This window comes from Paramisgurnus dabryanus, chromosome 24, assembly GCF_030506205.2.
Source record: "Paramisgurnus dabryanus chromosome 24, PD_genome_1.1, whole genome shotgun sequence".
NCBI lineage: Eukaryota > Metazoa > Chordata > Actinopteri > Cypriniformes > Cobitidae > Paramisgurnus > Paramisgurnus dabryanus.
The window spans coordinates 14,921,284-14,991,820 of record NC_133360.1 but is presented as its reverse complement, the minus strand read 5'-3'; the positions used below and the strand labels follow the sequence as shown (position 1 = coordinate 14,991,820).

The window sequence follows — 70,537 nt, the reverse complement described above, 5'->3', positions numbered from 1 at the left end:
TTTAAGCACATTGACCGGAATCAACAGAAGCAGGATTCATTTCTAACTAAATAACAGTTGTACACAACTTTAGGGGTCCATATGGAGTTTTAGTTCTAACAATACTTGCACAATGGGTGGTGATGGCGAAGTGGATAAGACACACGCCTTTGGTGTGAGAGACCCGAGTTTGAATCCACTGTGACACACCATTGTGTCCCTAAGCAAGACACTTAACCCCTAGTTGCTCCAAACGCGTGCGACCTCTGACATATATAGCAATTGTAAGTCGCTTTGGATAAAAGCGTCAGCTGAATGAATGAATAAATAAATAAGAAATCCAGTCCACAACGAACTATCACGTATAAAGTCAATCGCACGTTTTCAAGTTAAGGTTCATGTCTTGAAAAACAACTGAGAAAATACAGTATATGGGACATACAGTAATCTTATCTTCTATACAAACTGAAGATGTATACTTAGTTGTTGTCAGAAAATATTGTATTTTTGCCTTATATTAGTGTTTTAAAGAAAAGTAAACATGCTTACAACATGAAAAATTAGCGATTAGCCAACAGGCTAATATTTAAAACAGATATTAGGTACACAATGCGCTAATCTCATCTCAAATTAGGTCATACGTCCCTACTAATTGTAACAACTTCTGTTTTCTGAAGGTCTTTGTACTGTGTAAATTTGTAAAACGATGTATTTTGTGCTTTGATAGGTGAATGACAAGCATCCGTATACTAAACAATAGGTTAACAGGGCACGCTCTTGACGTCCATCCCTCACAGCCTCGGTTTGGAATAAACATGGTGGCAGACTGAATAAGCTGTATGTTGTGGCCACGTAACATTTCAACCCCTTACCTCTAACACAATCATACTATACAACCTTTCTTGGCATTATTGGTCATTTATGTCAAGGTCACATATGTTACATGCATTCTCAATATATAATCTGTGTTTTTGACTGCATATGTGACAAATATCTCTACCTTTGCTTTCAGGGCCTTTTACCGTTGGATCACAACATCGTGGATATAAACAGGCCCTATTGCAGGCTTCCAGTAACATCTGTGAAGCGTTCGAGATGAAGGCTTTCTGCGGTTTGAAACGTATGGGGCAACGGTTAAACGACTTTGATAGTGGCAACCTGGTCAACCAGTCACAATGAGCAGGTCTGGTCTGATCTCACAAACCACCCTGCATCTGAGAGAAGCCACGTGTAAAAATAGATGAGCTTGATAGGAGTCGAGACGTGTTATCTCATGCATACACACGTACGCTGTCTACCTTCCCACACGCATTCAGTGCTGCCCACCCAGCTTTGATAGTCTCAGGCGGAGGGGCCACCACCTGGGTGATCATTTGATTCGAAATGTGAGGGGTCACGGGGAGGAAAGTGGAAGATAGACAAACAGACCAAGCGTCTTGAACGGCCTTACGCTGTAGTCTGGCAGCTGGTAGATGGATCCTAATTGAGCCGCAGTGCAACGGGACGGCCACCAGATGGAGCGCTGCAAGGAAAACACAGAGTCTTACAGTTTTTCTCAGTCACTTTGGTACATTTCTTGAACAATAAGTGCATTTCTCAAAACAATTGTACAAATAGCAAAGCACAATGGATAACCTGCAAAAGCCAGTCTCCTTAGTTCATCTCTCAAAAGTAAAAATCTGTAATGAACATGTCATGGCCATCAGAATGACAAGACTTGACTAAATTTACCCTTTTACTGTTTGTACTGTAATTTGTTCAATTCAATTCAATTCAATTTTATTTATATCGTGCTTTTCACAATTGTTAATTGTTGCAAAGCAGCTTTACATGAGTAGATGTAGAGGAGAACACAGAAAATCAATAGATAGTATAAGAAGTAGAATATAGCGGCTAAGAATAAACCGTACAAGCGAGCGTATGAATAATGTAACATATACAGTACAGTGCTAAATTAAGCCAAAGTTGGCTGACTCTCCCTGGGACGAAAAAACCCCCTAGGAGAAAACCCGGTGGGAAAAACTCCTAGAAGGACAAAAACCCTTGGGAGAAATTAATATATATTTTTATATATAGACACGGTAGGGATAGGAAGCGGGTAAGCGGATAAACAGACATGTCATTGCGACTACATAAATGAAAAGACATCACAAAGAAAAGAAAGTAGAAATGTGAACATAGGACAATCTCCTTAGGGAAAACAGTACATGCAGTGCTTTGGGCTGCCAGTGAAAGTCTAATAGACGTCTAACCATAACCCAAGAATAGACGATGCGTATAGAAATGAAAGCAAACACCTTGAACCCCTTTTGACTTTGCTTACATGTTGGAATATCATATATCTTCAATTTATTTGGCATGCAACCAAATTCAAGGTTATTTAGGGTAGAAGTGGGTTACTGATAGCCGGACTATATTGGGTCTATCGTTAGCCCTCATTTATATATCTTAGTTTTTGCTTGCTGGGGACGTTCCTGTCTTTTATAGAAAGTCAAGATTCACATGGGAGCAATTTATCAATTCAGGACAGATTTAGAAAAAAAATGTCTAATGGAAATTTGTATTACGACAACTTGTTCAACCATTTTGCATGTAAAGATGAACTAATGCCTAAATGTTGTCGGGGGTGAGACTATTGAACAGAGACCCATTATGATACATTTTGATCAGCATGACATAAGCAATTGATAATGTTGTTAAAAGCAGAGAATTGTACATAATCATTAACAAAGAAATGAGAAACTGCTTTTTTGATGTGCACAAGTGACACAATGATGTGAAGATTGAACATTCAATTTCAATTCTGATCTGAGAAATGTACTAAAGCGACTAAAGATTAGGTCTTTGTAAATTAGATGTGCAAACCACATGTTGTCTTGTACCATATACAGACTTATGGTCACTGAGGTGTTGTTACAGTAGTTTCACACCAAATGCAGCTCTATTGGTCTGAGGTAGTTTTAGCAGTAAACTTCCTGGCTTAGGTTAGATTGTTTGCTTTTATCTTTATTTCTTTTTGCACTGTGAAAAGAAGAAGTGAAAACAATAGAGAACAACATGAAAAAAATGCTTAATAAAACAACAATGCGGACGTCTAAGGTATCGGTTCGACTGCATGAATAAAACATTTATATTTGTTGAAGCTTTTAGACAGATTTCTACACTAAATCAGTGAAAGTAACTGATTGAGGATATTGCCTGAAGTTTATTTCGAGGAGAAATTACAATATGCACAGTTATAGCACACTCACAGAATAAAACGAAGGTACAAAAGATACAAAGTACACTTTTGTACCTAAAAGGTGCATATTGGTACCCCAAGGGTACACGTTAAAGGTACATACTGGACCTTTTAAAAATGTAACAACCTTTGTACTTTTTTCTGAGAGTGCAGGACAGTAAACTGTCACATAATGAATAAATGATTTATTCTTGCAAATATGTTGACGACGGGCTGTTGAATTATTTGACACCGTGGGTGTGCATTATTTTCAAATAATTCAAAGGACCAGAGTCAATTATTCCACTTATACCACGGTTACCACAAACATAGCTCTGGTGCCTATTTTTAAGACATTTGAAAGGTTAGGTGTGCTGTTTACAGAAAACGTATCAACATCCATGGAACATTTCTCAGCCAATCAGAATAAAGCATTCAACAGGCCCGTGGTATAAATCAGTGTTATCATATCTGATTTTTAAGCATTCGCTGTCAGTTAAAGTAAATATCCATCCCATGCTTCATATTCCAACCCTCCTAGCTGTAAAAAAATCTTTGTACACTAGGATTACCAATCATTTCAACTATCTTGATAAGTGATGAGTTGCTGTAACCTAATAAATTGCTTTATTTATGTCAACATTATTTTATAAGTTACATCAACTCATCACTAGTCAATACAGTTGAAATGTCTTGTAAATCCTAGTTGAATAAACTTGATGGTTGAATATCTTTTGACATTTACATTTACACTTAAATGCTGGGTTGATCCTAGCCGCTGGGATAATTTAACCGAGAAAGTGTTTATATGGGTTAAAACAACCCACCATACACTCACCTAAAGGATTATTAGGAACACCATACTAATACTGTGTTTGACCCCCTTTCGCCTTCTGAACTGCCTTAAGTCTACATGGCATTGATTCGACAAGGTGCTGAAAGCATTCTTTAGAAATGTTGGCCCATACTGATTGGATAGAATCTTGGAGTTGATGGAGATTTGTGGGATGCACATCCAGGGCAGAAAGCTCCCGTCCCACCACATCCAAAAGATGGTCTAATGGGTTGAGATCTGGTCAGTGTGGGGGCCATTTTAGTACAGTGAACTCACTGTCATGTTCAAGAAACCAATTTAAAATGATTCAAGCTTTGAGACATGGTGCATTATCCTGCTGGAAGTAGCCATCAGATGATGGTTACATGTTGGTCATAAAAAGATGGACATGGTCAGAAACAATGCTCAGGTAGGCTTTGGCATTTAAATGATGCCCAATTGGCACAAAGGTGCCTAAAGTGTATCCAGAAAACATCCCCCACACCATTACACCACCACCACCACCAGCCTGCACAGTGGAAACAAGGCATGATGGATCTATGTTCTCATTCTGTTTACGCCAAATCTGAATGTCTCAACAGAAATCGAGACTCATCAGACCAGGAAACATTTTTCCAGTCTTTAACTGTCGCCTCTTTTTCCTATTTGTAGTGGAGATTAGTGGTACCCGGTGGGGTCTTATACTGTTGTAGCCCATCCGCCTCAAGGTTGTGTGTGTTGTGGCTTCACAAATGCTTTGCTGCATACCTCGGTTGTAACAAGTGGTTATTTCAGTCAAAGTTGCTCTTCTATCAGCTTGAATCAGTCGGCCCATTCTCCTCTGACCTCTAGCATCAACAAGGCATTTTCCCCCACAGGACTGCCGCTTTTGTAAACTCTAGAAATGGTTGTGCGTGAAAATCCCAGCAACTGAGCAGATTGTGAAATACTCAAACTGGCCTGTATGGCACCAACAACCATGCCACGCTCAAAATTGCATTGACATTCAGTTTGGAGTTGAGGAGATTGTCTTGACCAGGACCACACCCCTAAATGCATTTTAGCAACTGCCATGTGATTGGTTGATTAGATAATTGCATTAGTGAGAAATTGAACAGGGATTCCTAATAATCCTTTAGGTGAGTGTTGGTTGAATTACAACCAAATGGGTTGCGTTTGTCCTTGTATAAAAATATACCAGCACTTTTTAAGAGTATGCATTTGGCAGATGCTTTTATCCTAAGCGACTCGCAATGCAATCTGTATTGTATCTGGTCACTATTAAAAAGTAAATTCTTAATTTTATGCAAACTCCAATATCCGCCGTGTTATTCTGTCATCTTTTCTCCCTTTTTTCGCAAAATGTGATAAACGCCAGTCCTCCTCTCCACAATGCAATAAATCTGCTCAACAAATCACATCGCACCATTCCACGCACTGTAAACAACAATGGCGCAGTTGAATACACACTGAATCCTAGTTTTCCTCATCTACTTCGTACTTCCTGATCAACAAACAAACAAAAATAATACTTTGAGTTTGATGGCATTGATAAACCTAGGGTGACCATACGTGCCATTCCTCCTGGACAGGATTTCGGTGCGTCTTCCGGAAGTCTTATTTGTTGACAGCATACACTGTTCAGTTAAAAACATAATACGTACAATCGTAGTTTCATTCATACCTTAAAATGTAACGGTTGCTTTTCTGTAATAATAATAATAATCCTCTATGACGTATGCAGTCGAAAAATACGACTTCCGGAAGACGAACCCGAAATCCTGGCCAGGATTGGCATGTATGGCACGGGAAGAATGGCACGTATGGTCACCCTAATAAATCTGTGGTGGTTTTCTGTGACGGGAAAGAAACATAAGCCATCAAAATCGAATAATTTATGTGAGAGGCCCTCAGGAGATGGAAAAATGTCGGCTGTTGCTTGTTTTCATACGACAGCATCAAGCTTCTGTCATGCTAACACATTGACCCCAGGGGATCTTACAGAAAACTTTCCATTATTTTACTCGAAGCCAACGAAAATCGAGCGGGACCTAAACATTTTACAGCTGATTGCTGTGAAAAAATTCAGCAACGAGACGAAGTATAACAGCAGCAATGACAGTGTTCTTAAACAAAGTAAGCCTAAGTGTTTTGATTAATGTCATTAATGTATATTATTTTTTAATCAGTGTATACCACTAGTCAACTAAATGAATAAAACATGACAAAGATGAATGCACATTTATATATTGATTCAATAGATTTATAGCATTTTGAAAAATAATAATAAATTTTTATAATAAATGTAATATCCAATAAATTAATTTATTGGAACCAATATATATAGTTTGCAGACAAGAATATATTTTAAAATTGCACAGTAAGGAGGGAATCACGACTTTAGATCAGTATTGAGCAAAAACTTAAAAAAAGTATCCTTAAGCTTTCCTTACAAAAGCTTCATATTATGTGAATTTTTATTTTTTTGTCAGTGGCTTTTGCACATTGCTGTTTAACTTTACAACACAGTGTGTAATTATTAAAAAATACAGTGTTTCTTGAAAAAGAGTGATTTTGGACAAACAAGCTTTTGGAAGAAACCCCGATATGCATTGTCGTGTCTCAGCTATAAAGAATAACATGGAATCAGCAAGAGATCAAATCAGCAAACCACAGATTTATTTTTCCTCAGAAGTGTGACCTGAAAAGGCCATAGACACTATGTTTATGTATAGCAAACACATACTAGTAATCCTACTTTATTAGCAAGACAATATACAAACTCTTGTTCATGACCTTTACCTGCAGTGCGTTCCTTTAATTACAACCACGCCTTGGTTAACCACAACGCTTCCACTGCTTTTTGTTTTGCTTGTGAGTGGTTTTACAGATCTGGCCACCGACGTGCTGAGGGGAACTTTATTTCCTTTGGACCTTATTCCTGTCACGCTCTCAACCAATACTTTCATAAAGGACATTGAGGTTTTGTTTTCTGTCATATTTTCCATCTATTCCTATGTCTTGTAGGGTTACAGTGATTAAAGCAGTAAAGTGAGTTACAACATATTTTAAATAATGAACCACCATTTAAATTATAAACTCAACTACACTTATTTATAACAAAACAAATTAGACTCTTAATTCAAACCAGCAGATTTTTATGAATCATAAAGTATCACATTTTGCTGGTCAGTGCCAGTCTGTGTTGTTGTGTGACATCAGCACAAAAGGAAAAGTAGTAAATAGATCCAAAACTGAATGTCAGAATGGGAAATAAAGGTGATTTAAGCAGTTTTGAGCGTGGCATGTTTGTTGGTGCCAGACAGGCCGGTATGAGTATTTCACAATCAGCTCAGTTACTGGGAACCATTTGGGTTTACAAAAAATGGTGTAAAAAGGGAAAAACATCCAGTATGGGGCAGTCCTGTGGGCGAAAATGCCTTGTTAATGCTAGAGGTCAGAGGAGAATGGGCCGACTGATTCAAGCTGATAGAAGAGCAACTTTGACTGAAATAACCACTCATTACAACTGAGGTATGCAGCAAAGCATTTGTGAAGCCACAACACGCACAACCTTTAGGCGGATGGGCTACAACAGCAGAATACCCCACTGGTTACCACTCTCTCCACAACAAATAAGAAAAAAATACTACTATTTGCACAAGCTCACCAAAATTGGACAGTTTCAACTGAAAAAAATGTTCCCTGGTCTGATGAGTCTCGATTTCTGTTGAGACATTCAGATGGTAGAGTCACAATTTGGCGTAAACAGAATGAGAACATGGATCCATCATGACTTGTTACCACTGTGCAGGCTGGTGGTGGCGGTGAATGGTGTGGGGGATTTTTTCTTGGCACACTTAATGCCCAACTGGCACTAAGGGGCCTAGTTTAAATGCCACGGCCTACCTGAGCATTGTTTCTGACCATGGCCATCCCTTTATGACCACCATACCCATCCTCTGATGGCTACTTCCAGCAGGATAATGCACCATGTCACAAAGCTTGAATCATTTCACATTGGTTTCTTGAACATGACAATGAGTTCACTGGACTAAAATGGCCCCCCACAGTCACCAGATCTCAACCCAACAGAGCATCTTTGGGATGTGGTGGAATGGGAGCTTCGTGCCCTGGATGTGCATCTCACAAATCTCCATCAACTGCAAGATGCTATCCTATCAATATGGGCCAACATTTCTAAAAAATGCTTTCAGCACCTTGTTGAATCAATGCCATGTAGAATTAAGGCAGTTCTGAAGGCGAAAGGGGGTCAAACACAGTATTAGTGTGGTGTTCCTAATAATCCTTTAGGTAAGTGTATATCTATGGTCAAGATGGAACAGGCGTGCCTCACACGTCCTAAAAAAGTGAAGCCAAAACATTTCAATCACCCCCTGCTGCTGGCTGCAGTATAGACCATTTCGCAAGATGTAAACAACACTGGTCCAGAAGCACTTCCTGTTTCAATGTTTTAACCCTGAACAAAATATTAATATTAATTAATAATATTTGAACAAAATACAGAAAATTTAGAACTAAATCAAAATGTAAAATAAATGTGAACTAAAAAACTTCTGGACCAGTGTTGTTAGCAAAATGGTCTTTAGGTCATAAACCCCTCCCGTTCCATGTCAACGAACGGGATGTGAGCCAAACTAAAAAATCAAATTACACTTACAGTGATTCTTGGGAATTTGTATAAAACAGCTTAAATTTTGAAAAAAAAAGTTAGTTAAATTACAAAATCTGAAGGTATATCATTATAGACCAAGGTCTTGGCTGTTCAGCAATTTACCGGTGCAACTTCCCCTCTTCGTATTTTTTTTGATAAAATAGGCTTTTTTCCAGTTATTACTCATACAACATTTACTTTAAGCCTAAATAGAAAAAGTAATGCTTTTTTTATTTAATAAACATATTTTTGTATTAATAGAGACTATTAATTTAATAACTCAACAGCACTGAAGAAACATATTGTAAGCATATTCATTTAAAACAAATAAAACTCTGGTGACACTGGCCTCATTATTCCAAAATGTATACCACTCAAGTCAATGGCTTCTTGATTAAACTTTATGTAAATATTTTGTCCAAAAAATAAAAATCCTGAGCACTGAGATGAACAAACATCAAATCATAACTTCCTAAAATACATAAAACCAGACAGAAATGACAGAAAACCTGACGGTGGTGACATCTGAAGGTGGTGACAAAAACCTAATATAGATTAAAAAAAAATAGATGAGTTGTTCACATTAGCCATCTTGTTTCCCCTCTGTTGCTAGCTACTTCAGACCTCTTCTTAAAAATGATACATTTATTTCATAATCTAATCTAATATTTCTTTACAAAGATGACGGTGTTGACATGTTATGGTTGTCACAGTAGCAGTGTTCAAAAATATGAAGAAGTTTAAGAGAAAATAGCAAACATACAGGAGCTTGAGTGATCTTGAAGCATGCAGTAGAGCTGAAGGTTTGAAAATGGGGTCCTCAGGAATGCAGTTGACCCTGTAGTTGTCTGATTTTATTGCTTCTTATAAATATCTGACGGTGGTGACGAATATGTGGGACACATTTTGAGCAATCACAAAATAAATATTGTTCAAAACTCACTGTTTGTAGTTTTTAATACATATTACAATGTACTCTTTCATGTGATAAATATATTATTCAATTCAATTATTACTTTTGGCTTTTTTAATCAAGTTGAAATGATTATCTCTTAACCTAGGACAGCTGATTTTGTAGGCAATGGGCCAGCATATAATCATTAAATTTATAAAAAAGAAAAAGAAACCTATAAAAGAACCTTACATACTGTATGTGCAAAGGACCCCCTGATTATAACATTGATTCCTTTTCTTCATGAAAATGTTATTAATTTCCAACAGAAGTGTTTAAATAATTTTTTCCTAAAGATGTTTTCTTGTTACTTTAGTTATTTCTTATCATGTTGTTGTATGTCTACATGTTCATTTTTCTAGTAAAGTTTGGATTAGGTTAGTTATAGATGCTATTAAAACGGGGTGTGACGAACACATCATATGCTTCACCTGCACCATCAAGGTAACTCGACTGCACGAATGCCTACTTGATGAAAATGATTGACGGCCACAAAATTTACATAAGCCTACATTTTACATTAGATATCACACACACATCTATGCAAAAGATGACTAGACAATGTGTTATTTGATAAACATCCTTTGAAAGCTATTCTCTGCGTCATAATTAAAATATATATTGACCAGCAATTGTCTTTATCTCTGAGCTTATCTCTTTTTAAGAAATGAATCATTAATAATTTTATGAACTAGGAAGGGTAACAGAAATGTTTCTCATAATGGCCATGAGAGGGCAGTGTTGTAATGGCAATACAATACATTTCTGATTTACACTATTTATCAGAAGTTTGGTCTTATCTTAATATTGATGAACAACTTAAACAGAGGATAACATATATTGAGAATGTCTTTACCTACAGGAACCCTGACATTTGGGTGACCATATACTCCCGAGTCTCATTCACTAATAACTCCATGAATTATTCATATTTTTACACCCATTTAACCCTAATAAGTCCCTTGGGGTCAATCTTACCCCAAGCCACTTTTTTTAGTTTAAAAACATGGTTCCCTTCATCTCAGTGGAATAAGATTTGGTGACTTTTCCTTATTATTTGTCAAGATTCGGTCGTTCTGAAGACGTGTAAAAAATTCACAAAAAGAGGTCCTTTGGGAGTAAAAATTACCCCAATTGAATGGGAAATGCAAAAAAAATCATTTTTTCTTATTATTTGTCAAAAAAAATCAATGCATCCAGAATAAATCATTAATTTTAACACAGAAAGCAGCATTAATGTATCGATGGGAAGTAAACAAAAAAAGATATATTATTTGTATCATTAAAAATTTATACATATTTTTTAATTATTCTTTTAATTTCTGGGGTAATTTTACCCCCAAGGAACTTTAACTTATACAGGAAAATAGAGGCTTATGACGAAAACTTCCCGCTCAATTCACAACACGTGCGCACGCACATGAACTTGCTTTTAACCTCGTGGCCGCTCGTGCTTAATGTTGATGGATTAGCGTCCGCGTGTCCTAGGTTAATCATTTGCATAAAACACGCCCAACCAGCTCCATACAGGGGCTTTCCGTAATGTGGCCCTGGTCCAGAGAAACGAGAAGTATGATACTGAAGCAATGATATAATAAAGGAACTTTCCAGATATTCATTATATTCATAGCTTAAGTTCTTCTTCTGATCTTTTGCTTCGGGATGTTTTGCTGTCGGAGGTGGAAGCCAGAAAGGTGAGCTGTTCAAAAGTGTCCACAAGCTTAACATATAGGTATATAATGAAACATAGGATAAGGAAGGTAGGTAGGCCGTTAAAGAGAAAGTTCACCCCAAAATGAAGTTCTCCCTTTTTTTTAGTCACCCTCAAGTTGTCCTAGACCAGTGTACGTCTTTCTTCTTTCAGCCAAACACAGCCTTAATTACATTAAAGAGCACCTGCAATGTTGCTAAAACAACAATATTGTTTTGTGTATTTGGTGTACAGTAAAAGAATGTGTTTGTGTGTTTTTTGGTTAAAAAAACATTATTTTCCACATACTGTACATTATTATTACTCCTATATGCCCTGCTTCCCTAAAGCACACTCATTTTGAACAAAGCTCATCATTTTGAAAAGCGTTGTTTCCTCTGTGTGAAGGATACGCTCACAATGCAATGCTGACAGGAGTTAATAACGTCTTTATATCAATACCAGCCGAATCTAATCCAGAAAATGTAGATGACCAAGCGGATCGGTCAACTTTGGAGGCGCGTCTTAAGCAGACCGTAACAGATTGGTAAGGTAAGAATACTAAAACATAAAACCATGTCTGCATTTGTGATCGTATAATTTTTTTTATATTATAATGTGTTGTGTATGTGTGGTTCTTTGTTCTTGCTTTTTGGTATAATTAGAATGGATTTTAGTGTGAACGTTTTTGGTGAATCATGATTTGTTACAGTCAAAATTTGTACGTGTGCATATAGTGAATGAGACCTTGACCCCCAGTTGGTTTTCTAAAAAATGCATCTTTTTGGTCCAATTTGCATATAGTACATGCAGTGGTTTAGGCCTATGTCTCTGTAGAAACAGTGTAGGAAACACTCCCTAAAGTCCTGGGAGATATATGGGTCCCTACAGATTTATTCCCTACATTAGCAACAGCCCCATGTGGCCTTAACTGAAGTATGGTGTAGTATTTTACAGTTATTTTTACACTGTTAATGTATACTGTAGTTTTCTGTAACATTACCTATTGTGAATTCATCAACTGTAGTAAATAATGTTTATTATTTACTAATATATAGTTTTTCAATATTTTAAATAAAAAAACTTTAGTATCTTACTTCATTATTATTTATATTATGTCTATATTATTTTATCTTTTATATATATATATATATATATATATATATATATATATATATATATATATATATATATATATATATATATATTACAGTTTAGCATAGTAAATACTAAAATATATTACAGTTTTTTTTATTCGGCTATATAGCAATTGTATAAATCTGACCCTGGACCACAAAACCAGTCAATAAGTTTTTTTTTTTTTTTTTTTTTTTTTTACAGATACAGATAAGGTACAATATGGCGCCAGTGTGTTGGTCGGCTTGCCGTCAGTTCCTATATTTGTTTGTGTTTGTATTGCTATTTACGTTAGATAAGCACTGTTCCGCTGCTACATGGTCTTACGACCGGAATACTTTGCTGGATCTCCGAAATGCATGGGTAACTCCAGCTTTTCGTGACGGATGTCATCCTCCGTTTATTTCTCCAAACGCTGAGTGCGTCATTCGGCCACCCTGCTGTGTTTCTAACCGGAGGAAGCGCCGGAGGCGCCGAGGCAAACGTGGAGGCATCAGGGTGAAGATTAGGAGAGGAGCGAGTGTCTTTCATCCACAATTTATTCGCTGCCAGTTCTCTGAGTCTGAAGACATTCTAGGTCGGAAAGATCTCTACTTAGCTCGACGCTCGTGGGACTTGAGGTACGCCTGTCATGTACACATTATGCTGCATCGACCCCAAATGCCCGCTGGCCCGGCTCGACCTAGACTGCGTGTCCGTAGCGGTGGGGTAAACTCGCTGAACATCCGCGCTTTGGATTATTCCCGCTGCCCCCAGACTGCGGTTGTTACAAATGTAAAAGTTGCCTTGGTAAATAGTAGGTCTGTGTCAAACAAGTCTTTTATTCTGAATGACTTTTTTTCTCATCATAAACTGGATTTTCTATTTTTAACCGAGACTTGGATTAACGCTGGACCTGGTCAGTCATCTGTTTTTACTGAACTATGTCCATCAAATTGTTCATTTATTAGCACACCGAGGTGCATTGGAAGAGGTGGCGGTGTAGCTCTTGTTTTTAGGAACAGTTTTAAACTTCGGACACTACCTGCACAGAGTTTCGTCACCTTTGAACTGCAATGTGTAATTGTTGAATCTATTACATCACCAGTGGTCTGTTTACTGATCTATAGGCCTCCTAAACCTGACAAAGATTTTATAGCTGAATTTTCTGATCTTCTTTCCCATTTTGTGTCACTGTATGATCGTGTCCTTATACTTGGTGATTTTAATATTCATGTTTGTTGTCCAGAAAGATTTATGGTTAGTGAATTTTGTGGTGTGATAGATGCCTTTGGCTTTACACAACATATAGATAAAGCTACTCATAAACTAGGGCATGTACTTGATTTAATTTTATCATATGGATTTAATGTTGTTAACATTGTGATTGAGGAGGCAACTTTCTCTGATCATAAACCTATTATATTTGACATTAACCTCCTCGGGCCCCTGCAAACTGTCAGAGTTCAAGATCACTACTCTCGTCATATAAATTCCTTTACTGCAACTAAGTTTTCTGATAGTTTTTTGAGTGGAAATGTTGCATCTATTATTGCAAAAGCGGCATCATCATCCTCTACCCCGGATAAATTAGTTACCCTTTTTCATTCTTCTTGTTCTTCTATACTTGATACTGTGGCACCGTTTATATACACTCGCTCTAAATTGAAATCTCAATACTGGTTAGATGACGACACGCGCTCTCTTAGGCACGCTTGTCGTAAAGCTGAAAGGAAATGGAAAAAGGATCATCTCGAGGTTTCTTTTCAAATTTTTACATCTTCATTAATTTCTTTTCAGGCAGCAGCAAAAAAAGCCAGAGTCAAACACCTCTCTGATTTGATCAGCAAGCATTCAAACAGACCAAGAATCTTATTCACTACAATAAACTCTGTAATCAGTCCTTCAAATCTATCGGTTGTTGATGCCTCTGCTGATACCTGTGAGAAATTTCTTAAGTTTTTTACTAATAAAATTGATAGCTACAGATCAGTGTTGATTCCCACATCATCTGCTACTGAGCCTGGCTGTTCAGGGGTATTAGCTTCTTTTAACCAATTTCAGCCCATCTGTCTTACTGAATTGAGGAACTTAGTGTCACATATGAAACCCACCACTTCTTTTAATGATTCTATTCCCTCTTTTATTTTAAAGGATGCTTTTGAGGTAGTCGGTCCCTCCATTCTGGTTATTTTAAACTTATGTCTTGTATCTGGCATTGTCCCAACAAGCTTTAAGCATGCAGTTGTCCAACCCCTGCTTAAAAAACATGATCTTAATGTTACATGTTTGAATAACTATCGTCCCATCTCTAAGCTTCCTTTTATTTCTAAAGTGTTGGAAAAAGTGGTTTTATCACAGTTGCTCCCTTTTTTAACCACTCACAAGATATTAGAACCTTTTCAGTCAGGCTTTAGATCACTACATAGTACTGAAACCGCCTTGCTTAAAGTAGTCAACGACCTTCTTCTTACATTAGATTCAGGTGATAATGCCATACTGATATTACTGGATCTAAGTGCCGCTTTCGACACTGTTGATCACAACATTCTCCTTACTCGTCTTGAACAGCAGGTGGGCATTAGGGAGACTGCATTACTTTGGTTCCGTTCTTATCTTAATGATAGGACTTTTTCAGTATCTATGGGCAAGTTCACTTCATCCTCTGCTTCTGTTTTATATGGGGTTCCTCAGGGGTCCATTTTGGGTCCTATGCTTTTTAGTCTGTACATGCTACCATTGGGTGATATTATACGGAAGCATAACATCTCTTTCCATCTTTATGCGGATGATTCACAATTGTATCTGCCGTTAAAATCTAAAGAGTCCTTACAATCTCTTCTGGCCTGTCTCGAAGACATCAAAATTTGGATGGCTGATAACTTTCTCAAATTAAATGATGACAAGACAGAGGTGATTGTTTTTGGTTCTCCTACGGCTAGATGCAATGTGGTTCAAAATTTTGGTAATTTCACTTCATTTATAACACCTTATGCAAGAAATTTGGGTGTTATTTTTGACTCAGAACTCTGCTTCGACAAGCAGATTAGTTCTGTTGTTAAAAATAGCTTCTATCAGCTTAGGATGATTTCTCGCCTTAAGTCATTTTTATCTTTTAATGATCTTGAGAAAGTTATCCATGCCTTTATAACATCACGGCTGGATTACTGCAATTCGCTCTATTTTGGGCTCTCTCAATCATCAATTAGACGTTTGCAGTTAGTACAGAACGCAGCAGCGCGTCTTTTAACTGGCACTAGGAGGCGCGAGCACATAACCCCCATTTTGGCTTCCTTACATTGGCTACCTGTACCTTTCAGAATTCAGTTTAAAATTTTACTGTTTGTTTTTAAGGCACTTAATGGGCTTGCCCCCACCTACATTATTGATCTTTTACAGCCATATTCAGTTCGAAGGTCGCTAAGATCCTCAAACAAAGGGCTCCTGCTTGTGCCACGTTCACGGCTTAAACAGAGAGGTGATAGAGCTTTTGCAGTTGCTGCTCCACGTTTGTGGAATCAGCTCCCCCAGGATATTAGATCTGCCCCCTCCATTGATGTTTTCAAATCTAGGTTAAAAACTCATCTCTATTCTCTAGCCTTTCTTGTTTCTTAAATTAGGATTTTTATTGGTTTTATCAGTGTTGTGTGCTTTGACATGGAAGACTTTAAATTTATTATGTTTTATATAATCATGTTTATTAGCTATGTGTTTTATTTTATTGTTTTAGTTACTTATTGTACAGCACTTTGGTCAGTTTTGCGCTGTGTGTAAATGTGCTTTATAAATTAAACTTTACTTACTTAACTTTACTAAGTATAGCAGTATATTAGTAGCAACAAATATTGGTGTCTGACAAGAAAACTCTGAGATCAGTATCTGCAGACTACTTGCCAAGGAGAAAAAGGACACACTTCTAATTCAGACCTTGAAATTGCCATCTCTCAAGCAGTAAATTTGAAAATTCAGCAAGTTTTCTGTGTGGTTTGGTTTAGGAAGGGTAAGGGGATGGAATATACAGTTTATACAGCATAAAACTCAAAACGTCGATGGAAAGACTGGATCAACTTATGGGGCCCTATCTTGCACCCAGCGCAATTGACTTTGTCAGTGACGCATGTATCATTCGTATTTTGCACTGGCGCACAGCGGGTTTTTCCCTCCACAGACGCACGTCGACAAACTAGGGAATGAACTTGCGCTCCCTGGGCGTTTCGGCGCAAAAAAAGAGGCGTGTTCCGGCGCAAACCATCCCTGATGCTATTTTGCAGTTTCAAAAAACAATTGCGCCACTGACCAGAAAAAAAAAGTTTAAAGTCAGTGGCGCGTTGCGCGTTGTTCATTATGCTATTTTAAGGGCGCATGCTTGACCATAATGTATAGCGTGCACAACGCGCACACTTTGCTTATCTAATCTACACAGTTGCAACAGTTATTTTTGCAAATCATAAATTGTTACACTAAAAAATATTAACACATGAGATAAGGGGAATCATAGTGGTGAGCATTGTGGTGATAGTTTTTATTTATTGTGTGGCTGCGTTAAAAAATTCTCATGCAAATAACGATAAAAATATTTTCATAAGTTTGTTGTGTGGCTGTATTACGTTTATTTTATGTAAATAATAATTTAAATGTTTTCATAAGATACCTTAATGTATATGAACTTGATTTGTTAGTCTACTTTGGGGTTGGACCTTGCGTTTCTTGGGTCCGATTTCAAAGCCCCCAAACCCTTTCAGCGGTGAGGGTGGACGCAGCGATGTCCTTTGCTGGCGTCAGGTCCTGAGGCAGATCCACCTCCTGTTACACGGCGTGCCCGATTTATGCTGGCAAGCTTGGGATTCCCCCGTACAAGGACGTCGGTCTCCTCGGCTGTGAACCGCTCCTGGCGTGCGCCTGGTAAATCCGTCATAATAATAGCAACCCGCCATGGAACTTGCGCCCTTGCGTTTAAAGGGAATGTTGGATAGCGTTCTGATTGGTTTATTTGACGTTACGCCCAAACCACACCTATGAATAATGAACCTACTTCAGACCAACCCCTTATTGATTTGCGCCCGGCGCAAGAGTTATTTCTCACGCCGGGAAAATAGCAACAGCGCCCAAGATCCGCCCACAAACTCACTTGCGCGTTGCGCTTCGCACTTGCGTTTCAGATCGTTAAAATAGGGCCCATGGTCTTAAAATGATGACAAGTCTCAACATGAATGCCGGCGTCAAGTATGTTAATTGTATAGTTTTATGTTTATTCACGGTAGGATTTGCGTATATGCCATGCACATATACCTATACTTAATCTTTGATAACCAATTTTATTAATATATTTTTTTCATTTGCAGTGTTACCATAACTTTAACCAATCCGATATAATGCAGAGTATACGGGATACAAATTACACAAGGACCAAAAATGAAAAATGTATCAGGTTTGGAGCAACTCACAGGTTTGGATGCTCACAGGATACCAGGGGCCTCATTTATCAACATTGCGTAGAAAATGCTCTATATTTGTACCTACGAATGAAATTTAGAATGTGCCTAAGTACAAAAAAATCGGGATTTATCAAACGTGCGCACGTGGTTCGTACGCACATCAGTAAGTAATCCTTGATGATAAATCCCAAGTGTTCTTAAGCACCATGCTCGTGCACGTTCATGGTCATTTGCATTCCGAAACGCCTCCGATGAACCATATATGGTGACAACACCTCCCGTTATAAGTCACGTGGTTGTGCTTTTTCCCTCATCGCAATAATGGCAAAGAGAGCGTAAAAGAGGAACTTTACAGACACAGAAATTGAGTTACTGGTGGATGAGGTTAATAACACATCTGTTTGGTTCACTTAGTACGGGAGGAATGACTAACAAAAGAAAACAAATCTGCATGGGAACATGTTACCAGTGAGTTTAATTCCATTGGGTATGAGAACACTTCTAGAAATAAAAAAGTGGTTTGACATTAAATTATCAGCCAAAAAAAAAAAAAAAAAACGCGTCACAGCACACCGACGTGAAATCAGTCCAACTGTAGGAGGACAGACCATGAAAGAACTTGGACAGCCGCATAACCATCATCATCGGCGCGATCTTTGAAAACGCGCTCCCGGCGGAATGGATTATTTGCCAAGTCTTTCAATAATGCAAGATAAGCCATTGCACTGTGTCAAGCATTTGACGGAGCTTTCTTACATAGGGTTAGACACTAATTTCATTAATTAGCTTCAACACTGATTTGCAGTTACTTTATTAACAGTAATCATTTTTAACACCTTGGGGTGGATAATAAATAGACAAAGTGTTCTTTTAACGCTGGGGATGGACGGTCCTGTGTAGTATCGCTATTCTACCACTAGATGCTCTGCGTACGCATACTCCGAGGTGTGCGTATATTTACACACATTTCTACGTATAAGTGCAATTTGATAAATTCCACACTTTGCGTAAAACTGTTCCTACGCACACTTTACGCACACTTCTGTGCGTACGAACGCTTGATAAATGAGGCCCCAGGGATGTTACTTATCCCATTATTTTTATTGAAGAACTTCCTCATTTAAAAATAACCCCTTTTCTGCCAAATGCAGACAAAGTGGGAAAAGAGCGGCAGTTTGCACAGTTTTCTATAATGCTGTCAATTACAACTATGGTCCATTCAAAGAGTAGAGCCTGGATCTACCTCATTGATGTAAGAGATGTTATGTGTGTGAAATCATTTGTTTAAATTCAACTTGTAAGTTAATAATTAAGTATAGGGAAAACGTATCAATGTCAACTATCTATCTTGTCACCATTAAAAAAATGCCATTCCATTTGGTTTACTGTCATCATATTCTTATTACACAGTATACATACATAGGACTGTTTTGTGGAAATAAAGATTTATTTTGCAAAAAACAGGCAATGCTTAGTGACAAAACAGATAGAAATGTAAACAAAGTCTTGACCTCTCGAACTCTCTGATGAAGTCAATACGAAGTGACTTAGACTGCAATTCATCCACTGGCCACTAGAGGCTGGCTCCAAAAGGGAGTAAATTCCCATAGACCCCCATCTAAAAATGCCCAACTTTACAGTAGAAAATAATGTTTAAAGCCTGTGATTTTGGTCTATATGGCTAATTTTGCCCTTTAGGAAAACTGTAAGGTTAAACCGTAAAAAAATATGGACGTACCATGATGTCACCCATAGATTTTTGAAGAGCATTTTTAAAGTTTAAAGTGGGCGGTGCCTGTCGTCGCCATCTTGGCCGTGCGTCACTGCACATAACCAAAGAGTATAGAAACACAAGAGGGGAAACTCAATAGAACGTTCCATTGCAACACCAGCGCCCAGCAGCAGCCCCACGAATCCGCCATTTTGGAATGAAAGCGAATCGGGAGTCAACTAGAAGTAATGGCAATATCAGCTACTTTGTACATTAAAAGATCAAATTCAAACTGAATGATGATTACACAGAATAACATACAATCAGACCAGTGATCATTAATTCGTGTAGGTGTAGCAAGTGAACAAAATTTTAATTTAAGAAACGTACTATTGTGCTTCTGATTTGGCTGTGAGATTCACTGAGAATGAATTGAGAATGAATTGCTGTGAGAATTTTCATTCCAAAATGGCGGCCGCGCTACTGAAGCGCCACCTAGTTGCCAAAAACGAATGAGAGTTTCCCCTCTTGTACTTCTATACTCTTTGACATCACTCCAGTGACAGCAGTGGCAGATCACCCCACACTCAAGTGGCCACGCCCTTAATTATGAGTTACAAAAAAATTCACCACCTTCACCGTTGTCATGGAGGACAAAATTAACTTTATATTCCAAAAATACTTTTTGTACCAGGCTGTAAACATATTATATTCCTGTGGCTCCTCGTGACTGCTCATCCGAGGGGCGCTAATTCAAAGTAAGTGTTCGGAGTGCTTGCGTTTTCAAAATATGTGTTTGTTACATCATGTAAACCATGTGCATCACGTGTTTTGTCAAAATAAGTGCCTGCTGCACACAGTTTATGATAAAAGAGACACTCACATTCACAAAATGCATGTAAGACACTCCCTTAACAGTAAACTCTGATTACTATGGGTGTCACGATTCTCCAAATCCTCGATTCGATTACATTTTCGATTCTAAGGTCGCGATTCGATTCGATTCTCAATGTTTTTTTCCCTTTTTTTGAAAGATAAAAACGCTATGTCATTATTATTTATTATTATTATTATAGTTTCACATTAACATGCACATTGCGTGCTTTTCCTCACATGGGGGTTTTGTGGGCTTCACTTTACGCTAGAAAGCTTGTAGGATTCCTTCTTGCACGCAGATGGACTTAATGCGCGCGTCTTGGACTCCTAGCATCTGAAATAAAACCGGTGCGTCATAAGCAGCTGCGCTTTTCTCTGTCTCACGTGTATGCGCTCTCGCATCTGTCCAAAGTCTAAACATAAACTAAAGTAGTAATCCTCCGTATTTGTTCAGTTTTATGTGTTTTCTGCGAGCTGAGGCAAACTATCCCTTTTGTTTAAAATATAACCCGCTGCATCTTGGCGCCTCTCTCACTCTCGTGCACGTGCAGAGAGCTGCGCTCTGTCCGAAGTCAGATCACTAGGAAGTAATCCTGTTTATGATATGCATTTCAAGGAAGGAGTTGTAGCAATACATCCCTCGTGTTTAAAATATAAATCTCTGAGATTTTTTTCCCCCGCTTGGCAACCGACCGGATGTGACATGGGGACGTGGCAGGATCGACGATCCCATTTTTTAATTCGAAGTTCGAGTTTTTAATTTCAATCGATTTCGCAAGCGTCTCTTTTATTATAAACCCTTTAGACGCGTCTGCAGCAGGCACTTATTTTGACAAGACACGTGATGCACACCGGATCTCTTGATGCGCAGAACACATATTTTGAAAAAAGGAACCACACACGACGGGCTACATACATGTTGTGACGAACTTAGCATCAAACCCCCTCGAAAAAAAAGGTCACCGGCCACCACTGTTATTTTCTAGGTCTATGGGAATTGAATTGTTTTGGAGCCAGCCTCAAGCGGCCAGTGATGAATTGTAGTTTAAGTCACTTCCATATTGGCTTCATTATATAATTTATATCCATTCTAAACCTGGAGAAGATATTGATTCATGTTACCTTGCTGGCTGTATTGCTGAGATTAAACTATGGATGGATAATAACTTCCTGTGCTTGAATGGTGGGAAAACTGAGGTTATGCTTATAGGGTCTCGGCATCGAGTTCGCAAAGCAACTACTCTTACATTGTCTGTTGATGGCACTGTTTTAGAGTCTCAAAGTAAAATCAGGAACCTTGGTGTATTTTTTGACACCAGCCTCACTTTTGATTCTTCTGTCCAGAGTACTGTGAAGGCGTCCTTTTTCCATCTCAGAAATATAGCCAGAATACGCCCAATGTTAAGCATATCGGTCGCTGAAAGGTTAATTAATTCTTTTGTGATTTCACGTTTGGACTATTGCAATGCAGTTTTAGCTGGAGTCTCTAAAGCTACAATTAGTAAATTGCAATATGTCCAGAATTCTGCTGCCCGGATCCTGACTGGAACTAGGAAATTTGAACATATTACACCGGTTCTGAAATCTTTGCACTGGCTTCCAGTCAGGTACCGTGTTGATTTTAAGGTCATGATGTTAACCTACAAGGCACTGCATGGCCTAGCTCCGCAGTACTTATCTGACTTATTGACCACTTATTCTCCAAATCGTAGCCTGCGCTCCTCACAGAGTAATTTGCTAGTCGTTCCACAATCACATCTTAAATCTATGGGTGATAGGGCTTTCTCTGTGTATGCTCCCACACTTTGGAACTCTCTTCCTCTTGAACTCAGGGAAGCACAGACTCTTGGATCTTTTAAAGCTCTTCTTAAGACACATCTTTTTAAACGTGCATTTGATTGCTGAGCTTGTGATCATTTTACAGTTATTTTTACTGCTTTTTTATTTTATTTTATTTTTTAATTTTTTGCTTGCTGAATGTTTTATTGTATTGTGATTTGATGTACAGCGCTTTGAGAAGCTACTTTTAAAGGCGCTTTATAAGAATAAAGTTTATTATATTATTATTATTATTAGAGAGATCGGAAGGTTGTCCCTCGGGTTAAACTTATCCATTAAAATTATTTTGAGCCTTAAAGTAAAGGTAATCTCTAAAAGCCAATGTTGACATTTGAAATCACCTAAACAAACACGCCCAATAGAATCTGGAACTTCTTTTGATAGACCCGCCCCACACATACTCAACCCAGGCAACGATGTTGTTTGGTAGACACTCCCCTTACTGCTGATTGGCTACAAGTGTGTTTTGGTAGTTGGCCCGACTCCCTTTTCTAAAGTGTTTTTTTCAAAAATCACGCACCCTGCCTTTAAAGTTCTGCATAATTAAGGGTGTGATCACTTGAGTGACGGGTGATCTGGCATTGCGGTCACTACCGCCGAGTTTGGCAGGTGTGGTTTCAGCAACCAGCCACCTCAGCATCACTCACCTCCTGCCTTTTTTTTATCATTTTTGGTTATCTGCGAGTAATGCGCAGTGATGCTCAAAATGCCTCAAAAAAGCTCTTCACAAACATGGGTGACGTCACAGACACTACGTCCATATTTTTTACAGTCTATGGACACACTAGGCTAATAAAAAAATTGCTTGGTGGCAAAAACAACTGCAGAATTTAAACTCTGTGTGCTAGTTCTTAAACAATATTTACAAAATTTCGGAAATGCCAGTGACCCTGTGAATGTTATAGTGGAAAAATCGTCTGTTGCCACATTTTAAACATGGTGATGGATTTTGAAGCCACAAAGTAGTGGAGGACCTGCATTCAACCAGGACACAACAGATGAACTTGGATGAACTTACTCAGAAAGGTGAAAGAAAGTGCTGTGTATGGCTAAATAACCAGTTTTCTATAAGTTAAAGCACCTCCCCATTCCTAGACTGTTCCTAGACTTCCTGGACCAGGTCAGAGAGTTCCTGGATGGCAGTAGTAACTTTCGATAAACCCTGAGCAGCCAGGACAACCTCCTTGAATTCCAGTCCGCCTTCATCATCTCTGCGTCTATAAAACAGAAACATCTCATATTAAATAGTTATTTATTTATTAATGTTTTAAGCTCACACAGATAACAGGGAATAAATGTGGTGTGGGAAAAGCAAATAAAAGAAATGTGGAAAAAATGGGAACTGACTGATAAATGGGTCATTCCTTCTATTCTGTGCCATTTCAGGGTAGTAACTTTCCTTTTTTTATAATTTCAGCTAAAAGAGGGTTTATTAAACTGTAAGAAAAATATATTGGTCCAGCTCAAACCTTTTTTGAAAGTTTAAAATAAAAATAAAATACATATCAATACAGTGTATACAGTACAATCATTACTATGGAAAACAGTAGCAGGGTGGACGGACAGGACAGTAACAGGAGTGACATTTTATGCTAAACTCTGCCATTACTACTCATGTGGTAAACAACAGGCCAACACATATTGACCATAACGATTTTTTACATGTTTATTAACAATATTTCTCAAAACTAAAAAAAAATGTTTTCTCTATAAATAAGCATAACAGAGGGAAAGTAATTAAAAATGCATTATTAATTAAAATAGCATTTGGTTAGGAATATTATAAATATATCTATACAACAGTAGCGAAAATGTTAAGATTATTTTATTTAATTAGTTATATTTGTAACTAAAATTAAGCATACATGACTGGGGACATAGCAGTTCAGCCTATAGACCCTTTTACAGCCCACGTGATCAAATAGCCTGCGCGCGCATTTAGGCAACAGTTTATTATACGTTTCGCAGCATCAAAATGTCTGGATGTTGCGTTTGGTTGCCTAAATACGTATATATGTATCTGGCCATTTAATATTTGGCCATCTGCTAACGTCGTCTATCCACTCCACTATAGTACACGGATCTGGTAGCTGTGTTGAAAAGGTTGATAAGTCAACTTTTTAAAAGAAATTTCTCTGTCTGTGTTGCTTCGCTTCTGATTCTTGCCATACTTCCGTTGCCAAACTGCGCGCGCATACGTTGCCACGTCATCATTGTGTACAAACAGTAAAAGTCTATTGCCCTGAATATAAGTAATTATTTTAAATTTCATTTAATTCTAGGTACATGTCATTGTGTTCTATGGTGAAGGGGAGTTTCTCATATAAGACAAGCTATAAAAACTAGTATAATTGCATCTTTAAATAAAATATACACTATTATGTCTTGGGGAAACAAATAGCACCGAATAGTATCCCTGCTGAAAAAAACAATAAAACTATTACAGAAAATTCTAATGGTTTCCATTAAAATACCAATAGGAACCATTAGCTTTTACCATTAAAACCACTACACAGTAGTGTGTTTTGGGCCATATTCCATTAGAACCAATACAATTCCCAATAAAACCAATAAAGCCATTCGAATTTTCTGTAATGGTTATTGTTTTTTTTCAGCAGGGATGATTCGACAAAAACAAATTAAGTTCAATAATTTGTTTTTATAAATTATGTCAGCATATTACAAGTCAAAACTTAAAATAGTAGCAGGTTAAATAAACTTCCAAAACCAGGTTGTTAGTAGAGCATTGATTTCGACTCCCAGTAAAGTTACTTGAATGCACTGAAGTCGCGTCCACCAAATGCGTAAATGTTCATCGACACGGAGCTATAGATTACACTTACAGAGTGTTATGTTATTTTCTTAAATATTCGTCCACGTTCATTTTTTTCATCGTGTTCTCCCACCTGTGCTGGTACATAGCGATTGTGTTTCCAGTCCTGTGGAGAACATTTGCACAAACTCCCCAGTCGCTCGATGGAGAGAGGCAGGAGGAGGAGGAGATCCGGAGCGAGAGGGAGGAGATAAAACAACACACAATGAAGATTCAGATGAGTTTAATCTTGTACAGGAATAAACAGAGGAACATGTTAAAGATGACCTGTCAAATATGCTAGTATTTGAGCGTTTTATGGCAGTATGAAGATCAGATTGTTGGAGTTGTGATTTAGCCGGATGAGTCGTTGGGGAAAGCGTCTCCTCTGGGATCTGCCATCAACGAGACGTAAACAGTAAGCAGGTGAGGTGTTTTGCAGGTGAAACTCCCAAGTGTTCACAGTTTAACACTTAGTTTTGTTAATCAGCTGTGGCACTGAGAGTTACAGTACAGTGGACTATTGTGAATGAAACTGAAGCTACTTGCAATGGGATATGTACTGTAGCAATTTGGATGTTCCTGTTTTCAGATCGTGTATGGCTTTGAAACTGATGCAAATCATTGTTTATGTAAATGTTTTAAATGCAATTTTACCATAATATTTGATGTTTTGCAAAATACAAGAAGTTACCGGGTTTATAAAACACAAAAATGCTTTAGTTTGAAGTTGAAGTTTCGCTTGTAGGATCTTTCCAAGCTGGATGTAGTGCACTTTGTGTAAAAATAAAAATTTTTACAGACAAATGCAGTTATGTTAATCTGTTACTTTGTATGCAGTTTATTCATGTGACAACTTTTATTTTAGTTGTGTGAGGTAAGAAGGGATGAATTGATGACTAAACTCTGTTAATGTGTGTTTATCTTTCCTTTTCAGAACAATCTGTCCCTGGGTGTTGCTTTACCATGGTCCGGAGTAAAACTGAGGGAGGTTTGTATTGCTGTCTGTCCTGTCAGCTCATGTCATTCACCTGCTTTTAAATTCAGGATCAGATGTTAGATAATATGTATTTGATCAATTTTTTAGCTGATCCAAAAATATAAATCTCATATCTGTGGTACAGGCTAAGATGAGTTTTATAAAGTTAGTTACATAATATTAATGGTATATAATAAATAATTTCAGAGTGCTTAAACCTAAAAGATGCTTACATACTTTTAAATTATTTGAAGTATACTCTTAAAAAATGTTGGGTTGTTTTAACCCATGGTTGGGTAAAAACAACTCAGCATAGGTTTATTTTTTAACTGAATGGTTAGGGTTTTCCATATTGGACCAGACCAACATTTTTTAGAGTAGAAAAATAGACAATAGACAAACATTGCAATTTAATATTGTGTATTGGGTGGAATTTTAAAGGGACATTCCACTTTTTTTGAAATTATGCACATTTTCCAGCTCCCCTAGAGTTAAACATTTGATTTTTACCGTTTTGGAATCCATTCAGCTGATCTCCGGGTCTGGCGCTAGCACTTTTAGCATAGCTTAGCATAATCCATTGAATCTCATTAGACCATTAGCATCACATTCAAAAATAACCAAAGAGTTTCAATATTTTTCCTATTTAAAACTTGACTCTTCTGTAGTTATATCGTGTACTAAGACCGACAGAAAATTAAAAGTTGTGATTTTCTAGGGAGATATGGCTAGGAACTATACTCTCATTCTGGCGTAATAATCAAGGACTTTGCTGCTTTAACATGACTGCAGCAGGCGTAGCGATATTACGCAGTGCCTGAAAATAGTCCCCTGCTATTGAAAGTAACCAAGGGGACTATTTGTGCTACACTATGCTAAAAGTGCTTGTTACAGACCCGGAGATCCGCTGAATGGATTCCAAAACTGTAAGAATCAAATGTTTAAAGGGAGCTGGAAAATGAGCATATTTTCAAAAAAAAAAGTGGAATGCCCTTTTAGACTTTAGAACTCAGTTGACATTTTTGTGTTATAATACATTTTTACATAAAGGGGGCATTTCACAAGACTTTCACAAGATGTCAAATCAATATTTTGTGTCCCCAGAGAATGTATGTGAAGTTTTAGCTCAAAATGCCATATAGATAATTTATTATAGCATGTTAAAATTCCCACTTTGTAGGTGCGTGCAAAACTGTGCCATTTTTGGGTGTGTCCTTTTAAATGCAAATGAGTTGATCTCTACACTAAATGGCAGCACCGTGGTTGGATAGTGCAGATTAAGAGGCGGCAAGGGCATTGTTAGGCCATTTATAGCCCCCCCAAAAAATTTGTTCAGCCCCCCTAAAAATGTTCCTATGTAAGGTAGGTCCATAAACTGTACGGGAATTTGTGATCGCTTCAGTCCCCTTTAAATTTCATTTGAAAAGGCAGCAGGGCAGAATTCGTCTCTTTTCCCTTTGCGACTTTCACGTTCAGCCCATCTATGCATCGTGTGCGTGGCACGGCACTTCCTACCCAACAATAGACCTTTCTCACAGTAACCGGAAATACGTAATCGTCGTGTAAGCGGAGTTCCTGTCAAGCGTCAACACACTAGAAAAACATAAACCCGGGCAAGTTTAAAATGGATCAAAGAGTCTACAAAACTTCGTTAACGGATTTGCCAAATATTACATTTGCTGATGTGACACGACTAATGGAGGAAAACTTTTTCCATGAAGAATTTGTCCATAAATTTCTAGGTAAGTAGAGAGCGAGTCTAACTGTTACTGAACTGTTAACTAAAACGACACATTATAAGTCTCACCGGATAGCCTTAATCCACTTCTGTATAACTTCACCATCAACAGGGAATTGATGGAACAGATACGGCTTTTTACATTGCCTTGACTGCGGAGGAAGTAGATTTCCGCGGCGATTGCGTATTTCCGGTCATAAATACGGAAGTTGTGAGAAAGGTCACAGAGCTAAATAAGTTCATGTTTGCGTCTTTTAGGTTAAACAGACAAATACACATTAACATCAAATAGATGTCTTAATGAGTATCATAGTAAACAATTGATTACCTTAAACATTTTATTGCATTCAGTCTTACAGGCCTACCTGTTGAAGTTTCTGTCATTAAAGTTACTAAATAAGAAAACAAGAAGAGAAAATCTGTCTATTACTATAACTTTGTAATAATGATAAATCCAAATTTATCTTGAATAAATATATATATCCTAGAATCGCCCCTGAGGAGCGGTATTATCCCCTTCTTACGTCACAAGAGGAGCCAGATTTCCACTACCTATTTTTTCACATGTTAAGTTACTGGGTTGATCTTTTTCTCATTTTCTAGATTGATTGAAGCACAGGGGACCCAAATATAGCACTTAAACATGGAAAAAATCTGAAAAAAACTTTAAAGATTTGAAAAATTTTGCCTGACATTTTTGTTTGACTTTAACTCCCCCTTAGGAGTCAGTTGGGAGGTCCGTGCCAACGACCAGCATTTTCACAAGTCATTGCGCCGCAGATCTGTCCTATGTTTTCGCTGGGGGCGGTATGCTGTAAGTTACAATAGTGTTAATTGTTTCAATGTTTAGCAAAATGTTACAATGATCTACAGTATCAGTTTTATTGATTGCTTACCACTTTCCTAATGGTTACTCTTGCTAGGACAATGTGATACGAAGCTACAAGTACACCGCTCTCACATTTCTGCCCCTTAACCTGTATGAACAGTTCCAGAGAGCGGCCAATCTTTTCTTCCTGCTTATTGTCATCCTGCAGGTTTGTGGGTTTTATCTTCTGTGGTTGAAAGTTAAATCAAAGCTAAATTATGTTTAAACATCAGGCCTTAGGGGAATATTTGACCAGCGCATTTTTCCTATGAAAACTGTGTTAAAGGTGGCCGTTTCATGGTGAATGATGAAGCATTTGCTCTATTTCAAACATTGATGCAAAACACCTGCTGTTTGGAAAGGACACAGCATTTACATTGAGAGATTTTTTTTAAACATTGTGACATACCGAACACAGTCATGCAGAAAAAAAGTGTTTTGTTATAGTAAATTCTTAAAAGAAGCATTTCTTTCTTACTTTGTTTATGTTAATGAAACCATACAGCTTGACAAAGAACCTACAAGGAACCCTTTATTTTTAGCATACTTCTTTAAAATAACTCCTGTGTTTTTTTTTATGTGCAGTCCGTACCTATGATTGCGACTATCCCATGGTACAGCACAATGCTTCCACTGCTATTTGTTCTGCTTGTTCGTGGATCTAAAGATCTGGCAACCGACTTGGTGAGTGAATTTCAAGAACCGGTCGTCACATCGCACAACCAGTGAACCATTTGTGTTGAAAGCTATAGACCAGCAAAATCACAGTCATGTTTGTTACTTGTTATATATTGACATATATTGTTAAAGGATACCCTATTTTCACATCTCACAGGGTCGACGTCGCAGCGATGCTCAAATTAACAAGAGAGCATGTGACGTACTTACACCAGAGGGGTGAGTAATGCTGCTGGGGCACTGGGGACAGCTGGATTCAAAGCTATCAACGAATGAAAACAAATACATTATCTCAATGTCTTCTGTACAGATTCAGAACAGTCAGGTGGAAAGATGTATATACCGGTGACATTCTCCGGGTTCATAAAGACCAGGTCATACCTGTACGTGTGTTTGTAGGCACTTGTCAAAATTACAGTTGAAATTACATTACAGATATACTTTATCATTATTAAAACAACTAAGTAAATGTCTGTATACGTGTTAAGCCCCGTAATGTATTCATTCTTCCAGTCAGATCTTCTCCTCCTGTGCAGCACTGAGCCACACAGCCTTTGCTATGTGGAAACCGCAGACATTGACGGGTAACAACTCTCTCCATCTGCTCAAATACCAGAACTGACTGACCTGTTTTCCCACAGCAGATAAAAGCTAATGACAAAATAAATATTGCAGGACATCATATGCAAAGAAATATACAAATTGTCAGTGTGGTATGCAAAAGTGGCTCTTTAAACACAAAAATTGTTGATTCTTGGCACAGGTTATGACATGGAAGTGTATTTAAAATAACCAGACTGTGTATGGAAGGATTGCGCACTAAAGATTGTGTTTATATTACATTATTCTGATGCTTGCAGGGAAACCAACCTGAAGTTTCGTCAGGCTCTGACTATTACTCATACTGAGCTGAAAGCAGATCAAGCCGAGAAAGATCTTGCAGCTTTTAATGGTATAAAACTGCTTGAATGAAGCTTTCTATATTGTTGTGATGTACTGTGTTTACTTATTAAAGGTGCAGTGTGGGTTTTTTAGCAGCATCTAGTGGTGAAATTTCGAATTGCAATTAACAGCTCTGTCCATAGCTCACTACCTCAATACCGAAACGCAGTAGCTGCTACAAAAGAAATAAGTTGTCATATGAGACAACATAGGGACAAAATGCGCTCTGTAGAGCAGTTTGTCTGTTTAGGGCTACTGTAGAAACATGACGGTGACTTTCATGTAAGCAGACCCGCAGTGTATGTAGATAAAAACGGCTCATTCTAAGGTAAAAAAAAACAACACAGTTCATTTTGTAAGTTCTTTATACATCACTGATAATATAGTTATGTATATTATATTGCATTTCTGTCAGAAGATCCTTTTAAAAGTCCCACATTGCACCTTTAAATACTGCTGGACAGCTTGTACAAAAATATCTTCCCTACTACTGACTCTTATTATAACTGTAAATAAATTACAGATTTGTATTTATTTTTACTATAGGTGTTGTCCGGTGCGAGGAGCCAAATGGTAACTTGCACTCTTTTAAAGGCGAGTTGCATTGGAAAGGAGAACGCCACATGCTGGACACAGACAACCTGCTGCTCAGAGGAACTGTACTGAGAAACACAGACACGGCATACGGCCTGGCTATATACACAGGTACTGTATATACTGTATAATCTCTAATCTCTACACTGTACCTTAATGCTAGCAGTCCTATTGAAATAACCCAGAAGTGTTAAAGGCGGGGTGCATGACCTCTGAAAGCCAATGTTGATATTTGAAATCACCTAAACAAACACGCCCCTACCCCTAATAGAATCTTGACCTTCTTTTGATAGACCCACCTTACACATGCGCAACCCAGGCAACGATGTCCGTAAGAAGACATGCCCCTTCCTGCTGATTGGCTACAAGTGTGTCGTCTCGACTCCCTTTTCCAAAGTGTTTTTCAAAAATCATGCACCCCGCCTTTAAAGGGGACATTTCACAAGACTTTTTTAAGATGTCAAATAAATCTTTGGTGTCCCCAGAGTACATATGAAGTTTTAGCTCAAAATACAATATAGATAATTTATTATAGCATGGAAAAATTGCCACTTTGTATGTGTAAGCAAAAATGTGCTGTTTTGGGGAGTGTCCTTTTTAAATGCAAATGAGCTTATGAAATGCAAACACTGATCACCATGATGGTGGTTTGTTGAAATTGAAACTCAGTTGTGCTGTCAATTATTTTCTCTCTCTCCCTCTGGACTAAATGGATAGTGCAGATTAAGGGGTGGTATTATTATAATAAGATAAATTTCAATTAACAATTTTTTTTCCACATTCTTGCAGAGAATGATTAACCAAAACTAAGTTACTGGGTTACTAAGTTTTTCACATTTTCTAGGTTGATAGAAGCACTGGGGACCCAATTATAGCACATGCAAAAAGTCAGATATGTTCTCTTTAAAGCGTAACTAAACCCCTGGTCAGAGCCTGACTCCACCCACTGCAATATTTGAAAAATGCAAGAAAAGTGGGCAGATCCCAACGGAGATAGAGGGGATGAACTAAGCTCGTCCCAAGTGTGTAGTGAGATCGTAACAAGGGCGTGGTGAGCTTGAAACTGCTTACGTCACGAGTCATTTCTTGGACCCAACATCCAATAGGAAAATTCAACTGCAGTAGCCACCGTTCAACCTCAAGAGGGCAGCACTCAGACGTTTTTACACCATATATTATAGTATTGAAACACTTTATATCCAAATGTCAAAAAACTTACTAAAATCAATGAACAGCACTAATAAAGCATCATTCTTACAGATCATTAACTAAAAAAAGTTGGTTTGGGGTTTAGTTACTCTTTAAAGGTGCTGGTTTGGTTGCCAGATTTTCTATTTAATAAATTATATATTTATCTTGACAGGCACGGACAGTAAAATCCTACAAAACTGCGGGCGTCTAAAACTGAAGAAAACTCGCGTGGAAATACTACTGAACAAAGCAGTGTTGGTGGTAGGAGAAATTAAAATAATTAAGTATAAAAATCAAATGTGACCATAGACCACAAAACCATATGGGTAATTTTTTTTAATTAAGATTTATATATCATCTGAATAAATATGCTTTCCATTAACCATTATGGGTTGTTTAAATATACTACCCTTTCGGGTTGTTTGTGGTCAATAAAATCACTAATATAAACAGCTGTAAATATTTATCAGATTAATTTTTCACATTTTTTTCTTGCATAAATCTGTTTATCACCATCAGTACTGATCAAATTTACCAAATTATTTACAAAAATTCCATAATTTTAACTCTTTAATTGCAGAGTTCATAAGTGATGTCACGGATTTGGGGGAAAAACACACACACACACACATACACACACACACATGCACATTTCCATGTTTTGTGGGGACATTCCATAGATGTAATGGTTTTTATACTGTACAAACTGTATATTCTATTCCCCTTACCTGCCCCATTCCCTAACCCCAACCATCACAGAAAACTTTCTGCTACTTCACATTTTCAAGAAACATCATTTTGTTTGATTTATAAGCTTCTTTCCTCATGGGGACCTCAAAATGTCCCCACAATGTCACAAAAGGTATTCCTATCTTTTGGTATTCCAATTGGTCCCCACAACGTGATAATTACCACACACAAACACTCTAATATGCTGTTATACTCAATGTACATATCATTCAATGTACAAGCAAGAAATAAAGCTCTGTTTTTTTGCACAGGCCTACTAAAGGGTTAATGGTGCCACATGGCGATCAACAGTAAACATGACAAATATGACCTCTTAGCAACAGGATAAACCTCCAACAATCAAGAATGCATGATTATATGGTGTCATGGCTTTGCAATCAAAAAGTCAATGGGGCAAAAAAGCCATGAACAACTGATTAGGGAGAAAAAGTTAAATCTGATGCTGCACAATAATTAAATTTGGCCTAATTAATATGTATATGTCTGTTTCAGATTTTGGTCATCATGGTTACATTGGCTCTTCTCCTGGCTGTTGGAGCGGGGATTTTCGAGTACTGGGTTTCTCCTAAAATTGAAGTTCTTTCTGCCGTACAGCGAGGCTATTCGGCTGCCTACCTGGGCTTCCTCACATTTTGGGGCTACATCATATTACTAAGTCCTTCTCTGCCCATGTCTCTCTATATAACGTAATTGTCTTTTTTGCTTTTTTATCTACTTCATTTTATTTCCCTCTTAAACTCCAATTGGTTTTCCCCACACCAGTTTTGAGGTGATCCACATGGTGCACTGCCTTCTGATTGGCTGGGATTTAGAGATGTACTGGGAAGACAACGACAGCCCCGCCCAGGCACGTACGTCCACTCTTAATGAGGAATTGGGTCAGGTGGGTCACCTGCTTAGTGACAAAACCGGCACGCTCACTCAAAACCGCCTGCTTTTTCGACAATGCTACATTGATGGAAAGATTTACGGTATTTATGACCCTATCATCAGCATTTATTTCATTCCTATTTATACTTTAACATCATTAACAATACAGGTCTGATTTTTCAGGTGACATGTCACAGGAATCTAAGGTACAAAGTGCACTTTCTTATTATTGGCAAAACATTTTTAGTACCTTAATCTACCGATCCAATTAGAATTGACACATTTCACTTTGCCGTCCGCAAGCCATTAGACTTGAGCTGGAACCGGTTTTCCTGTGGCGGATTGAAGTTTTTCGATCAGCGTTTGGTGGAGAAGCTACGTGGACAGAGCAGCCGGGAGTGTCAGGAGTTCTTCACGGCTCTGGCTCTCTGCCACACTGTTATGAGCGAGTGGAAAGATGGTAAGTTGGGATGCAATCTCCATTGTCAACATTTATTGCAATATTTGTGAATAATCTTTTTTTAGTTATCTCGTCACTTAAGAGAAAACATTTGCATGAAAAAAAGTTTTCCTGATCATTTTTAGGGTAATCTGTAATACTGCGCTTACCCAATTAAAAAGAAAAACTGAAGCCAAACATTATTTATTAATTTTACACTGCATTTATATTTTGATAATTGTTCTGAATCTGACATCTGAACAAATGTCCTTTACAAAAATGCAATTATTTCAGTTTTTTGCTCAAAATTTTGTATTTAAAAAAAAATACTCATATTAAAGAGATTAGGAACAGAGAAAAAATTCCAGATAGGATGGTTTTATTTGTTTGTTTGTTTATTGTTTGTTTGAAAGCAGAGGGTCTGTTCTTTCATTTGATATATTTGTATGTTTATATATTTTTAAAATAAAATTTTCCTTAAAGGCATTTTGTGAAACTTTTGTAAAAATCACAAAAAAAAAATGCTAGCGGACAACTTTTCAACAAAAGCCTGATGGGGAATGAGTTAATACATGATTGCATTAGGAGTCCAATAGTTGTGGGTTTGATTCTCAGAGATCACACATGCAGATAAAAATATATATCTTGAATGCACTTTAATTCACTATTTATGAAAGTTTCTGCAAAATGCAAAAATGTGACCCTGGACCACAAAACCAGTCATAAGTTGTATGGGTATATTTGAAGCAATAGCCAACAATACATTGTATGGGTCAAAAAATATTATTTTTCCCCTAAAAATCATTAGAATATTAAGTAAAGATATATTGTATATTTCATAAATATTCTAAATATATACACTGAAAAAAAGTATTCATTGAATTTAATCAATATTTTTAAGGTAAGTGGTTTCAATCAATTTATTTAAGCTACATTTAAACAAAAAAGATTAGTAAAGTAAAATAAAATATAAAACTTTTGTTTAAATGTAGCTTAAATTGAACCACTTACCTTACAAAAATTTATTAAATTCAATTAATAATTTTTTTTCAGTGTACTAATTTTATTTAGCATTAGTAATATGTTTTGCTACGGACTTCATTTGGACAACTTTAACCCTGGAGAACCCACGGGGTCAAATTTGTTCATTAGAATAAATGGTTTTTTGGATTTTCCTGGGTTCTCCAGGGTTAAAGGCCATATTTTTTTCAATATTTAGATTTTTTTCACCCTAAGATTCCAAATTTTCAAATAGGTGTACGGTCTCTCTGCCAAATATTGTCATTTAAAATGTAAAAAAATTAATCCTTATGACTGGTTTTGTGGTCCAGAGTCACAAATTTTACTCTTCTTTAATATGTTCTGTTTTAATATGCAGGTTTGCCTCAGTACCAGGCGGCCTCACCAGATGAGGAAGCTCTGGTGTGTGCAGCACGAGAACTGGGTTGGGTGTTTTTGTCCCGCACGCGTGAGACCCTCACCATCAGCGAGCTGGGTCTTACGAGGAACTATCAGCTCCTCGCCCTCATAGACTTCACCAGCAAAAGGAGACGCATGTCTGTGTTAGGTGCGTTTTTTCAAATGCGGCACTCGCGAAACTTAAATACTACCTCTAAGTAAAGCGTACTGTATGCATCTGTGTGACTTTTGTGGGTGTGTATAGTGCGGGAACCAGGAGGAGATTTAAAGCTGTACTGTAAAGGTGCGGATATTGTCATTCTGGAGAGGCTTCAAAAAGACCAACTGGTTCAGGAGGATACAGAGAACGCTCTAGAGGTGAGGTCAACTTACAGTATATGGATCAATGACGTGACATTAATTATTTTGTGTCCATATGGTTCAATTAAATATAAAAGGGTTAAAATTTCAAAATAAATTTGCAGATTACTTGCAAACATTCTCTTTTTTGAAGACCAAGTCTAAAATTTCTGGTTTTATTTCATTTTGAAAGAATTTTGGGGGGGTTATTGCAAAAAGTCAGTGTGGTGTAACCAGTCTGTGTCAATTGGTGTAACTAGTATTTTTTCAAATGAAAATATAAATATATTCATAAAAAATGTGGAATAAAATATAATCATCTGGTTTAGTGTAATATATTTTTTTACATAATTTGTCAAAGATTATTTAGAAAACAGAGCTGTTTTCAGCATATGTCAGGAAAAATATTACAAAAATGCATAAAAAAATTACATTTAGAAATAACTAATAAAATTATATAATATTTCTCATTCTTTGGCACAATTGGCGGTTATACCATTTGACATTTTCCAGTCCATTCAGTCAAAACTTTCATAAAAATGGTGCAAATGTAATTTTTATTGCATAAAATTAACATTTACACTACGTGCATTTGAATATAAACCTGATGCGTGCTTTTAAAACAAGTTTTTTAAAACAATTTTTGAATTTCTCATCTTGCCAAACCTTTTTCACTGACCCATACTCTTATATACTCTGCTGGGTTCTTTCAATCCATATTTGGGTCAACTATGGACAATTTTTAAGGTTGACCTAAACCAACAGTTGGGTTTGTCCATATTTGACCCAACCATGGGTTTTCATGTGTGTGTACTTCTGGTCGACAGCTTTTCGCTCAGAACTGCTTAAGGACTCTGTGCGTGGCGGTACGATCTGTCCCCGAATCCCTGTGGGCCAAGTGGAACCACGCCCTCAACCAGGCCAACATGGCAGCGGGTAACCAGGAGACCGTCCTGGAAGAGATATACGATCAAATGGAAAGAGAATTAATGGTACTCATTGGGAGTTATTATACAGCATAATATCTTTAGTCTCTGGAGTCAACTTTAGGTAAATTATCAACGGCATTTAGCTTCAGTGATATGAAACACAACTGTTTGTGCAGCTGCTCGGCGTGACCGCCATCGAAGATCGTCTGCAGGACGGCGTACCCGAGACAATCGAAATCCTGCGGAAGGCAGGGGTGAAAGTATGGGTGCTGACAGGAGACAAAACAGGTGCTGTGTTACTGCTAGTGCACTGAATGAGATTTTTGAAATTAGTGTCTTATCATTATTTTCTTTTATCTTTTAGAAACGGCAGTGAATGTGGGCTATGCATGCAAACTGATGGATCCTGACACTCTCCTGATTCAGGGGGAGGAGCTTAGGTCTGAAATCGCATATGTTTTATAAACCAGGCATGATGTGATTGGATGTCACATCTCTTTCGTGATAATCCCAGCCAGGGGTTCTCAAAAGTTTTTTGTCAGCTGAACCCCTTGACTAAATTATTTACTTGAAGTATCTGCTTAGATATATAATTCTATAATTAAATAGCACATTTGCATGTTTAACTTCAAAAACATTTGTTTTTGAATTTCAGAATGTTATTATTTCCTGTTATACCACGGGTCTGTTGAATGTTTTATTCTGATTGGTTGAGAAATGTTCCTTGGGTCTTGATTATTTCTCTGTAAAAGGCATGGGCCGATGGGCTGTTGAATTATTCGTATATAATTCACACCCAAGGTGGTAAAGCAATGACCGCAGTCAATTATTCAGCTTATACCACGTTTACCACAAACATTGCTCTGGTGGTTATTCTTATTAATTTGAGTTTAATCTGGTCATTTTCTTTTACTGGTATATAATTTACATTTATTTATTTACATTTAATTTTAATTAAGTGATTGTTTTTCATCAACTCACGAACCCCCTGCAATTCCCTCGCAAACCAGCTGGGATCCGTGAACCCCAGTTTGGGAAACCCTGATCTGAGCAATTGCCAACAAGTTGCATGCAACGGGACAATTGAATCATGCCTGATTTAGAAAGAACAGATTTGCAATAGTACATAACATGATGGTTGTTATTATCTCCAGGCAGCTTCTAGATTCACCTTCTCCAGATGTTGGTGCCATGTCTAAAGAGCCTGAGGTTTGGGTCACTGACAGAAAACCAGTAAAGAGCAAAGCTGCGCTAGTCATCTCTGGTCCCGAACTGGTAAGCATTTAACCCAGAAATGTGGCAAAAATGTGACCTTGTCAGTGAAACCCAGGCTAAAGTCTCAATCTTATTCTGAGATTAGGAGCATCAAAGTTTGATTTGACATTAGTCAAGAGTGTTGGGGAAAGTTACTTTTAAAAGTAATGCATTACAATATTAAGTTACTCCCCAAAAACGTAACTAATTACGTTACTTAGTTACTTTTCATGGAAAGTAATGCTTTTGAGTTACTTTTGTGTTACTTTTTCTTACTTGGCTGAGGCTTGATCTCTTTCAGGGCCTTGCAGGGGTTTTTTACGATCGCAAAAACAATCTAGATTTGCACTGTGTCTATATATTGTCTTAATAGGCTGACCTTACACGAATACCAGAATGGGGGTCGAGGTTTGTCAATCTGGCCGGCCAGTGCCAATCTGTGTTGTGTTGCCGCGTGACACCGGCGCAAAAAGCCGAAGTAGTCGAGATGGTCAGGAAGCATTCGACTTCCATCACCATGGCGATTGGAGATGGCGCCAATGACGTTAACATGATCAAAAGTTAGAAATCAATAATACCTTTTACTTGTGTATTACAAATAACTACATTTGAAAGATTTCTCACAAATGCTCTCGATCTTTAACAGCGGCACATATTGGTGTGGGTCTGTGCGGTGTGGAGGGGAGTCAAGCGGTGCAAAATGCCGATTTTGCCCTGGCACAGTTCAGCTTCCTTCGCAGGCTGATGCTGGTGCACGGACACTGGTCATACTACCGCATCTGCAGATTTTTGCTTTATTTCCTCTACAAAACCAGTGCATTTGCTCTGGTTCACGTCTGGTACAGTTTCTACAATGGCTACAGTGCTCAGGTAGAACAACTAAAATCATATTGCACCACATTTGAGCTCCCATACATCTGAATGGGGTCAAATTTACATATACATTTATGTATTCAGCAGATGCTTTTACCCAAAGCGATTTATGGAGCATTACGAAGTTTACATTTTATTAGTATGTGTTGTTCCATGGGTTCGAAAACCCATGACCTTTTGCGCTGCTAATGCCATGCCATATACAGGTGCTGGTCATATAATTAAAATATCATCAAAAAGTTGAATGAAATATTTATTCATTACACACAGACTGATATATTTTAAATGTTTTTCTTTTAATTTTGATGATTATACCTGACAACTATGGAAAATCTGAAAAATTCCGAAAATTTTGTATCTCAGAAAATTTTATTATTATGAAAAGGTTCAATTTTGAAGACACCTGGTGCCACACTCTTATCAGCTAATTAACTCAAAAAACACCTGCAAAGGCCTTTAAATTGTCACAATCATGGGCAAGAGACAAATGTCATTGCAAAAGAGGCTGGCTGTTCACAGAGCTCTGTATCCAAGCACATTAATAGAGAGGCGAAGGGAAGGAAAAGATGTTGTACAAAAAAAGTGTACAAGCAATAGGAATAATCGGTCTTGGGTAATATTCTAATTTTTTTAGATACTGAATTTGGGATTTTCCTTAGTTGTCGGTTATGATCATCAAAATTTTAAGAAATAAACATTTGAAATATATCAGTCTGTTTGTAATGAATGAATATAATATACAAGTTTCACTTTTTGAATGGAATTTGTAAAAATAAATATTTTTGATAATATTCTTATTATATGACCAGCACCTGTAGAAGCTATACAGGCACAAATCACTTAATGACAATTGAAAATCTTAATAAATCACTAAAAATGTTTTATTTGTAATGCATTTTTGCTTTTCCAGCCCATGTACGAAAGCTGGTTTATTAGCCTATACACAACAACCTACACATCCCTGCCTATACAGTGCCTGGGTGTTTTTGAACAGGTAAGTCAATTTCTTTGACCAATCACCACTTTGGAAGCAAACTAGGACAGATCTTACAGCTGATTGGTTCATCCGTCTGTTTATGTTTTCACTGTGATAGGATGTCAGCGCCAAAAGCTGCCTCCGCTGGCCGGAGCTCTACTCTGTTGGACAGCAAAAGAAACTATTCAATCCGTTTGTCGTGGCGCTCACACTTCTGTATTCCTTATATAGCTCCATCATCCTTTTCTTTGTCCCTATGGGAATATTACGCGAAACAGCCCTGGATTTCCAGACTCTTGCCGTAATTGTGGAAACATCAGCAGTGTTCACAACCACTGTGGAGGTAACTTGATTCACAAACCCATTAGTGAGATTGATGACCAGAGGATTTGAATGGATTTAGGTGCAGCCCTTATGCAAAAACGTTTTCTGGAGAAATATTATTTAAATATTCTCAGCAGAATTCATACATGTCCTAAACCTATCCCCAACATGTATAAAATACATGTAGGGACGCTTTCCTGGACAGGGCTTATCCAAGTCCCAGACTAAAATGCATGTTAATTTAAAAACGCATATTTTAACATATATCCGTGCCATTGTTTTGTCTCAAATGCACACCTGTATTGTTCTTAGTAAGGTTTGTTTGTAAAAACGACTTTAATGTCCTAATATAACTAAGACCTAGTCCTGGATTAATCGAAACCCTGTCCAGGAAACTGCCCCATGGTTCCCTTATATTATTTACTATTCTGTATGTGTATGTACAGTAGACCTACTGTAAAAAAAATCTGGTTGCATTTTAAGACTTCTTCCTGTTTCTTTCTGTCTTTTAGGTTATTCTGAATACAAAATTCTGGACCAAGTACAGCATTGCTGCAATCATTTTTAGTTTGCTTGCGTTCTTTCTGTCAACATTAGCTCTACACAGCACTCGTTTGTTTACTTTGTCGCCGAAAGACTACTTCTTCCTGGGTATTTATTTCTACTGATAAATGTATATGTATAAAATACATTTAATTAGATGGAGAAACAATAAAGAGGAATCAAGAAGTCGACTCTCTACATATCAACTTGTATTCGGTAGATAAAAAATATGGCTATATCTATTCTAGGCCACTCGGGGGCAGTGTTGCACTACTTCAACCTGTAAAACACAAATTTAACCCCTTCAGACTTGATTTTTTAGGTGTTCAATCCTTATTGGTTGAACAGCATTTTTGTTGGTTTGAACCACAAAATATGTGATGTCCATTCTAGTGGACGCAGGGTCTGAAGGGGTTAAGGAATAGCTCTTCCTAACCTCCTTCCAAAAATACGGTTGTGTTTGATTTTCACATTTGGAGTACAAATGTGACCCTGGACCACAAAACCAGTCATATGGGTAATTGTTTTTTTAATTGAGATCTATACATCTCGACAGCTGAATAAATAAACTTTCTATCGATGTATGGTTTGTTAGGATAGGACAATATTTGGCGGAGAGACAACTATTTGAAAATCTGAGGGTGCAAAAAAATAGAAAATCGCTTGTTGAAAAAAAGTCCTTAACAACTGCGTCCACTCACGAAAATAAATTTGTGATATATTTACGGTACAAAATATCTTCATGGAACTTGATCTTTACTTAATTCCTAATGATTTTTGGCATAAAAAAAAAATAAATAACTTTGACCCATACAATGCATGTTGGCTATTGCTACAAATATACATATGTTACTTGTGGTCCAGGGTCACAAATAAGAAATTAAATAAACTTCAAACAACAATGAATGTCAACTGAAATAGTGTCATATTGTGTCATAGTTATTGAAAGAACTTGAACCCTGTTGGTTGTTTCTTTGAATTTGCAGGAGCGTCAGTAAATGCTTACGGTAGCTCTGAGGTTTGGCTGACCATTTTTGTGACGACCTGTGTTGCTGTTCTCCCTTCAATGACCATAAGAGCATTGAGTGTTGTGCTAACAAACTCCAACAAACATAAGGTTTGGTGCCCCCTTGTGGATTTTTTTATTTACCCCCAAGCATTACATGTAAAACTATAGACCCAGTTATAATAATTTTTTGTGTTTTTACTGTTTTGTACATGTAATCCTATAAAATTTAAATAACCTTCTGTGAAAATATACCCTTGATGCTACTAATCTTATAATTAGATGATGAGACGTCAGCTTGGATTTCACAGACGGGCACAAATGATATTAGTAGTCTGATATTGGAATATTGGAGGTCATGCTTATCATATTTACTTGTTTTTCTTGTAGATCCACAGCTCAGTGAACGAGCCCGTCGAGCTTCAGTCATGGTTCCAGAGAGGCACTCTCCGACGTCGTTCATCTTATGCTGTCTCTCAGGGGAAAGGATTTGGAAAGTTAATCACCACAGGAGTTGGCCTTCACTCTGCAGCGTCCCCGCAGGACAGGAGGGTTACACCAGATGATTTAAAGAAAGGTTTAAAGGAGGGTGTACATAGAGAAATGAATGGTAGTTGCAAGGTGTGAAAGCCTCTCTAGTGCGTAAAATGTAACTAAAATATGAAAGCGTAACAAAAGGTTTAACTTTTGGTTGCAAAATGCAGGTTCAAAATTATGGCAAAATTCAATTGAACAATTGATGGTACTGTAGTCATTTTACAAATGTGAACCTTATTGGGGATGGTTTGAACATTTACATGAAAAAGAAGGTGTAGCAGCCACTGTGAGAATAGTGCCACAGGGATATTTTTGTACACTGGTTCCCTCGCAAAAACTACTTTTTCACATTTTTGAATTAGTGCTCTTTGTTTAACAATGGCACTTAACACTTTTTGTCCAACAAGAAGTTATTCTTCTCATATGAATACAGTTTTTATGAGTAAATGCGTTTAATAGAAATATAAAAAGCTGAATTTTGACTTTAAAAGAAGAAAAAGTTGTGTTCAAGACTTAGTGGACAAAACGTGTAACTTTTGTTAAACACAATTTTTTTTGTGATAATCCAAAAGTCTATGTAAAATGAATGGGTTTTTTATTCCGCTACCTTCTGTGTTAGCCTAAAAAGAAACGTCATCCCTGCAGCACCATTACAGGGCCAAATAACTGAATGTATATCTCCAATAATATGTAGTTTTTAAATGATCAAATTTTTAAATATAGTTGCACTTTATGTATAGTATATTAAAATATTTTACTATTTAAGCTAAATTGTTGTCTGTTATTTTTTTTACAAACACACTAGCCCCATACATCAAGTAACGTAAAAATTGCATGCATTGTGTTTGTTATACATATTAGCAAAACATTTACTATATGAAGAGTTTCGTTGCAAAACGATAACTCAGTTTTTGTCAAAACATGTTTATTATTATGTTATCTTATTATTCTTTTTTTTAATGGTGCTACTTAGCTGTATGAAGTTATGAAGTTTTAAATCAAAACAAACCAACTGCAGTTGAATTGATTTTAATTGGATTGCACAAAAAGTTATCTCGTTTTGCAACGATCTCTTCATATTTAAATTGCATAAATAAAATAATGTATTTCCAGTGAGATTAATACTGATAAATAAACAGACAGCAGCATGAAAGTGTTCAACAATGGTTTTATTTTATTTCAAAACACGCAATTTTTTACCCATTTTGCCTTTTTTAAACTTTTTTCTGTAACAGTTAGTACTCCGATTAGTCTCCACTAGCACTAAATGAAAAGTGCTTCACAGGCTCTCTGGCGCCCCCTGTTGGACAGGAGGAGGAAAGAGGCTCTCTATGACGCGCCCTTAAACCAAAACAGCTGCCTGAGAACAAGTTTGTGTGCGCGTGTTTGGTTAATTTTTGTGTGATTCCGAGCATAAGCGTGTAGTTTCTCATTTCACATTATTTGTATTACCATTTCAGGGCAGTCTTGACACTGTGTGGATGCTCTTAAAAATTATTATCCTCTAGTGTGTCAGAAATCCTTGCCTTAAGCATCAAATACAGCCAGCCAATACTAGGAAAATCAACAGCTTTGGAAATGTACTGATTGGTTGGATTGTCTTTATCCTCTGATCAATCTTTTGCTCGGGTAGATGTGCTCTTTAGTAGAGTTTGTGTGAAAAAACTTGTTTTGCACACTCATTCCCTGCCTTCTGTCTTTCGGTATAAACTTTCTCTTTTAATCTTCTTCAATACATTTGCAGGTACACAACAAGAGATGTTTTCCTAGTCTGTAATAGGTGCAGGCAACCTATACTACAAATGCTGGCTGACCAAGGAACTTGAACGAAGCCTGAACCAGCAGCATCGATTAAGATTTGAGGTAAAGACCTTTTCTTTTTTGCATAGATCTCTGTGCGAACACCACCCGCCTCAGCAGCCCTGTATTGACTGGTTTGTGGTTATTTGAGAGCGATGCTAGTGCACCTGTGTGCTAGCTCATTCATTTCAATTGGCAGTGTGGGAGCAGGTGAGAGAACGATGTAGCTAAATACAGAAGCAATCTTTAGTGTTAGCATCATGATGCTAAATTGCCCCGTCAGAAATAGACGCTGGAATTCTTGCTTCTTCGAGTTTTAAATTACTATCCTAGTATGCTAGTTTGCTAATGTTGTACACCTCGAGCACCACAGCATGCTTAATAGGGCAGTGGTCACCTATCAAAACCACCAAGAGCCTCTTTCCTTCATCCTTCCTCATCTTCTCCTCCAAGCCTGTCTTATCTCTACCATTTTTCTCCATGTTTTAAAACTGATTGTCTTCTACCATCACAAAGACACTTGGTTCTGATTGATTGACAGGTAACAGAAGAGGAAGAGCACAGTGTGACTGGGGGGATTGGATCTGCAGACAGACCCCAAGAGAAACATGATGTGCATGATGCTGTTTTACAGTCGATGTGAGATAATTTCTGGTTGGAGGGGTCCGTTGCGAAAGATTTCCAGTTTTGCATGAATCGGTGTGCAACCCAAATCGAGAGACACGCCACATGTAAACAAATGCACACAAGATTACATTTCAGAAGAGCATACGTGTACGTCGGGTCCATGACCAAGTTTAGCTCGCCCAGGATACACGGTCATGCTCCACTATAAAGAAGTTATATACATAAAAGAAATACAAGGAGGGTTCCAACGATACATGCACACAACCAGTGAAAAACAACAGTGACTGAAAACTACAAAACAGAGACCCCTCCAACGTCCGAATCTTAATCACCCTAACCCTTCCCACCCTTTTCCATCCTCCCCAGGGTCTGTTCATCCTATTTGCTCCCACCAATGTCCAGGTCGATCCAGGTTTACTCTATACAGTATACAATAATCATGCAGAAAAAGTGTTTCCGCCACTTTAAATGGGCGGAGTTTGTTTTTATCTTTTTAAATTAATGCTAGGAGCACTTAACACAATCAAGAGTCAGTTTTAAAAGATGATAAACGAAAACAAAAAAATTAAAAGGAGGAAAAAAGACCAAATTTAAATAATGCTGAATGCCAAATGATTAGAAAAAGCTTGATTTGGTTTCTAATCATTCAAATCCAAACGCACATATCAGAAATAATCGATAGCTTTGATTTTCTCTCTTTTTATCCACTTTTCAATTTTCTATTGTTGTTTTTTTTCCTATTTAGACTTTATCTTCACACCACGTCTGTTCAATTAAAAACATTCAAACGTCTTTCTTTTACAAAGAATTGTGTACCACCATAGATCAAAATAATATGTAATAATAATAATAATAAAACAAACTGGCAAATGAGTGAACCAAACCACAACAACAAAAACACAAGTTAACAGTATAAAGCTTCAAGTCACAAGTTCAAAAACTAACTATTATTAGTCTTAGTAGTGTTAGTGTACTCATTGTAATTAGCATTAGTTTAATCTAAATTACATAAACTTTACACAAAACATTTGAGGTATTTCAGAATCAATTGTCAACATCTGCCTGCCAAGTCCTTGTAGCTTCCATTGGGAGAAACTTAGAGGGAAATGGTCCAACGAGTCATCCAAATTGGCCTCTTCCCTTAAATCACTTTCAGCTGCTTATATCTTTGACCGAACTGTCGAAAAAATGGACCATCCTTAAACCTGGTCCTTATATCCTATACCATTGATCCATACCTAAATCAATGTAGAATGTTAATTATAGATAAAGCAAAATGTCCTGCTAATTAGGGCCAACCTAATGTGACCACATTGGCCAAATTAAAACCCCATGTGACCAATCAAACAGGCAGGAGGTTGATTTAGGATATAACTTTGATTAAATTAGACCTTGCCCAGGAAGGTAGACCGTATTTGTGGGTACAGCATTGAGACGTATAGAGTTGGAATCAGGGTGTAAGTATAGAGCAGCAACAACATAAACAAATGGCTTTTGTGGCCCAAACTTAACTTCCTGTAGACATCCGCAAAGAATCGAGTCCTTCTAGAGTAGATCATTTCTGATAACAAGCCAAATAAATAACCTAAGTAGATTAACTTAGTTCAAATCATAGCTCAAGCGTAGCAACTACTACACTTAGCTAACGTTACTGTGTAAAATTATTGTATACAATGTTAGCTACAGATCCTTGAATTCTAGTCTGGCCAAACCTCTCTTCGCACAGTATTGATTCACGCTCGGTCTTTTGGAAACCAAAACGTTTTTATTTTCAACATGGTTCTGTTCCAGAGGTCAGTTTAGCAACTAGCCAGACAGATAAACAATAAATGGAGACCGGAAGTTAACTTTGGCCAGGCATGTAATCGTGGCTGCGTGCGTCCAATGAAATTGTCTATAACGTCAGTAACTCTACACTACCATTAAAACATTTGGCATTTTTACCTCTTTTACAAATAAGAAGATGAGCTGAATGCAAATTTTTTTCACAGATAAATAGTTTAAGTACTCTGCACACAAATAATTTAAGTGGCAATATCAGTAAATGCTAATGAAAAACTATAAATAAATTTGGCCATTGTAAAGTGCTTAAAATCAGTTCATATCAAAACAAAGTAAACTCCAACAGTACTCACCCCGTTTCCAAGTAATTACGCCTACATGCTGTATATGTGTGTGTAATGTGTGTGTATAACTGTATGCATGTGCTTCTGCGTGTGTGTTTTAACTCCAGAGCAGTCCCACCCGTTGTTGAAGAATAAAGGCACTCAACTCAATCTGCATTGCAGCCGCATCCCTCCGTGCAGCGCTTTGCAGTCTGACTGCACTGTGAGTGTGTGTGTTAACCTACGCTTAACATCCATTAGTTTCTATGTTTGCATCCGTAACAGCTTTGGTTTTTCAGGTTTATGGTATTTGGTGTACGTCTCTCCCTTTAGCAGCACAGGACTGGCAGGACAAAGAATCTTTGGTATCAGTGGCCGTTACACAAACCACCCAGCTCAGTGAGGTAGCCACACTGGTTCTCACTACAAACAAAAGGTCGTTTTTTTATCAGCTAATGTACATTTAGATTTGTGTAGCACAAATCTGATGTCTTCTCTCAATGCTCAAAGCATAGAGCTCACAATCTGGCTGTACTAACAATGCCCACTCGTATCGGTTTAGCAAGTCCTGCAACATTTCCAGAATTGCTACTGTTGCATTGCTAAATAAAACTCCTCTTTGATTTTGAACATCTCCCTACGGAGGTAAGGTTGTGCCCTTGATTCACACCCATTTTGGCAGGGTTTCTTCGAGGATTCTTGGGTGGAATTCTGGTTTTGTTGTCTCTCCAACAGAGAGTGAGCAGTATCTCCTCACAGCCTTTCCATCTTTCATGAAAGTTCCTTTTGTGATGACCTGTGTTAGTTCACATGCAATGCAGAGATGTTCCACGTCCATCTGCAGTCTTTCCTAGTTTTCCTGTTCTTTAAGAAAGTCTCTCTCTTTTTTTTATGAATTTTCCAAATGATCGACAAGGTGCCTTACATATGCACAACAGATCACAAGTTTAATAAGAAATAGAAATATTTTGTACCAATTACCCGCTTTAATATTATGAAGAAATAGCAAGTGGAAGATAGATAAAGGGAAGAATGGGAAATTAAGATGCAGTAGATCAATATAAATTATAGTGAGCTTGTTTAGCTGTTCCTGTTGCGTATGTTTCTATTTTTTTGCCATTGATTTGCTAAATATTTTAAAGCATTGATTATTCTTTTTTTGTATCAAAAAAAGATTCAGATTTATTTAAAAGATGATTGTTGGTTGCTATGGCACATAATGCCAGTTTGGGTGGGGGGGTTGGATTCTGGCTGAAGGTGTGTGAACTCTTATTTTATATTAAGGCAAACATTATTGGCACTAGATTTTATGTAACATTTTGGACTGAGTTTTCACGTTGCAGGATAAACCAAACGTTTGATTTGTCAGTAGGATTTAGGAAGTAACAAATATTTCCGTACGTGTTTAAAATGTGCCTTTCGTTGTGTTTGGCTGTACCCTAAGCTTTCTTGACCTTTGGCCTATTGTGATTATACGGAATGAAAAATACTCTGTAGTTGAAATGTCACAGGTCGCAATCTTCCAAAATCAGAATGTCAGTGCACCATTGCTGGAAGTGGTCCAGTATTTTGCCCCCAGTTCAAAATAACCTGGATGGCAGTTGACCGATACGCTAGTTGCATTATGGATGCTTTGGTTGCGATGTGCTGATTGTAGATTGAGACAATCTGGCTCACGTGTTCCGTTCGTTGCTCAGATAACATGCGTTAACCGAAGTGCAGTAAAACGCCGTCTGCCGGACAGGCCTCCATTTACATCTGTGCAAAATAAACCAAATGGAGAGCCGTGCCGGGCGAACGTGAGAGTCCTTGTTGAAGGAGCTCGTTCCATTTCACCTTCAGTAGAGGTCAACATCCTTCGCTTTTCTCTCTGTATCGATTAGTCTCTCAATTCATTAGCTTAGCATATGATCTGAGAGTCTCCGTGAAACAGCTGGCCATTAGGGAATTGTGCCACTGTGGGCAGAGAGTGATGATACAGGTGGTGGCTTTCTTTGACAACATTGTTTGAGTAACAAGCCTTGTGTGCTGCGAGCTACGAAAGAGCTCATTTGTTGTCGACCACGTGATTACACAGTAAAGAGAACAAAAAGACTAAAGCCGGACCACCACAGGGTTTTTTGGTTTATGTGAATAGTTGCCTTTGCGTAGTGTGGACTAATAGGTGCTTTCCATGTGGAGTTTTGGTTTGGTTTATAACAGTCCCAAAAAAAGTTGCATTTATGTAAAACGTTGCCATTAGCGGCAGCGGTGGGATTGATTGGCACGCGACGGGTAACCGCAGACCTAAAATCGTCCGGCACCCAGGGGGAAAGGGGTTTTCGACTTAAGCCTTGGAGAAAGTGGTGGCGGAGGTGCCAGGCTGACCCGGACTGGCTCCGTGTCCGTGATGATGTTCCTCGTGCCAACGGTCGACGCAGCGGCGCCGGGCGTTCATGAAGAAATTGCTGACGGTGCTAAGTTCCAGGCCCAGCTGCTGTGAGATGGTCATCTGCATTTCTTTCGAGGGCCGCTTGTTCTCCTTGAAGATGGCAATGAGCGTGCGCCGCTGCAGGTCTGTGAAAACCAGGCGCTGCTTCTTGGGTACCAGATTCCGTTCTTTGTGCTGCTCCTGTTCCTTACGCTTGCAGGCTGTGGGAAGAGGGGATGAAGAAAGACAAGTAGAAAGGTGATGAAGAAGAGATTCATTAGCTTCATGTTTACTTTACATACTGAAATGACCTATTTGAAAGCAAATTCCACACATGAGAAGCTTTGCACGGAACAGAAAATTTCAGACTCTGTTGTTTGCCTGTGGATTAATAGTGATTTAAGACAAATCCATTCTATCTCCCCAGAGGTCAAAAATCATCCCTTTAAAGAGAGCAGACAGGGCGGGCAGTGGTGAGCACCTCAGACTGGTCGTTGGAGACACCACTGTTTGATTCAATATTAATGCAGTTTGGACTCACAGTAGGAGAGTGAGTGACTAGTATATAAATGTATGAGCCTTTGTGTGTGTAAGAAAAAGAAAGCAAGAAAGGAAAGAAAGAAAGTGAAGGAAGGAAGGAAAGAAAGAAAGAAAGAAAAAGAGAAAGAAAAAGAAAGAAGGAGACAAAGGGATATTGACTCATCCTATTTTAGTGTGCATGCTTCTGTTTTTGGAGGTAGGGTCGTCCACGGAGACATTCGGGTCTGAACGCCCCTCCAGCAGGTCTTACAGTCTGCGACTTCAAACGGAGGCCACTGGAGGGCACAGACCTGAGAGATGCAGGGTATTTTAAAACTGAACCCGCCTCCCTGTGTGTTTCTGTCCTGGCAACACATAGAGAAGTCTGTCTGCCTACTTGAGGGCAGTAAACACTCTGGGTGCTGCACGGTTGTGTTGGGAAATATGAGTAAGCCAAGACTTATTTTAGCTCATTTACAGCTCGCAAGTGCAAATCATTTTATTATGTGAATAAACAATCTGCTGATGTTTGTTTCAGCAGGTACTTTATTACTAAAGTGACTTACAGTGTGCACAAATCACATTAATGCCTTAGGAAACACTGTTATTATTTCTTAAATATTATGCTATCTAATTGATTTATTTTTTCCATCTGTGCAGTTAGCTTGTGTTCTTTCTGAATGGGTCATTCATTTAAAACCTCTATCCCCTCAATAGGCTGCTACTGAAAGCAACTCTTCTTTGAGTTGGGTCTGTCTGGGTTGCAGATATGGAGTGACTGGAGCCAAACTGTGGTGCCTTGTATCTAATTACACCGAGCTGAGTCCCATTGATCACATCACCTCTCGCAGTCAAATCTGTTTACTACAGGCGTCTAACTGCCTGGACCGCATCCATCATATTCACATTCTGCATCAGCCGCACTCTGCGTTAGCCTGCGCGCACACGCGCAATGCCATTAAACGCATTCTGCACTTAAAGCTTAAACGTTGACACTCCCTTAACGCGACTATAATATTTGTTTTCGCATAACATTACTTCAATCGCATAAAGTTGTGCGATGGGTCCAAAGAGAATGATGAAGCTTTAAAGCCTGTTAAATTGTAATCAGTCGTCTGCTTGAAACCGCGAACCTCAGCGAATTTATCGTAGGCTATCTTTCAGTGCGACTGTTCGCCTAGTTAAGATGCGTTTCTTTTTTATCCCTATGGAGGGCAAACTATTTTCCAGAATGGTAACTGTAAAGATAACTATAGCCTAACTTATTGCGTCCGCGTTATCGTTCGTCATTACTTTTATTCTAGGGTCGCGCGCTGCAGATTTGTTATATAAATGCGTGGGCACTTTTATTCACAATGGATTTTGACTTTTCAACTGTCAGTGTTTATTTGTCATTTGCTAAAAAAAAACCTCTAAAAGTGATCGATATCGTAACTATATCGTTCCACTGTATTATTAGAGTTGTGCTGTGGACTGTGCTGTTCTCAAAGTTTTCTAAGCAGTTACCTTTATGGTTTGTTTTTGGTGCGAGGCCACAAGTACTGATTTCTGTGTTATAACATCTGTCTACCGGCAGGTGTCGCTGACGCTATTCCCTAGTGTAAACGGCTTACAGGCGTAAGATTTTGTAATCGATATTGATCGATCGGTAGGGGATGGGGCCCTGATTACTGAACCAAGCTCCGCGTAGAAAAGGAAAAAAATCGATGGCTGCAGACTTTAGAGCTACAGTGAGCCGGGATGCACACACATAGTAAGAAAACAAATATGCCAATGCCTGATATAAAGATGAATTAAAGCATTTTGAGGGGAACGATGACACGGTGTGCTCGATATAACACGTTTAATCGGTTTTGCAAATTATAAATAAAACTGGGCGCTCGTTTTTTTTCCTTTCCTCGATGGTAGGGATATTAAAAGTGCAAGACACAATCAGCTGTAATTTGTCTCATTTGGTATCAACCAGTATAGCGCATGGTAGTAAATATTATACTACTGACATTCGTCAAATATAGCTATATTTTAATGTTACCTATAATATATGTTGGCAAGCCTTGGTCTGCCGTTCCTAATAAGCGTTAGATGTTGTGCCTCTTTTGTAATTGGTAGCCTACGTAAAATTTTGAACGGCAATATATAAATTATAATTTTACTGTATTTAAATATCAGGGGTGTTTTAAAGCTGTACAATACATCCCGTAATGTACACACAATCGTTTACTCTTTAGAACAGAGAAACATAGATTGTTCCCTTGTTCTCGAGCAGCTTATAACTTGACTTGCAAAACATCAAGGATAGAGGGGTAGGCCCTGTCCTGTGGTGTTCAATACCTGGTCGATAAATCCGTAAATAATTCGTTTTTGAATTTCATCTCATCTAATTAATTATAGCTCCATGAAAATTGTTCTGGTAATGAGGCAGAAACTATGGCACGCCAATGGGACGCGGATTCTAAATTCGAAATAATACAAATTTAATAGCGCCGTGTGTGCCGTGCATTGTGGGGAATGAGAACACACTGCAATTTGATTCTAAATAATGACTGAAAAAAATCATCATACGGCTCCAAACGTCGAGAAAACCTACTGTATATGCGCGGCCTATATGTTTAGTTATTCGGAATCGGGTCTTTCACCAGCAGCATCTTTATACACCTAAAATTTCTCAAGAAAATAAAATATAAGAATTTGGTCTTATTAGTTTTAGTTCAAAGGCTTATACGGAAAATACTGACATGTAAGAGAATAATGGCAAGCATGTTATTTTATTTTATCTGTTTTTTTGTTTTTGTCTATTTTGTGTCTATCAAAATTTCTATTTAAAATATCATTAATATACTAATCTAAAAGTTGCTATATTGAAATATGTAAAATATATAAATTCCCTCGCACTACAGACTACATCACCTAACGTAGTTTATTGTGCGAGAAAAGACTGCTTTTGTTTTACTTTCTTTATTTCTGTCTTTCTTTTAATAATGGACTTGGACGGTTATGTGCTGTTAATTGGTAAAGCTCTTCTTATAAACCAAATTGTGCTCGGGGCTCCCTGTCTCTAAATACTCGACTAAATTTTGTGTAATGCAATAAAGAAAGATCAGTATGCTAATGTGCAGGTAATTTGAAATAACAGCCCAGGCAGTTAACCAAATCCGTTATTGGAACCAGGAAATTATGGCAAATAATTAGCCATGAATCCTGGCAGGGTGTTACCAAAACAAAAAATATGTGCTGTCTTTATAAATTGTTACAAATAAACTGTACAAACAAAAATAATACTACTACAGTAAAGGTTAGACTAGAGTCCGTCCATCTATTCTAAAGCTTTCAGATGGTTATTTATGTCTTCAAAGCCTATAGAAATCGTTGCAATACGATAAATTATTGATAACGCAGGATACAGTACATACAGGATACACATAGCCTATACTATTCATCAAAAGAAACCATAAACGTTTGAAGTTTACCACATTTGTATTCGCTGGAAGGCGTGTAGGCCCATGGCAAGTCCTTAATTCGAGGGTTAAACTTGGGTTCATCATGACAGTTAATTGGAGCTATAATAACAGCACTCCAAGGATTATGTCCAAAGGCTCTTGACTTCACTTGCTTCACAAAGTATAAATAAATTAATAAATAAATAAATCTGTCTCTCACGTGAAAACTGGAGGTGCATGCGCGCTCTCTTGGATTTCAAGTGGGAGGACCGGGGGAGTGGAGAGATCGATGACTGGCCGCGCCGCTCAGCCGACCAGTCTGCTCGGATCGATGCGCAGAGAGCTGAAATTGGGAGCGAAGCGGCTCCCGTAGAGGCCTATCCGACGATGGTTAAAAAGTCAGTGTGTCATGAAGTTGGCCCTTGTATTAACATCGTTGCTATTTGATTTTTATTAAATTCAGATGGGGTGTGTTTTGCGTGCGTGTACGATATAGCCTACGTCTATGTATAGCATCAGTGCATCCTACACTCTAAAAAAACAAACGGTGCTATATAGCACCAAAACTGTTGCTTTGGATCGTAACCATAGAAGAACCGTTTTTAGTGCCATATAGCACCGGTGAAGCACCTGTGTAGAACCATATAGGGGCCATATAGCACCACTATAGCACCACATTTGGTTCTACATAGCACTATATGGTTCTACACAGGTGCTTCACCGGTGCTATATGGCACTAAAACGGTTCTTCTATGGTTACGAGCAAAGAACCACTTTTGGTGCTATATAGCACCGTTTGTTTTTATAGCTTGGTAGTTCGTCATGTCTAAATAAAAACATTATGGCAAAAATGAGGTGAAAACTAACCTGTATTTATTTTGTTTATATGTAGCCTAATATGTATGATATAGTTTGCGTATAATTGAGTTAGCTGCAACGTGTTCGTGTAAAATTGAGCCAATGCATTAGGCCTACAAAAAGGATTCAAATTATGAAACGTGTCTCAGCAGCGTCTAATGCCATAGTCGTCCATTCAAAATGTATGTGTTAAGCTGTGTAGCCTAAATAACAAGGGTTTGGTGTGATGTAGGTGAGGTGAGGCTTGGTATGTAATGGACTATTTTGTATATATGGGGTTACACCTTTGTCCACCCTTTCCAACTCTTTCTATCAGGTGGTCTGACTCAATGAGCAGATGACTTTTCAAAGTTAAACAACCCACTGCTGGACTACCATTTCTTCAGGACTTATCACAGATTGATTTTATCTTTCTCTCAGATTTGATTTATTGGATGTCCGCCGTTTTTATCAGCGTGACTTGGTGCTAATCGTCTCAAAGGTCGATGTTTTGACAGGAGCTAATTCTGCTGAGGTAGCTGTAGAGGATTGGTGGGCGAGGTACAGGGAACCTGTGGGCTATGACAAGTTCTTGCTACTGTTTTGGTGTTTAAAACTTTATGAATTTAAGGAACATTTCTTAAATATATTTTATATAATTTATTTCGGGGTTATTGTTAAACATAAAATGACAGTCGTGTTGACATTAGTAATTGAAACATCTAATCACATTGTGTTTGTTAAATATCCGTTCTACAGCCAAACTCAAGTCTCGATAGGCCTGAAGACTACTTGACCTGCAATTACAGTGAAGTGAGTTTTAAAAGGCTAAAGGGCCAATGGACCTAATACCCTGCACAATTTCTTCACAGTACATTTAAAACCTCTGAAAATACCACTGGATTAATCAATGGGATTCATTTTGTGCGTGGGTTGGAAAGTCGTTGCGAAAGGGCAACTAACTTTGAAGATCTTACTACAACTATCACTCTCAAAAGGCCTCAACATCCCTAAGCATTTTTACTCTATATTTTACTGCCGTTCCAACACAACTACAGCAACTATTTTTGTGGACACAATGCGTCTGTAATTGAACAGCAATAGGGTCACTCCTCCGTTAGATGACCCATGAGGCACAACGTGTTTCAAAAAAGACTTATCTGTCTCTGCAACCTCTTGAGTGAATGTGATTTTAACCACATTGGTTAATTGACATGCTTTTGAAGGTTTGTAAAGTTAATAATGAATGTTTGCTGTACTAAACTGTTGTGAAATATTACGTAATGATTTGCAAATTGCGAAGGCAAATATAACGTCATATTTTACGCAAAAGGATGATGACGCAAAGGGTAAAATGGTATCTTATATCAACGTATTTTTTTATTCATTTAAATTCTATTACACGCTTTAAATGTATTAGGCTCTGTTTCGTGTTAACGTTAAATGTCAAATTCTAGATTAAGAATAGGAGATGTTCAATCATTACTTTTCATTATAATGCCCAAGAAAAAATGTTTAAATTTGTATTTATATTTTAATTATATGAATAAAAAATATTAAATTGTGCTAAAAAATAAACACATTTGCCTTGTGGGTTGGTCTCTGATATTTTAGTGTATGAAGAGTAGCCTAATGTTTAGCTTTTAGGTTACTATAGTAAGATAAGTGAGACAAAGTAAATTTACTACATGTCCAAATGCCTTGCGCTATGACTCAAGCAAGTTGGGGGCGTTGTTATATAATATCAGTTTCTGAAAAAAATATATATAAACAGCCCACCCCGTAGATTTTGGTGGTGACGCAATGCAATTTAACCCTTTGATGCTCTCCTTCTAGGCAGCACGGTCTCTTAGCAATTTGATTTAAAGGTCACTCTCTTTTATTGATCCATTTTGGCGGGCGAGCACAGAGATTGATCATGAAAATCTTAGCTCGCGGAGACTACTGCACGCATTATGAAGCAACAATGTCAGAACCGATAGGTGGCGCCTATATCGGCGACCCAGTCAGCAATTATTCAAAAACAGGTGAGAGAGGTTGTTTAAAAGTGTGTAATGAATTACTTCTGGGCTTACATATTCCCATCTCTGCCTTTACTGTACAGTAGCAACAAAACAGTTTGCTAGTGCTGAAGGATTATGTGAGAATAGTTGCACTATTAATCTGTACATGTAGCCTTCATCTACCAGAGGTAATATCCAATAACACCAACACCAGCTTTAACAAGATAATAACATGTTAAAAATTCAAGGGAACTGAAGGGAAAAGCCTAGATTTAAACGACTATTATGACGCATTCGGACAAATCAGAATAAAGTTTTTGGTACAACCCAAGCTATTGAAATATAAAATGCAGCAATGGAAATCAATACACATTCACTGCTTTGTTAAACAGACACAACGATGCATGGTGCAAGACCGTGGACAGGGTTGTTATTTATACGACAAGGTTCTCTTCGAACAACCTGAAACGATCAAACGGGCAAAAACAGCTTGTATGTTTTTGTTTACCAAACAGGTGACCGCATCTTAATTCTCTCTTCTGGCTCTATCAATTATTAAGGGCAGCATCGATCATTTACTCGGCCTACCAAAACCCGACTCCCTGAAAATGCCTCGATTCCCTAATCCTAAATCAATTGAGTCCATCCTCGTGGGTTGGAAACTGGAGGCGAGACTGGAAGTCATTTTGATGATGATGTTGACAGAAAAACAAGCGGACCGCTTAACAAGTGTCAAGGGGCATAGGGATATCAAAATGCCCCTGTTTAATTGAGCTCACTTTCATGCAGGAGAGTTATTTTTACAAAGATGTTTGAAAAAACTCAAGTGGGAAAGAATGAAGGTTACACTTGATTGCATGTCAGTTGTCCACGTTTAGACTAATATTCATCTGGTGAATACAGGGTGGTAGAGCTTAAAATTAAATTTGGTCCATGTTTAAGTTTTATATAAAACAAATTGGCTCTTAGTGGTGCAATGCGTATAGAAATACAGGCGGACTTTATTACAACGTTGCCCTTTTTTCTCACGCTCAAATGACTACAAGTGTGCCCACATAAGATACATGGTGAAATGTACCTCCTTCCGATCAAAACAGTAGGTAAATCCAAGGTCCAATGGGTGAGAGTGCTGAGCCGGTATAATTGATAGATGTACTGGCTATCTTTATCGATCGCTGTATTGATTGGACCAAATACATTGAGATGGAGTGTGGAATACAGCACAGATGCTGAAACGAATTGTTTTTCATCGTTGATGCAATCTTTAAACGTCCCTCCAAATGTAACCTGCCAGTCGCCTGCATTGCGTAATTTTCGAGGATTGCATTCAGAATTATTGTCAGATACTAACATTTTTTATACTTGCTTTTAAAACAATTATATTTTTTTTCTGCAATAACACTCACAGTTTTGACAACAAGAATTGTTTTTCTCATGTGAGCTAAAAAAAATCATAAGAAATATTCGCTAAGTCAGCGGGTTGTATCCATGCACTGTATCAAATTATTGTATTTTTAACTACCATGAACAAGCCTTACTTTCCAAAACGGTTCAGCGCCCTCGAAGAACAATACCAAATGATCCCACAGACACGGGCATTTTCACATTAGCCAAGCTGTGCCACGGCATTGATTTTTGCGACTGTGATGAATTTGGAACAGTAATTTGAATTTATCGATTGATGTAGTGAACGAGTATTCCCAGACTCTCTATGAAACACAACCCCCAACTTCTGCATGCGCGCGTGCATTAATGGCTCATTTAAATGCACTAAGTAAAAATGCATGTGTCATTTGCATATTATAGTAATTATAGTAATTCATAAAATTACTATAGGACAGTTTAATGTACTAGAAATTAGTAAATGTGTTACAGGAGTGTGATTTCAATGAATATTGCAATATTTTATCCTTTAAAAATATTCTGTATTTTAGAATAATATCCTGAGCTGTTATAAAACGTTCCAGTGTTCGATGACAATGTTCCTAAAGTTAATAATTTATGTAAAGGAACTTAAGTAATAAATAAATAAAAAATTGTGAACACTGGGTTGTGATGTTTTATGCCATACGCTAAAATTGAGCTTTATGGACAAAAGTTTTTACATTCAGTGTTGCTACCTGTGGCATTGAGGAGTTCAGGGAAACTCTCTTTTAATAGGGTGTGGAAGATATAAAAAATCCCGATGCCCAATTAGCTTTAACAGCAACGGCACTTAAAGAAGACAATTGAATAGCGTTTAAATCTTTATTTACCAGAACCACTTTAAATGCGCAAAGGAACAATTTACATTCCATTAAGTGCTTTTCAACTGGGCATTGACCGGAACTAAAATATGCCACTATATCCTGGTTAATTGAATCCACAACTGAAATACGACATGAGGCGATAGGTTCGAACCGGTCAAAGGACTGTGCTAACTCTTATCAAGGGTAACGTTTAAAACAATCACTGTTTATTTACACTGTTATACGCAGATTTTTAGGTCAAAATTGCACTTGCGTGAAGGACTAGACCTTCTCAGTTTAGATTAAAATTGAGATCTGGCATTTCTAGAAATAAATTACAAATTTGATACCAATGAAAATAATGCTTATTAATTAAGTTTTTCTTCTTTTTTATTTAGAAATAATTTAAATAATTTCAGAAAAAGCGAGCCCTTACTTTTAAGGCTGTTAAATATTGCATCTTTAACTTGACCCCTTAGGCCTTTTTCAAGGGCCTATGTAAAACAGCTTTTGAAAACGCCAAACATGGTGTATGTGGATATATTCTTTGCTTAAAGTAATAAGCCAACTGCACAATGTAATCATTTGCTTACATTTTTTATATATTTTGTTTTAAATGTACCCTCCTAAAAACATTGTTAGTTCTTTAAAGGATACGGTTTTTTGTTTGTCTGCCATGTAAATTTCTTATGCCCTCTATGAGTTTAGCATTTAAAATTAATCAGTAATAACTTTTATGTGTTTTAAAGAATAGTGCTTCTGTTAATTAAACAAATTCTTAAAAATTATGCTTTGAAACATATACTTTGACAGGCTGTATGGTTCCATAAGGAACCTTCAACATCCACCTGTCTGTTCAAAAGGTTTTGTGAAGTAAAAAAAAAGAACTGACAAACTAAAAATCGTATTGCGTGAAATAAAATAATTGTAACATTCAGAAAGACCGAAAGTGTTTTAGGTCATGGTAGCCTTTCGCTTTTACAAGTGTACAATGTGTTTATGTAAGCTGCTGAAGATAATTCACGGAGATCCAATCGATATAGATTTTGTGTGATTGTTTTGATTGACTCTGGTCAGGCCTCTGGGGCTATATCACCTGTCACATGGCGATAAGAATTAATTTGCTTTTGGGCTGTAAAAATTACTCGCAGAGACTTCGGTCACCTTCACTCACCTGCTAGCCTAAGGGCCGACATGCGCTGGAACTCTGGTTCCTGTAGCCATTTCCACATCCTCCTGAACGTCTCCCGACCTGACTTTAGTTTACTCCAGGGTTTCGGATTCCTCAGGAGATCAGACAGAGTTCCTTGAGAGCGACACAAGATCCTCTGGGCAAAGATCGCTTGCGGAATGCTGTATCTTTTTAACTCCGCGGTTATTCGCTGAGCAACCTCTTTGGTGTTGATCTCCTCCACCTGGCCTGACCCACCTCCCTGTCCTCCGCCTCCTGCTGTCTGTCTGTCACGCTCTGACAGTACCGACCCGTTCCCCTGAGAGTGCGTGTGGCCGTGGTGGTGGATGCCGTTGAGGGAGGACATGATGCCCGGCCCGTGTCCTCCTAATCCCCGCGTCAGATGCTCCTCACCCCTGCCGAGCATCGCAGCGTGAGACTCAAACCCTCCAGTGGAAATCATTTTATCGTTCCCGAGGTGTGCACCGGGACCGTAGGCGCCCAGAGTCTGTTGAGAGTTGTGCAAAGACCCCAGGCCGTTGGAGAGAGGTGATAAAGGCTGTCCCATCCCGGACAGGTCTTTAGAGTAATGGCCGTATAGATTGCTCATGGACGCGAGGCCCCGGTCATCCCGCATCAGCGTGAAGCTGCCGCTGACGTTCCCGGCGGCGAGACGCTGATGCGCGGGGTGATGATGGGCGTGCGGGTGATGGTGAAATTTATCGGAGACGTTGGATATGGGAGGCAGGTGGTGCTGCAGCGGCGTCAGCGTGGTGTAAGTGCTGCTCAGACTCATGCTCGAATCGCACGACATGGACATGGCAGGATGAAGAGGACCGGACAGCGAATGGTCCGTGCGGTATTCCCCGGCTCCGTCCAGTATCGAGGCCATGCTGGAGACCATAGCCGATCTCCCGTGCGACGACACCAAGTTCCGATGAGTCGCCGACTGTCGCGCGTGTGGAGAGTTCATCAAGTCGCCCGTGTGATGGTGGGAGTGTGACACGCCGTGAAGATTTCCAATGTTTTCCATTGTAAGTTCCATTGTTGAAAGACACTGTTTCCCCCTCTCTCTCACTCACCCCGTCACACTCTCCCTTTCTCTCTCACACTCTCCCTTCCAATAAATTTTAAACGATCTCAAAGCCACGCGCCATTGATCCCAAGATCTTCACTGTTAGTCAATCCAGAACTGTGCTTCAATTCCTCCACGCACATGCACGTACGCCTGGTGCCCGTAAACGCTCGTATCTATCGCCTTTGCGCGCCTCGTACTACTGACAGTAGAAGCTCTGCGAGTGAGTGTGTCTGCCTCGTGACCGCGCAATATATTAAGATGTGAGTGCCTGTGTGCACGGGCGCGCGCCGTACACTCACACGCTGTTTCAAGCAGAATGTGAGATACTTGACGTCACAATACTGTCTGAGACACCTTGCTTTTAGGTTTTGTCCTTTTGTACAGAATAATGTTTTTGACTCGTATAAGGTGGAATTGCTATCTGCATACTTTGACACATATGGTGTTGTTGTGAATTATTGGGGATTCCTTTATGGACATGATTCATCGGCTAGTCCTGATAAAGTTGCCTAACTTGGCGCCAGCGCGCGACATCCTGATGGTTAAATATTAATGGATTTCCCAAACCCCAGGTAGATAAGATAGTCAGATTCCTTTTGAAATCACATGATTAATCATACCATATATTTCTCTTAAGCCTTTAACAATATTTGATTACATGTGCCAAATAGGCTGTTTGCACTTCAGGGCTTCTGCTGTGACAGAAATGTACGTGATAATATAATTATCGCCACTGTTATACCGCAATTTAAATAACATTATAAATAACATTATTCACAACATGTACGTCACAAGCCGAACTTAGAATTTTTTAAAATGGTAAACCTGGATAATAGATCCTGGTATAGAAAGAAGCTGAAATATTAAAAAAGGTACATCTTTCAGCTGTCATTAGCACACCCATTTTAGGCTAAAATGCACTTACATTAGTCAAAGGTAGTGGTAGGTGAATATTTTTCATGTTTTTGTCTTTGTGTATTTCTTTAAAAAGTTTCCTTCTAATTTTTTTATTTATTCTCAACAAATGGTTTACCGTCATCTCGGTCAATTTTCGACGGTACTTTAACTTGATTTGACAGTGCTGGTCTCCACTTGTCTCCGCCTTTTTTAGATTATCAGTTCCGGTTTACGACGATTATTAATGCACTCAGTCGTCGATCAATAAATTGATCATTCAGTATGCATCGGGTCATAAATGTAATTTATTTGTTTTCTTAAGGAAATAGCTCAGAAAATCCGGTTTATCATGACACCGTCATAGGCCCAGTCACTTATTTGACCACATGTATTGCTTCCAGTAAATAAAAACCATTCAGTCAAATAAAAGAAAACAACCAAAAATTTTGACCGTAAAAAGAGGTGTACTGACCTCTCTTTTAGTCAATTTTATTTTTATTTTCTGACACTTACTTTTTAACACTTAAATGTTGTAGTTATCTTTTCGTTGCAATTAATACTAGGCTTAAACCAATACCAAATAGCAAAAAAACGACATTCAATATAGTTTATTTATCTAACTTTAGCATAACACATTAAGCTTCTTAATAAATTATTAGAAATTATTTAGGAAATTAAACTGTTACTGTAATTATAAAAAGGACAATGGCATTACAAACACAACCTTGTCCACTGGGAATGCTATTCGCTTATTGATCCTTGCAATCACTGTTATTGAAAATGAATTAGGCCCACTGGATGCGCGCTACGCAGTACTCATCTTCACGTGACAGGGCGCCCACAAATGCAACCTTTTGCTGTTGCCTTGCACAGTCACTCCAAATTTGATAAGATATGGCACTGTGCATATAATCTTTTGTAAGTGTCGATTAATGTTTTGTATTAGAAAAATAAACAACAATTCTTTAAAAATGTTTTTATTAGATATGTTATTTTATATTAATCACAAACATCGAAATGAACCTAGAGGTCAATGACACGACAATGTTGTGGCGGCCGTTTGGGCTAAACGACAAAAAAGGGTTCAGATATTTCTGGCTCATATATCCGAACACAACCACAATTGATTATTGCATTGATTTGTTCCTTGCTATTTACAAAATCATGCTCTGCTATGACAGGATAATTGAATGCGGTTTAATGTAGAGATGAACTGTAACAGCTCCTCCTGATACGTTAGCTTTGAGTGAAAACATTGTAAAGACATTTCTATAATGAAAAAAATACTTAAAATTAATAAATAAATAAAATGAAGGAATCTACATTGTATACAATGCTTTACCAGCTATTGATAAAGTTAAACGAAATAAAAATATAAAAACGAAATAAAGATGATAAATAAATAGCTATATCACTAATAAATTATCCGATTTAATTATAAAAATACACAATGTGAGAGTAAAGTTGTGCAAAGAAATTTATTCAGAGCTACAGTATAGTATTTTTGAATATCAATGAATAAAACTGTCTTGGTGGTAGCCTATTTGGAACAGGACAAAATTCAAGCAGGTATTGTATTTTTTTCTTAATGTAAATAAATAAAGTAAATAAATAGGTGTTCAAAAATCCTTATATTCTTTAATTCTGTCATCAAATTAAACATTTGGAAACATTTTGGCCTAGTTTTGAAAAAGATGGATTTTATTCTGCTTTTCTTAATGTAATTTTTTAATGGGCCATGCGTGGGTTGAGAAGTTGCTCACACAGAATATTGTAAATCTGGTCAACAGAATTTGAATAAGGTAAAACATTTGTGTTTTTACAATCCTTACATGGGTATTTTTGTCGAATCTCTAAATAATATATATGAGCTTATAATGCAGCATTTCACTTGCTGCATAAATTATTAGAGAGCAGACCCTGATTTAATTTTCGCTCGAATATTCAAACGAGCTAGACGTACCCTGTGGCTCACACAGTATGAAATATTAACGCTGTCGATATCCAAATAGAGAAAAGGAATACCACAGAGACTCAATATTTTACTTTGCATTTCTGAGAGTGTAAGTCTACCCACACAATTACTTTCTGGTGCAGAGGCCATGATAATTGTGTCCACCGGTTGCGTTATAATGTAGAAGAACTCACACACTAGTCATACACACACACATAACTATGTATGAAAAATCTGTTGGATACTAACTGTTGAAATCTTTTGCCGTGAAGGATAGTTGTCGCCGCTACAATGATAAATCACCGTGATTCTGTTTTAATTAACATGCAATAATCAATATTCAATAGTCAATAGTGGTCAATATTTTTCTAGAAACGAATTACCCTAAAATACTAAAATAGAACGTCATAAATGAACTGAAAAAAATAACATGTTATGTGTCCTTAACTTAAACCTTTAGTATTTTTTGTGTGTGTGTGTGTGTGTAATTTAACGCAATTTCAATTCTTTATCTTCTTCAGCTTAATTAACAGGGATTTAAAATAATATATTATTGTGTTGACCGTGTTTTTTTTTAAAAGTTTGTCAAATAGTTTATAGTTTATTTTGATTCTAAAATAAAATCTTGTTCAATCTTGTTTCAAAGCTCAAAATTCTCTTTTAAGGTGAATTATCTGTTTCTATCACTTAGTGTGACAAAGATAGACTCAAAATTGCTTGACTGCATTAGAAGTATCACTTGACTGATCGATCACATCCTAAAGTAAATTTACTTGAATCGGATTATTGGCAGAAGTCAAGCTGCCCCCGTTAAACTGACCATTGCAACTCACTATTCGCAAGGAATTTACTGAGACTCGAAATTAATTTTCTTTTCGGTTAGAAAATAAAGGCCATCTTTAGTTTCTTTTAAATACAATTAAATGTTTAAATTAACAACGTTAAACTAGTTGAAATGTCCGGTTCAATTCTGCCTCTTGCACGGCAACTTGTCTGAGTGAGAAGTTAATACTTTGACAACAAAGTATATACAAATCTTGATCGTTTCAGTCGACTGTTTATTTTTTGCATCACGTATTTGTTGCAATGCCTTGTTTCCTGTCAAATGTCATATACACATTTAGATGATGTCTGTAAGACTTTTATGATTTAGAATATATGTAAAACTGCTTTATCTAAGACGTTTATTACAGTGCAGATGTAATCGTGGCCTATAGATCTTTAGCAGACAGACGTGCCTGTACTATAGTTTCTTGGAGCCATTGTTTATTCACAAGAAATCATGTCATAATTCAAAATGTTTTTCTTATCTGTGATAATGAAAAAAAGTGTCTCAATACTGAACAACAAGCAATCAAGCTTTATTTAAATAATAGCCAAGCCATTACTGAGAGATGTGTATGCACAGACACTGTCTATGTATACCAATGTTCTGTTTTAAACACCGTCATTTAGTAATAAACTAAAATCACTGTAGTAATACAAAAATCGCATCCTCTTTCGGATGGAGCCATGTGTTGTGTGTAACCCGTATTTCAGAAGAATCAGGGCTGTGTATTTAGAGACCTGTGTATCTCAAACCTCTCTGCGAAAGAGAGCATGTGATCTATTGCTCTAGTCTCTGATCGATATATCCGCATTCTGATCGATTAGTATGGCAGAAAAATCACTGGGACCTGTATAGAGCTTTCCATAAGAAAGATCTTCATATTGGCCAAACATTGGTGTTCACAAAAATTGTATGTCTCGGAAAATATTTGTTTAAAAAATACTAAAAATCTGCGTTCATTAACGTTGTTCCTACATAGTTATATGTATGAATATTCAGTATATTTTATTGAAATATTTTATTTGTCTTATTTTGTATTTTAAATCATCTTACCATGGTTATTTGTGTTTTTACATGACTATGTACTTTTCGGCCTAATGCTAGTGGAAAGGTATTCGGACTTTTTGCGGGTTTTTTGTTGTTGTTGTTGTTGTTGTTAATTTCATTTTATTTGAAGTTTAGTTATTTATTTATAGTTTAACATCAGATTTAATTATTTTTTTGCTTATTTCCTGATTTGCAAAGAAGTGATAATTTTTTTGGAGTTATATGTTTGCTCTTGTTGCTATTATTTTTTACATTTTGTTTCTCATTCTGAAATCTTATGTTTTATATTTTTCCTAACAGCTGTAGTTCGTCATTGTAGCTGCAAAACAGTTATACACATTTTCCTAAAATATCTTTGCCTTTCAGTCTAACATATAGTCAGCATCTTCTCTAAAACGTATGATCGATTATATCGATTATTGCAGACTGCTAATATAAACGCCTGTTTCACAGATGTTAAGAAGTTTCCTTTTTTAGCTGACCAGGATTTTTTGTGGTTTTAATTTAAAAGTACGTTTAATATAATTTTTATGAGTTTGGGAGGTATCTGGAAGATTATCACTATCTATTTGGTCTGTTGCGTGGATGGGTTGCAACATGTATCTTTACAGGGCTAGTAGGCTATTGTAATTTTCATAAAATAGTTTTCTTTATTTTTTTAGTTCTGATTTTTTATTATAATATATCAACCGCTAAACCTTCGCGGGCAATCTTTATCGTTTTGTTGGCTAAAATCTTAGTTACATTATACATTTACATTTTTTATTGCTCTTCTTATATGACTTAGCTGGAACATTAGACACAACTTTAGTTTACACATTTAGTCTCCAGTAATGATTTTCTCTGATTACCAAAACAGTTACAAAATTATTTTTAGAAAACTTTTGAACATTTAATTAAAAATAATAATTAAGCATGTAGTTACTAATGACTAAATAGGCTACTATGTGCTTAGCAATAATGCTTATTAGCATAATTGTGGCGCATTTACTGATAATAAATATGATAAATTATTATACTTAATTTAACTTCACTGATAATGGTGATAAGAGATGTTGCTCTTTTCCATTGATTTATCACAAGCTCAAATGTTACTAGTAACTTCTAGTTTATAATTCTAGTAACCTAATATTTAGTTTATTGTTTGTATTTAATACAAAAAAAAGTCTGCCAAATTTTGGAATTTTTTGTGTTTTACAGTCCTCACATTTTGTAAGAAGTTCAGTTAACTTTGAAACATGCTCATTTTAAATATTTAACATTTAAACCTCTTTCCAAACTAGTTCCAGTCCTCCAAATTTTTAATTTGTCACAGAATGCATTTTCAGCCATGCAAAAAGGACACATGCAGATGGTTTCCCAGTCCCAAAAGACTGATATTCAGCATTATACAGTTATGCAAAGTCAACATACTGTATATTTTGCAAATTGCATTCATTTATAGTATGTAATAACTCCTGGTACAGCAGTGAATTTAGAGTCATCAATATTTGTGCTGTAGTGCTTGCGTGTGTATGTGTACGTGCCCACCTCCAGCTTTCAATACAAGGGTTCAGACTGAGCGAGAAATAGAGAGAAAAAAGCATCCCAGCCTCCACAGTCGAGAAAGCACCGGTTGCTAGGCGACAGGCGAAAGAGAGATGGATTGAAAAGGCATACTCGATCAATTTCTGCGAGAGTGAGGGAAAAAGGAGAGAGTGACCCAGAGAAAGAGACTGAGATGAAGAAAGAGTGGATGCAGGGAGGCTGAAAGCCTGGATGGCAAAGCCAAATTCACACTGCAATCTTTAAGCTCACTTGAAAAGGTTCGTCTAGTCATTGCTGACTTTCCTAATGCATTTACCGTTGCCTTTGTTTACTTCCTACCCTGAGCAACCACAAACCTGTCTCTTCACCTGCCTCAAATACACCACCATTGATGGAGCCATTTTTGCATTGTGCATTTTACCATTCACAGGCCGATTCGACGGATCCGAACCGATTCCCCCCTACCACCCCACCACACACACATATACAGACGCTCACACCCCACAGTGTGTGTCTGCACAGAGCAGTGTTGAGTGTATCGACTGTGTATTGATCCCTCCACTCACCTCCCTGCAGTCAGCTCTTGTCCTACATAGCAAGGCCTGTCTGATTCCTCCATTAATGGCCCTTATCCAGCGCCAATCTTTATTTAAACTGAAAAGTAGGAATCAGCACCCCCCCACTGTCCCTTTCCTGTTAGTTCGTTCTTTCTTTTGTTCCTTCTTTCTTTCTTCACCACAATTTCTAATAACATGTTCTATTTTAATAATTGTTGACTAGTTACAGATTTCAGATTGTTGCATCTTGATTTTGTGTTTCACTTTCTAGAATTTCTATGTCGGATTCGGTTATGGCTCCAGAACAAGATGAGCTTCCTTATCTTTGCCATGCAGAAATAAGCCATAAGCAATGAGACGTTGGTTTCTATCTGTGCTGGCACACACAATAGGGATTAATTGATCCCCTAATACCACAGATAAATCAATGTCCTCCTCCCACTTTCCATCTTTTCATCCAATCATCAGATCCGCAAGCCTCCTCAGCCAATAGGAGGAGGAGTGAGGATGGATTGACAGTGTGACAGCACTCAACTGTGCATGAGGTCAATCAAAATGGCACTGGCTGTTATTTACTGCCACTGCATAGACTGCTTCTGAGATTTACCTGCAAATGGGATAAGAAACAAACGGATGCAATACAACACGTGCAACAGTCTTAGGCCACAATGCCACCATTAGATTTATTTTTTTGCAATGGTATAATGGCCATATATAATAATTTCTCAGAAAATACAGAACAATTTATAGGCTTAAGTGTTAAGTTTAAGCTCCTCTTTCACTTGAGCAATATCAGAAGCAGGGTTTTTTAAGGAGCACCAATGATTCACGATTTTACATTTCCTTTGGTGTGCACGTGTGTATTAGTACATGCTAACGATATGCAAAAGGTGCAAACCCCAAAGTAAACGATGATGTGAGTAATCGTCTCCAACGTTAATCTCTTTTCTTGGACTACCACAAACACACGGATTGTAGGCAACAGTTTACTTCTCTGGGATTGGTCATGTAGAAAAGAACGACATTATCATAATTCCTCCCACTTCGGACTCACAGCCTGTAAGTTAACTCCTGTTAGCATTGCATTGTGAGCGAATCTTTCAAACATGGTAAGGAGCGTCATATTTCCAGCTGATGTCAGAGGTATTCAGACAATCACAACGTACAGATTAGCTGGCCAATCAGGGACACAGCGCTTTTCAAATCGATCAATTTTTTACAAAATCGGTGCGTTTCAGGAAGAGAGGGAAACCTGGAGCTACAAAAATGTACAGTATGTGGAAAATAATGTGTTTTTTAACCATAAACCACGCGAACACACTGCATTATACCAAATACACAAAATAACTTTGTTTTTAAGCAATGAAATAGGTGCACTTTAAGGGGGTATTTCTCAAAATATCCTTGTTCGTGTTTATCAGAACAAAGAGATTTACACAGGTTTGTAAAAACATGTAAGTAAATTATGAGAGAATTTTCATTTTTGGGTGAACTATCCCTTTAATCCTAAATTAAACAAAACCCTACTTTCTAATCTAAAGACTTCAGGGCTTCCTCAAAGAATTCAAAATGTGTTTAGTGCCAAATGGGCCACACTAAATACTGATTGTTGCCTAAAGTAGCTATTTTGTACGTAAAACCGTGTTTTATTATTTTTTGTACAGTCACGGAATTTTTTGCAAATTTTTGAAATAGCATTCGCATGGATCTTCACATTTTTCGATGGCGGACGTTTTTTTCCCGTGGCATTCTCACGGATTGGTTACTCAACTGTTTTCTTACCATTGTCGCTTCGGTTTAGGGTTAGATTTACATGAAATGACATCCTTACCCAAACCCAACTCTAACCCCAACACCAGGCGACAGTTGTTTAAAGTTTAGAAAATATAAAAGAATAAATCAGAATAAATAGTATAAACCAAAGTGACATACTAATGCAAACACCAAATCTAACCTTAAACCGAAGCGAAAATGGTTTGAAAATAGGAAAAGGCGGTTGAGTAACCAATCCGTGAGAATGCCACGAAAAAAGACAGTCCGTAGCAGGGCCACGGAAAAACGCGGAGATCTGTGAGAATGCCACGGAAAATGAGCAAAAAATTCTGTGACTATCCCACGGAACTTTGTGAGATCAGGTTGACATATTCCCTGTATCTTCTGTTTTGTGTCTTAAAGTCACAATGAAATAGAAGTAGTGATTATATTATTTTCCCTGCCGTTAAGTATATGCGAGTGAAATGGCTCCTGAAATGAGAAAAAAGGTAGGAATGGACTTGAATTCGTCCATCGGGAATTTATTAGACTGTTGGAAGTTGTGTCATGTTGCTATTTGATTTGCTACACACTGCAATCGTTTCCCAGGACAAGGCCTGAAGTAAAGAAAGATTATTTCAAGGAGGGAAGGAGATTAGTCTTTTTGATTAAAAAATTATGAGGGCACATTAATTTTGTATTAAATAATGAAGCTCACATATAAGTCATTTGTAAAAAAAAAAAAAAAACACAATATTCCAAAAGAAATTAGTTGTTTTACATTTCAATTTCATTGTGACTCTAATAAAGTGAGCGATAAATAAAATAAATCTGGATTGTCATTAAAACTTTGCTAAAAAAATAGTTGGTGATGGCCTTAGTTTTTGCACACTACTGTAATTCTGTTGTCATTGCGCATGCACTGTCTCTGGGAATTGAACCAATGACTTTTGCATTGACAACACAATGCTCTACCAAGTGAGTTACAGGTACAACACTTACTCACTATCATGTACTTCCAAACATATATGTACTGCTCTAACCTACTAACATGTTATATGGTTTGACAAAAAGATGTTGAATCTTACCTGGTGCAGTTTAGCTGTGGAATACATCTACATAATGTCCTGCTCTCCTACTGACCCCTAATGTTAACCTCTCTCTCTATCTTTCTGTCTCTCTCTCTCTCTCTCTCTCTCTCTCTCTCTCTCTCTCTCTCTCTCTCTCTCCCTCTCTCTCTCTCTCTCTCTGACCTCATCCTTTATAACCATTTTCACTTCGGATTCCCTATGTTTACCACAGTCATAATTTATCCACATTTTGTATCAAACGCTAAAAATATTCCCTTTCTTTCTCAAAATATTGATTTTCCCATTTTGCCTGTAGCATTG

General features: G+C 37.6%; 2 protein-coding genes across 2 annotated transcripts; one reads left to right on the top strand and one right to left on the bottom strand.

Annotated features, from left to right (window-relative positions):
- The first annotated feature begins 25,383 nt into the window (after positions 1 to 25,383).
- On the top strand, positions 25,384 to 42,547 carry atp8b3 (ATPase phospholipid transporting 8B3). Its single transcript, XM_065244298.1, has 28 exons — positions 25,384 to 25,545; positions 26,057 to 26,110; positions 28,559 to 28,650; positions 28,760 to 28,873; positions 29,290 to 29,388; positions 29,540 to 29,601; positions 29,693 to 29,765; positions 29,896 to 29,966; positions 30,243 to 30,334; positions 30,871 to 31,029; positions 32,282 to 32,370; positions 33,352 to 33,545; positions 33,622 to 33,830; positions 33,913 to 33,935; positions 34,033 to 34,189; positions 35,547 to 35,735; positions 35,832 to 35,944; positions 36,754 to 36,918; positions 37,032 to 37,143; positions 37,220 to 37,295; positions 38,010 to 38,130; positions 38,483 to 38,669; positions 38,756 to 38,979; positions 39,893 to 39,976; positions 40,077 to 40,301; positions 40,795 to 40,933; positions 41,812 to 41,942; positions 42,222 to 42,547. Exons 2-28 carry the CDS (start codon positions 26,086 to 26,088, stop codon positions 42,456 to 42,458), a joined length of 3,462 nt encoding a protein of 1,153 aa, XP_065100370.1. The 5' UTR covers positions 25,384 to 25,545; positions 26,057 to 26,085; the 3' UTR covers positions 42,459 to 42,547.
- Positions 42,548 to 43,575: 1,028 nt separating this feature from the next.
- onecut3a (one cut homeobox 3a) lies at positions 43,576 to 60,673 on the bottom strand. Its single transcript, XM_065246560.2, has 2 exons — positions 59,509 to 60,673; positions 43,576 to 49,531 (listed from the first exon to the last, which is right to left on the bottom strand). The coding sequence occupies exons 1-2, from the start codon at positions 60,548 to 60,550 to the stop codon at positions 49,227 to 49,229; spliced, it is 1,347 nt and encodes a 448-aa protein (XP_065102632.1). The 5' UTR covers positions 60,551 to 60,673; the 3' UTR covers positions 43,576 to 49,226.
- Between the last annotated feature and the right edge of the window lie 9,864 nt (positions 60,674 to 70,537).

Coding starts and splice junctions, on each gene's coding strand:
- atp8b3 (XM_065244298.1), top strand. CDS start 26,086: ATGGTCCGGAGTAAAACTGAGGGAG. Junction 35,945..36,753: donor ATACAGAGAACGCTCTAGAG/GTGAGGTCAACT, acceptor TCTGGTCGACAG/CTTTTCGCTCAGAACTGCTT. Junction 39,977..40,076: donor GCCTGGGTGTTTTTGAACAG/GTAAGTCAATTT, acceptor TCACTGTGATAG/GATGTCAGCGCCAAAAGCTG.
- onecut3a (XM_065246560.2), bottom strand. CDS start 60,550: ATGGAACTTACAATGGAAAACATTGGAAATCTTCACGGCGTGTCACAC. Junction 49,532..59,508: donor GTCGGCCCTTAGGCTAGCAG/GTGAGTGAAGGT, acceptor CTCTTCCCACAG/CCTGCAAGCGTAAGGAACAG.